The sequence below is a fragment of the Bacillus rossius genome, chromosome 1 (genome assembly GCF_032445375.1).
Source record: "Bacillus rossius redtenbacheri isolate Brsri chromosome 1, Brsri_v3, whole genome shotgun sequence".
NCBI classification, from domain to species: Eukaryota; Metazoa; Arthropoda; class Insecta; order Phasmatodea; family Bacillidae; genus Bacillus; species Bacillus rossius.
The window spans coordinates 359,250,010-359,322,098 of NC_086330.1; positions in this window are offsets into that span (position 1 = coordinate 359,250,010).

Here is a 72,089-nt window from a genome sequence, read left to right on the forward strand (position 1 = left end):
ATTAAATAAGTACTTAGTATTCAATAGTAATAAAAACATGTGTATAAAATAATATTATAGCAATATGATAAACAAATAAAATGTATTCATATATATTTGTTTAAAGCACAAATTTTTAATCCAGTAAATTGTAATTTCAAATAAGTAAAAAAAAAAAAATTAGTGTTTGAATCAAGCAAGGGCGTAGCCATGGCGGGGGGTTAGGGGTTCAACCCCCCCCCCCCCCCCTAGCAGCAAATCTTTAATTAATTTCTTATTCATCACTCAAAGAAATTTCATATTAAAATTAATAAAAGTTTTAACATTACAATATTTAAATTTAAGAACCGAAAACTGCTTAAATAGCACTATTCTACACCTTAAAATCCAAATTTTTCCCGAGGGGACCCCCGGACCCCCCGCTTTAATAGGGGGGGGGGGGTGGCATGCTTCTTAACACCTCCCATACACAAATCCTGGCTACGCCACTGGAATCAAGCCCTTTATGTTATTAGCCGCGCACTATAACCACTGCTCTACGAAGCCAGGCAAAATATTAATAATAATGGTCGTAATACCAGAATACCTTTAAAACTTGAAATTACTATTTACTATGACTATTTTAGTTCACCAAACATATTCAAAGGTAGTTTCGCTATCATAAAGTTTCATTTGGCACACCAAAATGTTCCATAATTTTTATGAAAGTAAATATATATATGTTTATGTTGATACACGTGGGTACGCCATTTTCCTGCGAAAATTTCATTGCATGGTGCGGGCACATTTAAAAAACATTTAAAAAATTACTTATCATGTTTCCATAACGCGCTTAAAGAAGTATAAATTCTATAAAAAATAAAATTTAAATTACATTAACGAAAAACATAATTTTTGGTGGCTAGTTTTTTTCTAATATTCTTGTCATCTTCTTTTACCTGTAAAACTTGGACCCGTCAACACCACGCAGCAATAGCCAAGTGATTTACAACACCACTTCATTTGTCAGACGTAACATTTTCCCAAATCAGTGCAGCTAACAACTCATGTTTTCTCTCTGGACATGTGATTTGCTATTTATGTCGTGTTGTCCGTACGCAGCAAATAAGAAAATCCTCGGGAAAAAACGTTTGATTTGTTAATTGCCCCGCCTACCTGGGCACACGTACAGTTTTCTGAGCTTCAGAAGATGAAAAAAAAATGCGATTTCCAAGTGGCGTTTTATTACGACAAGCATTTAATATTGCGCTGAGGGTGAAAGGTTTTTTTCAGGTTTTTTTTTTTCAAAGTATTTTATTTAAGAGAAAACACCGCTAAAAACACGTGTTTTCAGAATAATATTTATGTATGAAACATCCGGTACAGGTTATTTTTAACACCCAAGGGTCTTGCATTACACCTTTATCTTCATTTCTCCACCATATGATGTTATGGTTACCGCTGAAATCACAGAGTGTTCCTATGCACGACGAGAAGACTGCACGCCAGTTCAGAGGCTATACCACGCTAGAAGCACCAGCTAGCGTCTCACCCCACTTACACAGATGTATTTCTGACTTGTGCAAATGTCGCCTAAGTCTTCGTTACTATCATCACTTGCACGAAATTTAACATCCTTATTATTAAACTAATTGAATATCCATTTAAAATATGTGGGGAAAAACAACAAATGCAAGGGAGGCAAAGAGTTTAAATTTTATAAATAGTCTTAAAATAAAAGTAATGACTTAAAACAGAGCCGTAATTATATTTACTAAAATAAAATTGTGTACTCTAATCATTTTTTTTAAATTACGAAAAATAAAAATTCTTACCTTATTTTAATTAAATTGCACATTATATATTAATTTATTTTTTCCCCTTCAATCTTGGACATGCCTGTAATTACATACCTGTATAATATTCTTTCTCGAATTTATGTCATTTTTGAGGCCAAAATTAATTTGTGATCAAATAATTATGACACTTTTTTTAATGCTGCTTCATTAGACTATTGTAAGCGAAAACGATTTCGGTTTTTGAATTCTAAATGCAAAAGAGTTTATTCACGTTTTAAAAGTTTTTTTTTTTTTGCCTGTTTGAGAAATTAATTACTTCATGGGTGGTAACACGAATCACGACATTTTTGCGTTAATCCGTAAATTCTCATTAACTGACGAAAGAAGTGGATTTTGTTTCGAAGAAAACTTTTTTTTTTCTTTTCACGCGAAAAAAAAAATCCCCAAGGGAAAGGAAGTTTTGTCGCGTGAATGAGAGGAGTGCTACCGAGTTGACTACCTGTCCAACATGGCTTATTCTTTTACGTTAATCAACCCGTGGAAAGGTAGCTCATCATTAACTGTTAATGACAAACTGGATCTCCGGGGCGAAACTTATCATCTCCTCGTCCCCCCCGATTTACATTTTGATGAGAAAACGTGTCTGGAAAGTGAAATACGTTCTCTTGAACTTAAGTACACGGTCCGTAAATTCTTGCTGAAGTTTATCTGCGATTATATTACAGGCCTCGCGTTTCTTCGAAATTGTACGGCGGTGTGGTCAGCGTTTATGCAGGCATGATTACGACGGCGTTAAATAATCCGCCGGGTGATGTTTACGACTAATGAAAAACAAACAGAAGGAAAGGCGAAACTGTATTATCTTTGACATGTTCGGTCTTATACGTCCTCGGAGAATAATGTATCATTAGTTTTTTTCCTTCCAAATTACAGGTGATATGGTTGATGCTGAGATACGGACTAATATATGCATGTTTTGCGATGTCTGTTTCAAAATTACAGTCTTCCACCAGAAACTGTGTTTCTCAAACACAAAAATTTAAACTAAATCTTTTTTTTTTTTGTATTTTTTCTTGGTCGTTTATTGTTGGCCAGAATCATGGTAATACTTGTTTAGAAATATTCTGGATGTGAAAAAAATGTTTTACATACTACACTTAGTACAAATCGGTAAATAAGCGAACCTGATGATTATATTAAAAAAATCCAATGGTTCCTGGTTCGTTACAAAAAAAAATTGAAAATTAATGTTCCATGTCAGATTAAACGATTAGGATTTCATGTAATAAACTTATGATAAAAAAAATACGAAAGAAGCCATTTTTTTGAAATCAAAATTAAAAGAATTTTAAAATATGTATAGGCCTACATATTTTGAAGTGAAAACTTCTTTAGCCGCGTTGAGCGATTTTTGGTAGGGGCAAAACTTATGGGTTCACGTCACCGACATGCTAGTGACATGTTGCGCCAGACTGGCGACGTGCAGTGGCCTGTGTACAAGTATACACATATAGACACTTGTATATTTTATATACTCGACTGTATCATGTGCGTGTTGGACTCTTTTTGGATTGGTAAAATCTTTTGAGTTCGCGTCACCAACATGCTGTAGTAGCAGTAAGTGAAGTTAAATTGACCACGTTGAGCGATTTTCTTTTGTTTCTTTATTTACGTTGTAAATGTTGATTATTTAGTGGGTAGTTAAGTTGATGTAACGTTTATTCTCTTTTGTTTGTTTTATTATTTCAACAATGAAACTTTATTTCTTCTAATTTTAAAGTAGGGGCAAAACTTATGTGTTCGCGTCACTGACATGCTAGTGATATATAATACCAAAATCATTTTCTTACGTACATTTGACGTAGAAATGATGTCATATTACACATTTAAAAACAAAGTTTTAAGTTTTCACTTCTGTTGGCAGTTCCCACGACTGCCTTTTCGTTTTTTTCGTAGAGCGTAGATGTTCAAAAATAAAAATTGAAACTATTCGTATAATAAATTTGTGCATTTATATGAATACAACTGTATCACTAAAACATAGTGTTCGCAGTAAAACTGGGTTCAGATTATTACCCGGGAATTTATACTTTGTGTTGTCCAAGTACTTCCATATATAGTTATAAAGTTATTTGCGAACCGTTCCCTGAATAGCTTTCCAAATTCTGCGCACATAAATAAGCATAATAAAACATAATAAAGTCAAGTTATTGAATAATCGATTTTCTTTTCCATTGTTAAGAAAAATATGCTCGGATGAAACATAAATTAAAAAATAAAATTATGCACCAATATTCGTAAGAAATAATTAGTATTATAACAAACACCGTATTTCATATATGCAAAAAAAATGGCCAAGTGTTGTACAAATTTACGATATATGTATTTCTTGGCAATTAGTTTCCAAAGGAATCTTTTGTAAAAGTTCAGAAATTTTTTTTATGTGTCCGAAAGTCGTTATAATTTTAAATTATTCATTGGTAACTAGCTGAAGTACACATCAGATGAAGTATTCAAGGCATATGCATGAGAGACAGGAAATTTTGATGCTAAACACCCCTGCAACTCCGTTTGGGAGCTGATTCTTGTTAAATCCCTTCCTTAGCGGATGTCTACGTATCAAAACAAGAATACATGTGCCGAATGTCGAGTCTGTAGGTGTTATTTTTCCTGACGATTCATGAAGAGTGGTTCAGTGAGTGGTATTTTGCTTCATACAAAACTTTACCACCCTCCCCCCACCCTCTTTTAAGGGTACTCAAGGAATACTTCAAATCTTTAGGTCCACCACCGGTTTGAACTGTGCTTTGTCTGTCAGTCAATGTTTTGTTAAGTTGGTGATTTGAAAAAAAAAAGTCTGCAGCACCGTCTGTGCGCCGCCATAACTGGGGGCCTCAGCCAAGCTGCCGTGCGCCGCCATAACTGGGGGCCTCAGCCAAGCTGCCGTGCGCCGCCACAGCTGGGGGCCTCAGCCAAGCTGCCGTGCGCCGCCACAGCTGGGGGCCTCAGCCAAGCTGCCGTGCGCCGCCACAGCTGGGGGCCTCAGCCAAGCTGCCGTGCGCCGCCACAGCTGGGGGCCTCAGCCAAGCTGCCGTGCGCCGCCACAGCTGGGGGCCTCAGCCAAGCTGCCGTGCGCCGCCACAGCTGGGGGCCTCAGCCAAGCTGCCGTGCGCCGCCACAGCTGGGGGCCTCAGCCAAGCTGCCGTGCGCCGTCACAGCTGGGGGCCTCAGCCAAGCTGCCGTGTGCGCTCGGCTGGCCCCCGGGGGCGGTCATGCAGCGAGGGTGCGGTCATGCAGCGAGCGGCGGGAGCAAGAAGCGACCCGGGGAAAGGCCTTCGTCCGTCACGGTGGCGGGATCAGGCGCTCCGTCGATTGGCTCCTCCTTTTTTGATACCAACCATCCCCACCCCCCCCCCCCCCCCCGCGCTCCACAAAACTCCAACGCCTTGCACGTCGACCGGGGCGGCGAGTTGTGTCACACGATTGATTTTTCTCCCATCCGCCCCCCCCCCCCCCCGGGTCCCTCCGCCTCCACCATTCCGGGGGCGGCGTGACGGATCCGCCCTTTTGTCCGCGGCGCTGGCGGAAATTCCACGCTCGGCCGCGTGCGGGGCATTCTTCGGCGAAGGTCGCTGCACTCTTCGATGGGGGGGAGGGGGGGGGTTGCTCCGGGTGGGAGACCTTCCTTAGCAGCTGGTGTTGCTGGAGTGCACTCTGATGCGTCAGTTGTTAATCTCAAAAATTGTTTGATAAAAACGGGCCAAAATGACCCGTCATGGCTGGGTCGCCAAACGCGCCATTTACATAACGCTAAAGAATTATCAAAGTGTCCCATATCTATATATATATAAGTTTCGTTCCGTGATTTCGTTTTTAACGTGTACTTTATGGGCAATAATAAAAAAAAAGAAGCATCAAGGGTATATTACAACGGTTTAATTTATTCTATTTGCAACAAACTATACATTATGATTGAAAGTAAACTAACGTCATTTTTCTAACAAATTTTCAATATGTGCACCTTCAGTTATACGGCACACGTCTAAAGTCCAATTATTCCCACACTTGGGTTAACACGTATGGAGTAATGGAAGGAATAGCCTCTTCAATTCTGTGTCTCAACTCTGGTAAATCATTAGGTAGCGGCGGAACGTAGACACGATCTCTTATAAAGCCAAAAAAATAAAAAAATAAAAAAATCGCATGGCGTTATGTTAGGTAAACGTGGAGACCAGCGAAAAAGAGCTCAGTCGTCTAGACCATTACGGCCAATCCAACGTTCAGGGACTTAGACAGTTGAACTTTAAACAAAACGCACGTTCAACGGAAATTACAGATTCAATCTTAGCATATTGCAAGACACAAAACGCTTTACGCCCAGGAGTCGCCATTGTTTGTAGGTGGCGCTGCGAGCGAGAAAACAACGAATCAGTACTCGCGCACGCGCTTATAAAAAACTGAGTTACTCTTTAATTGTGATACCCTATAACACTTACAGTTGTATTACGTGTGTGACGTACTATATAAATTTTTGTGTAAGAGACTTGGGTGTGCGCTGAGTATTGCCGCCTGGAGGCAGGCTACCCGCCTGCCATTGCTGCCTGGTGACTGGGAAGCCTTATTTTCACAGGCGAGAGAGCCAAACGCCTGATCGTGCATCTTCGGGTGTTTTTTTTTTTTTTTTGTTCATTGTAAATAAATATGGCGGTGTTGATAAAAGAATACTAATGGTTAATTAGGTTAGGTTAGCTACATTATAAATACTTTAAAACATTATGGACGGTTTATTTGGTAAGGATAGCTACATTAAAGATACGGAAAAAAAAGCATGAACTTCGGGGAACTTCGGGTTTTGGCTCTCTCATCTGTGAAAAGAAGGCTTCCTCCTGGAGGTGGGCCACCCGCCAACTTCTTCCACACGTCGCCATTTTCGGAAGTTGGCTGCCTGCCTCGGTCATGACGTCATCTTCACGGGACCAAGTGGCGACTACAGCGGGGGACATTCTAGAAAGAGGACTCCCAGCAGGCCAATGGGCAGAAGGAGAAGCAGGGAAGAAGAGTGTGTGCTTACCGCCCGAGAACAAGCTAGCTACTGCCGAAGCTGCCTTCACACCGCACCGACTGCCGCCGACCCCTGCCAGATGGAAAGGCGTCAAGGACTCAACTGGAACTTGGTCATTGTTGTCTGATAATACATCAATTTAAATTTTTGCAACAAGGATTTGGCCCATCTTCTCCGAGGACAAGTGCGGAACCTGGAACGAGTACTGCGAAGAGGCAACGAGTGAACGCATGTGTGAAGTTGTACTATCTACGTCTGCAAGGGACGTGTGCAGTACGACATGACTTCCGGTTAATTATTCTTGCATTTTAAAAATCTGATTACGAGTATAATTTCAAGTATTTATTCTGTTATTATTAAAATAAAAATTATTCAATTTTATTCATAAAAGTATGGAATCATTTCATCAATGTTTTGTTATGACGATGTCACGTTAAACTATCGTCCGAAAACCGACTTTACAGACAACCAATTTTTTAATATAAAAAAAACTCTCTAGCGAGCGGGTATAAGCTAGGGCAGTTTTACCAAGGAAAATTCATACTAAACAATTAATCATTTCCTCAGAAATCATGTTACAATTATTGTTTTCACAATTTTGCAGGTATTTGAACTATAAATAATTTTCTCATGTCGCGAGAAAAATAAATCGGATATTCTTATTTTATAATTTTTTTGTAATTAAGTAATTTTGTGAGGATTAAATATTGCTCGCGCTGTCACTAATAGTTTGCTGTGTGTAAATTGTGACAGCTGATGTATTTAGTGAAGTCCAATCTTAATTAATGTTCAGCTGAACTTTTATATAATACTGTACAGCCTTAATTACGTTTTCAGTGAAGGTTTTGTGGAAGTAATATCTAAATCAAAGGCATTTTAAATAATTTGTGTTAAATCTTGTATCTATAGGTGTGTAATTAAGTATTATTTTGTGTACACAGAAAGTCAGTCGTTCATGAGTACACCTGTACTACAATACCAGAACATGTTTAATGTTTGTGTTTGTCTCAAATTTATTTTGAAAATAAAATTATATTTACGCATAGTACTTATCTCGCTCGTTATTAAAAACAACCGTCTATTGTGGCACCTTCCGGGGTACAGTACTGGGCAATATGTATTACTATTGAAATCTATATTTGGGACATTCTTTTATAAGCATACTGTAGTATAGGTAAGTGAAAGGAGACTTTATATTCAATATTCCACCATAAAATTAAAGGGGCACCGCTGAAAGTTACATAGAAAAGCGTTACCAACGAGAAGACTGCAGTTCTGTGCCTGGCGCACAGAGGCGAAGAGGCGTGTGTTGCGCGAGCCAGTGTCACCCTTATCGACCCCGCGCTCGTAGAGCTCGTGCACTCGATCAGGTGGCCACCCATCAAAGCGATGGGATTCTGAAAATATTCTATCCTTGGCCCCACGAGAAAATATTTTGAGAAATCTTTGGGACCACATTTGATGGTAAATCTTGTTTAACGTTAGGTGTTACTAACTACAATTTATTGCATAAACCATTATTTAAAAAAAAGTGTATTTAAAAAATGTGGAGGAGATCCTCAAAATGATGGGTTTCTGATCATATCCCATACTAAGCATGATGAAAACATTCTTTGATCGTGGTCAATGTACTTTTCGGCGCTACTTTAGATAGGAATTCTTTTTTTTTTTTGTAGCATTAAATGATAATGGGTAAAATTTGATAAATGCATTTACAATATCAAATTCATGAAAGTTTTTATGTTGTAGGTCCTCAAAGCTATGGCTTCCGTTCGCATTCCATGCTAGGCGTTTGTCGATGTTCTTTAGAGATCACTTCGGCTGGGACTTACTGTGTAACATCAAATGTTAGTAAAAATCTGATGAAAAAAATATTGATTAAAAATATTTTTCCAAAACAATATTTTGGATTAAGAGGTCCTCATAGCGATGACCTATTGTAGGCCTGCTTAGGGTATGCTTTAATAGAAGTCAGTTTACTTTTAGGAACCACTTTAATTGGGAAATATTATGTAACATAAGTTGTAGCTAGAAAATTGATGCATGAATTATTAATTTAAATTTTAAAATTAATGCTGTAGAAATGAGTGGCGCAGGCAGGTCATTACAGCGACGGGCTTCTTATCACATTCCATTTTAGCTTAATGGAAATTCCTTTGATTTAATGTAGGTACTTCTCGGAACTACTTCATCTGGGGCATCTTTTATACTATCGGGTGAAATAAGCAACATTTGAAATTGTGTTCTGAAAATAAGTGGGACAGGCAGGTAATAAGATAAGAAAGATGGGCTACTGAGCTAATTCCACGCAAGGCCTGATGTGGATATACTCTCATAAAGGTGGACGTTCTTTTGCGACCACCTCAGATTTGATATCTCGCGCAACATCAACGAAGAAGAAGGATGAATACACAAGCACACACTAGTACAAGCCGAAATCAGCCAAATGTTAAACATAGACGGCACAGACAGAATTACAGAGAAAGAAATAGTCGGCAGAAACCTCACAGCACAACGATCAGTGGGCTGAAAACGAGGCAGTTGTAACAATAACAGATAATACAAACAACAAAATTGGACAACGCAGCGACAAACAGGCGAACCCAACGATGATACAGAACAGATAATCTTGACAACACAACGACGACGGCACAGACGAACACTACAGGCTTCCTAAGAAAAAACAGTTGCAACATTTCGGGAACTGACATCTGTTCTCGTCATCATCAGGCACAAAAAGACTGATTGAGCTCACTGGAAAAAAAAAATTGGTTGCCTGTAAAGTCGGTTCACGGACGAAAGTTTAACGTGACAACGTCATAACAAAAAATTGATGAAATGATTGCATACTTTTACGAATAAAATTGAATCATTTTTATTGAATTATCACTATTTTGTATGGATACAAAGAAGGAGTGAAATGAAATCTACAATTTAATTGATAAATTTACTTCTGTTTGCACTCATTAATTCAAATATGTTTATTACTTTAACGAAGTGATTATTTTAACTATAACTTTTATACATGTTTGCTATTAAACTTCTTCCAATCTGTATTATTCTGTTAAGGATAGGACGATGATAGGAAAAGTAGGAAACGAATGGTAGTGTTTCAAGTTTAATGTGCCTCGAAAAAGTCAAATCGATAGTTGTTCCAACCGAGTGGAAGAGAGATAGATGCGGCGCAAGCGTACAATCAGCGTAACGGGACACAGAGTAACGGGATACTGTTCGTTACGGGACACTTTTTCGTGCGTGCAGCCGGCGTTCATCGATTTATTAGACGTTGTCACGTCAAAAATCTTTTTTGTTATGTGTTAGACCACCTCTCCTAGCGTGGCCAAATGACAGTTGAGCACTCACCTTGTTTTATTGGCCTTTATTTCTGCGAGGGTTGTTGATTTGCCGCTTCAAAGGATCCTCAGAGGACACTCAAAATGGGTGGTTCACGGGGGTTCAAAGGCAAACAAATAAAAAAAAATTGAATTGTATTGCTTTTCGTGATAACTTAGTTACTCTCTGTTTTTATTAATTTGTATCTCTTTATATGATTTTAATTCAAAACTTTGTTGACTGATTACCTTGTTGTTTCTAACAACAAATGCTGATTCTTTTAATTTACCTTTTAATGAGGTGTTCTGTCTGTATGAACTCGGCTGATTTTGGCTTGTTTTTCTGTGCGATTGTGTATTCATCTTTGTGGTTTCTCTGTAACAAGCAGTTAAAATCAGCAATTTACACCAACATTATTTCTCTCATTTTTTAAATGTCCAAAAACATTTAAAATTTAGCATGATTTACTGATAAAAATAATGCATTCTAATAATGTGAGCTGGTAGAGAACGGAACTAATGATACGAATATTACAAGTCTAACGTCTTGAACTCTAGTGCATGTTTGTGTAATGGGCTCAACCAATGTCATGTTAAGCGTAAGAAAATTAAAAAATTTTCAAAATTTTTTTTAATTTTTTCATGAAATGTTTATGTTGAAAAGTTATGATTAAGGACACCTGTATTTCGTAAATACATCTCGTGTCAGGCTATTTCACACATAACTGTAGCTTTTTTTCGTAGACGTTTGGCGAATTGCGGGCGTGCATAAGTACGGTAACTACGTCCTCATTGGCCCCGTCAAGTGCGGGAAAACAGCCTTCACCGACCACAGCCATTAATTACAAGAAAAATCTACAGCGTTTCGTAAAATACCTTGACACGAAACGCATTCGCGAAATACAGGTGTCCCTAGCTTATGATTCATTCTTGACAGAAATTTTTCCAGTAGTTTTTGTGGGCTGTCGCTCGCGTCGGTCCCGGGTCGAGCAAACAAACCCCGTGACCCCGTCTCGTCTGCGCAGGCGGCGTTCTCGACGCCGACAAAGGCGGCGGTCGAGCATAACAGAATCAGTTCGGGATGACCGCGAGCGTCCTTAATGGAGTCTTTTGTCGACGGTGATAGTAGTGCGTCATTTCCACCACCTTCTACCACGCCTCACCTTAAACCCACCCAACATCCCCCCCCCCCCCAACCCACCCCATTCCCATCATCCCTTCAAAAAAAAAACCAAACCCCCGTCTCCAACTGTTACCGTCGTCCATGCATACCACACCACCAGAAGCTGCGTCCGAATTCGCCCGATGTAGCTACGGGGTCATTGCCCGGAATCCTGAACTGCTATTAGAAAATTAATATTGTTTTCGGTGTGTAACCTCGATATAGCTTACGACATCTGGTAGGAGGAATTTCGCGAATGGAACGGAAATAATGTAACAACCACGGTGCGGCAACCTGTGGCGGATGACGCGAACCAAAGTTCACAAAGATTAAACTTCATAGTATTAACCGTTAAATGAATTTTAACAAGAAAGGGCCGAATTCTAATAGATTTTTTTTTTGTTGAAAATCAGGCCCAAACCCGGGGCTAGGTAGCCTATTTCTTAAAGTCTTTTTTTTCGATTTTATCGGAGTCGTTTCATTTTATAGTTTAAAATTAAGGGTCTGCTAATAAAATGATTTGATAGTTGACGTAGCTGCTCCGACAGCGAATTCTAGAGGCAGTTGCGGAAACTACGTGTGATTTGCGTCCAGAAATTTTTTTTTTCAAACATTTTGCGTGTATTTACCAAGCTCGGAACTATTTTTAAGAATTCTACGTTAAACTTTGTGTCCGAGTTTCGTCTTATATAAGTGTATTTGCTACATGAGAATACATGAAAGACTCACTCACAATTATTTTATTAATTTCCTTTTCGTTTATATTAGCTAAAGGCTTTTTCTGTATATTTAACACTAAAACTCCTTTGCATTTGTTGTACTGTAACAAATATTTCCAACATATATATATATATATATATACACTAAGTGCGATATAATTTCTGTAAAATGTCACGCAAGTGATAACGATGTTAACACTTGCGCGACTTTTTACACGTATTGTATTACAGTCAGTAAATATCTGATGATAATATTTGGAAAAAAAATGCAAGAGAGTAAAGTGTTAAATTTACAGAAATAGTCTTTAAATAATTGTGGTAACGAGAAAAAAAAATCAACGTGGCTTGCGAGACCCCACCTTAATGGCTATACACGTGTTAGCGTAATGAAACATTCAAAAAACAATTGTTTATGTCTCAGACTTTACCTTTGCATACCTTTAACAAGTGTTCCGTTTGCAGGTCTCGAGACGCTATCCTGAATCCAGCAAGGATCGTTTGAACGCCGCGAAACGGATTTTGCGATCGCGCGTGGTGGCGCGCGAAATTCTGAATTTTTCGACCTGCTGCTCCGCGCCTTTTTAACTTTGCAGGGTAGCATTTCCGGACATTAGTTCCTTTATCTTTAAAAGATTTGTACAGTGGGAGTGCATGGCTTTGGACATACGCCATTTCAAAGCACATGTATATCTGTAGAAGAAAACTAAAAAATACCCAAAAGACATTAAACACATATTCAGCAAAAAAATTGCTTTTTTTTTGGGGTTCAATATTTTTGTGCTGTCATCATGTGTGGGTTTTTTTCGTTCTCTTAGTCCATTTTTCTTGGTTTTTCTTTGTTTGTTGACCATATTCTTGTTATGGAATATTATGTGGTGTTTATATCCTGTTGACAACATCAATTTTTTGCTTAATTAGTGTTTTTGTCTTTTGGGTATTTTTTTAGTTTTCTTCTACAGACACACATGTGCTTAGCAATGGCGTATGTCCAAAAGATTACATCAAGTCATTAGTTCCTTTTCTGGGCGTGGATCCTGTTATGAGAGTGGACCTATCCCCCTGGAATTAAGAAGCCCCTCATAGAGGCGGCCCGCCTGCTCTTGCAAAATCGTGACTGTGAAACGGGACTGATAAATTTAATCGTCAAAATTATGTTTTATGGAGAAAAAAAATACCTTCGGTTTTTTTTAAAGTTTTCTGCTTGTTGTACGCATATAGGGCAAAGTTTTGGCAGTATACAACATATAAGCACACTATCCAGAGAAGACTTGTGTCAGTTAAACCCACGAGCATGTGCTTGCCACCCCCCCCCCCCCCCCACACACACACACACCGCTTAGCTTTCGATTTTTACAGTTTGTGCTCCTGGTTCTTTTACAATAAATTATTATTTTTTTAATTCCCTGCCACCCATTAAAACAGATCAACATTTTTCAGAATCACCTGTATACCGTTATTTCTCGTGTGTGATTAAAAAAAATAAACAAATGAATTACTTTCGATTATGGTTACGATTTCGTTGAAATTGATTTCAGCTTATTTTTGATTGAAATGTATGACATTCGCTAATTTATCTATGACCTTACGAGAATTTGTTTTTAATCTTTGGCTCTAAATACACAGCGAATTCAAATTGAATGGTTCCTGCTGTCATTAACTGTAAACCACTTTCTTTATGATGGAGAAAAAAAAAATTAATTTAAGGAAATGTAGCATTAATGCAACGATAGTGTGAATAATGCTATTAAAATTCTCGTTGTCACGATTGGTTCAATTGGAAATAATTTTTTGATGTTAAAATTATTTGGCTTGTGACGGAAACATTCATTTAAAAAAAAATAATAGCCAACTTCGTCATTAAGAAATTTGTCGGAAGTACCTATTTGAATCACGGCGCAAGCTTGATTTCTCTATAAATATACACGTGAAGAAAAAAAAAATCAGTTCTCAGAAACATAAATTTATTACGAGGCGCTCATGTTCAGACGAACCCTTCGTTGCGGCAAAGACGGCAGGGTTTTTTATATATTTTGTGACAGGACTTTATACCTGGGGCTGAGAGACGAGCGGCCGGGACAGTTTCCCCCGCGGCCCGCTGCCTTGTTCTTTCCGTTGTGTATTTCAAATATGTTTGCATTTTTATTTGTTCCTTCGCCAACTGAACGAACCCTTTTTTTTTGTGCCTCTCCTCCCCCCTTCGATCGTGTGGCGCAAGAGGCGTCTCCGGGGGCGTGTTCGGCCCGGCAGGTGGTGGGCGGTCGCTAAGGGCGATACCGGCTCACGCAGCGCACGTCTCTTCGCCTCTACGCGCCGGCCACCGAAAATGGCGTGCAGTCTTCGCGTCGGTAGCGCTCCTCTGTGGCCCCATCATTCTAGGGAAGCCTTCTTTTCACAGACGAGAGAGCCAAACGCCCTATCTTTAGGGACCGGAAAAATTCGCGGATTCAATGACCTCTAGGATAGCCTCCATTATCCTCTGCACTTCTGAAGTAAACACGCGTGTTCATTGGTTACTACATTGTGAGTCGTCTCCACTATGGGTAGCTTGTGATTGGACGCTTCTTTGGTCGATAGTCTCTCATTGGCCCAGAGAGCTCCAGTTAAACCGCGAGCCAATAGAAGAACAAGCAGAATTATACACATGTTTGAATTTCAGCCTATCACGAAATGAATCCGCGAATTTTTCCGGTCTCTACCGATCGTGCATCTTCGGTTTTTTTTTCATTGTATCTCATGATAACTAATGGTCAATTAGGTTAGGTTAGCTACATTATAAATACTTTAAAACATTGTGGACGGTTGTATTTGGTTAGGATAGCTACATTAAAGATATGAGATGGAACGGAAAAAAAAGCGAGCATGAACTTCGGGTAACTTCGGGTGTGGCTCTCTCGTCTGTGAAAAGAAGGCTTCCCATCATTCTATGCCGTAATACCAAAGAAAAAGGCTCCCTACTCCTTCCTATACCACTTACGAGACTGTTTGTTGAAAACTTTTCACACCTAAAACATCCGTGGAAAAAAAACAGTTTGAGCCTTTTTTTCTATGTTCAAAAAAGTATTCTTTATAGACGAAACCACGGAACGAAACTTGTATGTGGACACATGCAATGGCTCTTAAATGCTATTCGTAATCAGAATGCTGAATGTTTATTCAAACTTAATAATTTTAATTATTAATTCAATACTAATGCAATTATTTATAATGCTATTATGTATACATATAGCAGCATAAATTTGCTTATAAAAATAAACTTGACAAGTTTATAAGCACAATTTACATCACTAATATGCAAAATAAATAATTTGTATTAATTATATTTACCAGTATTCGACATAAATCACCAAAATATATGATTTAAAAACACATATATAATTTCTATTTGTACGTAGACTTTATTTTATCGTGTGAAAATTTCGTTACATGGTGCGCGCGTAATATTCTCATAACGCGCCTAAAGAAATATAACTTAATATATATATTACAGAATTCCAATATAACTGTTGGGACAAAATAAATTATATTTCTATGCTGAATTGTCTACTTGAGTAATCAACGCAGTACAAAAAAAAAACACAGTTTTCTTGGAAATCAGTATTTCATATTTTCTGACGTCCTTAACGGCACTCAGGTGTCGATAACACATTCACCTGTTGTCGTCCGTCATTCCACCAGTGCGGTTTCAAACTGGATCTGGTTTTTCATCTCATATTGCAACATGGCATTCGATTTTGGGAATATATCATTCATGTCATGTCACGGCAAAAAAAAATGTCAGATAAACACCTTGATAAATAAAATCACAACCGATATTTTTTTTTCAAATGATTTAAAAATTCTAATCTGGAGTCAAATCTACAGTTTATTTGCCATATGATTAATGTTTATGTTTTAACTTCCCGTAAACATGTATGTAATTGGAGATAGGTGTGGTGAGTTGGATCACAGCGGAATACACTTTGGGGATCCTTTTGGAGGAGTGTTGTGGACTCCAGCCCCCCCCCCCCCCCCTTCCTCATTCCCTAATTCGCCCAAAACACCCTAGAAATAAAATAATACTGAAGAAATAGTAAAAAATAATATTTTACAGACTTCACCTGAACTTTAAAGTCAGTTCAATTATTTTACTAAATATTTGTTATTTTACATTTTTAGTACTACTTTACGGAGTGTAATTTTTGACGTGATAAAGTCTTATAAATCGATGAACGCCGGCTGCACGCACGAAAAAGCATGACTCATTGTCACGTTCCGCCTGAGACGAGCGTGCAAGCGAGAGCGCGGAACAAGCGATATAGAGGCACGATCGGCTTGTGACGCATCTATCTCTCTTCCACTCCATCGGCCTATGCGTCCGAGTAGAAGAGAGACAGCGGTAGCACACAACCTACACGTGAACTGTTTTGTCAACTGTTTATGAAGTGAAGTGAAAAGTTAATGTGGTTTCCATTGTTTATTACAACAATTGCTGCAAAAAAAGGTAATTAATTCTTGCATTTTAAGAATTTGATTAGCGATATAATCTCATATATTTGTTCTTTGATTATTAAAAAAAAGTAGCATCGGTCAGCGAGTGCAGTAATAAAAGGTTAGGCCCTATGTTACAATTTTGACTAAAAAATTATTATCTCAAATAAACGATCGTATAAAATGTCAACTACTTTAATTTAGTATTCAATGAAAAAAATTGAAATTTTCAATTAACTCCTTCTTTGTATTATACAAATAATGATAATTCAGTAATAATAATTCAATTCAATTCATAAAAGTATGCAATTTTTCATCTACAGACAACCCCCTTTTTTTCATTCTTAAGCGCTGAAAAACCTTTCATAAACCCGTAGTGTTAATAATGACTTTCCAAGACTTCATAAATGCGTAAAATATAATTTCAAATGCCTATTCTTATTTTTTTTTTTTAATTTTATCCCCATGTAACTGGAAGTGAATTCCATACCACCTCTTACATCATACATCAAGCATCATACATCCCTTTAGCCAAGAGGTGACTAACGTGCTTACTTTTCTACGTTTGAGAATCCATTGTTAACATTATTAACTATTTTAGCGTAACACGTAAAATAAAATGGACAACCTTGTAGAGCAAACACACAGAGCTCCGATAACTAGTGGCTACGTGCCATAAGATTTTTGCTAAAAAATATGCGTCCACATTATTTCAATGTTTTTCTATGTCTGTAATGTTAATTAAACACAAAATTAACACCAAAACACATTTATTAACACATTTTTGCGCAATTAACATTTACCAAGCGTAAAATATTACAAAAGTTAATATTTTTCTTTTTTGACAGCACATTTTTCTCACTTGCTTAAGGAATTCTGATTCAAATGTTATTAAATGAGTTTTAGCTGTTAAATAGATGTTCATACTAATTTTGGAAAATCTACAAGTACAAATTCTGCAATTAACATAAAATTTTATTTATAAATGCATATAACATAACAATTGGTTCATAAAAACACGCACACTGCAAGTAAGTAAATAAGGATAAACTTGAACAATTGACAAGAATCGTCAGTGTCTTTCTTATTTAAAAATTTTTCCGAGACTATAAAGATACGAATTTTATTACAGTAAACACGCAGTATAACAACAATTTTCCCCACGGGCGTGAATGTTTATAACCTGCTACAAGACAGGTTGGGTTGTTTAGATATTCAGAAATCTTAATTGTGAGCCATAATCGTCGCAGTGTCCAGAAACCGAGCATGTCGAGTTAATAAATGATGATATATAAATTAGGCGTGACATTGTATAAGACCTTTTTTTATGCGCTAAAGGAACGGAGCTGATCTATCGAGCTTCATAACACCTTAACCTTGAAAACCTGTGTTTATTCGCCAGCCACGGGGCTGAGCAGTATTTGGCGTCAATCAGTCAGCCTGAACTTACACGAGGTCATTAATGGACACAAAATAACGCTTTTTTTTATAGATATATTCAGGTTTAAAATAACGCTTCAAACATGACTATAAAAATCATACATTTACATACAAAGATTTAGGGTTTGGAATCAACTCGCTATGATAAATTTGTTTGTTAATGTATGATTTTAGAAGAAATATTTTTAAAATTTTTCTGTAGAAGTTTCATTGCCTGGATGTGAAAACACAGAAAAAGAACTTCTAAAGAGTAAAATTGTCGCATTTAGTCAAACAAACCAGGTTTAGCTGTGATAATACTTGCCTAAACTTCATATGAAATATAGTTAGCATTTAGCATATATACTGGCAAAACGTGCAACAACATATAATATACGATCCATATTGTTGCATGCACTGTTCATTTTTTTTTATTAAGGGAACATAAATATTCATGTAAACTTACAGATATTTGTAATTTTTTTTTTAATTTACATGAAAACATCTATATCACTACAAAATAGTGTTCGCAGTAATACTAGGTTCAGATTCTTACCCGGGTATTTATGTTTTGTGTTGTCCCAGTACCTCCAATGGTTAAAGTTATTTGTAAACCGTTCCCTGAATATCTTTCCAGTATTAACTGCGATCATAACCACTATACAACAAAATAAAGTCCAATTATTCAATATTTGATTATCTTTTCCAAGGTTTAAAAAAAAATGATACTTGAATGAAACATCAGTTTTAATATAAAATTATGCGCCAATTTTGTCAGATATACTCAGTATTATCTCTAAAATCATATTTCATATAGCCTATGCAAAAATAACCACAGCCATGGTGGAACAAGTTTACGATATCGTTTTTGTATTACAAATATTTTTTGGCAACTGATTTCCAAAGGAATAACTTGTAATTTGTAATTTTCAAGGAATAATTTGTAAATTTGTACAGAAAATGTGCGCTTAAACGAAACAAATTGCATTAAAATTCGATAACCCAACACTGTTGGGTATAACCTTCCTTTCAAAAATCTTGTAATATTTAAAAAAAAAAAAAAAAACTGTCTTAAAAATGTTTGTTGGCAGGATAATGGCAGGATATTTTCACAACTGCTGCATGCTATAATAAAAACATGGGCTAGACGTGAAACTTCGCAAACAGAGGTATAATAATGTAAGTCTATGTGCAAAAATGCGTGTAGAGGTGAACAAATATTGCCAGAGAGCACCCCCACCTCCCTTTTTCTTTACTTTCCCTCTCCAACATCGGGAAGCCTAAGATGTAGGTACATCAAGTTCTGTCCCTGCCCGAACACGCCCGAATATTCACCTTCAGCTAACCTCAGGTTTATTTATATATATTTATATTTTTCTGTTTATTTTAATGTAGCTGTACTAACCTAACTAACGGTCCATAGTGTTTTAAAGTGTTTTAATGTAGCTAACCAAACCGACCACTTTTAACATTTGAATTCAATTTTTCCTGCGCAAAAATAAAACAAATCCCGAGGTGGGCCGAAGGTGAATATTCGGGCGTGTTCGGGCAGGGACAGAGATTGATGTACATCTTAGGCTTCTCTCCAACATCGAGCTACGTACTACTGATCGTCGCTTGTTTACTCCATACGTTGCATGTTATACTTTGCGTGTCAACGTTACTTACGTTACGACACGGTGCAACGATGTCAGAATGCCCACCGTCTCAGAAATTAACTCTCGCATTGGCCGCCTTCATCTTAGTACACCTCGCGATTAAACTAAGAAAAAAAAAAAGAGAAAGCCCCACCTCGTTGGCGGAAGTCAAAAAAGTATTTACAAGTAAGGTGGATCGAGTTCGTTTGCTAATTTGAAGTTTCAGACAGGTGAGTGGACTGTACAAGGACTTTACGAGAGTGCATCCGACGAAATTCGAGTTTCTTTTTTTCCTTTGTTCAATTCGGCCGGGGAAAGAAAATTGGTTGTCTGTAAAGTCGGTTTACGAACGATAGTTTAACGTGACAACGTCACAACAAAACATTGATGAAATTATTGCATACTTTTATGAATAAAATTGAATCATTTTTATTTTAGTAATAAATGAATAAATACATAAAATTTTACTAGAAATCAGATTTTAAAAATGCATAAATAATTAACCTTTATTGCCGAAATTGTTGTTGTAAGAAGCAATGAAAACCACATTAAATTTTCACTTCATTTTATAAACAGTCGACGAAACAGTTCACGTGTAGATGACTTGTAATTAATTTTAAAAACTGGCGTTTAGCTATAAAGTTTAAATAAAATTATGAACAAGTTTTCATATAAATAAACTGTAATCAAATATATATAATCAATTATATGAATCACCATAAATTTATAGTCAATTGTAACATAACCTATTATTACTGCATTCGCCGACAGCGTAACAGAACACAGCGTAACGGAACAATGAGCGTAACGGGACACAGCGTAACGGAACAATGAGCGTAACGGGACACAGCGTAACGGAATAATGAGCGTAACGGGACACAGCGTAACGGAACAATGAGCGTAACGGGACACAGCGTAACGGGACAATGTGCGTAACGGGACACTTTTTCTTGCGTGCAGCCAGCGTTCATCGATTTATTAGACGTCACGTCAAAAAAACGAAGAAGAATGACACGCCACCCGTCCACACTGGTTCTTCCGTCGAGCCACGACTTCCTTTTTGATACGACGGCGGCGAAAACACGGCAAATGACGGATCGAGACAGTTGCGTGTCTGCGTGTCAACGGGTCCCGTCCACACAATGCGCATTCTGGTTACGCAACGGGGATACGTTACGGTCGTTGCGCTCTGAAAACGTCATCGCCTCGACGACCGTCTGTGAGGAAGTTTCAATGATTAGAGCCAGGAAAAATTCGCGTATTCATTTCACGACATGCTAAAATGCCAATTGTTGTATTTTTACGCAAGTTCTGCTATCGGTTCACTGTTATCTTGGAGGACTGTGGGCCAATTATGGAACCTCAGTCAAAGCAGTATCGAATCACGAGTCTCCCAATCGAGACGTCTCACACGTCAATAGCACAATAGCCAATGAACAGGTGACGTTTGCCCGAGTATGCACCGGATGGTGAAGTCTATCCTGGAGGTCATTCAATAGGCGAATTTTTCCAGTCCCTGTCAATTATCAGTTCCTGCTTTTTATCACTGCGTCTCGTTTCGTGCAGCTGTGTGTTGTAATTCATATATATATATATATATATATATATATATATATATTCAATTTAATTTCCTCTTGCAACGTTTATACGACGTCTCAATTCGTATTCGTAATCTCAGACCGGTTCGCTCGGACGCTGAACAAGTGGGCGCCGTGTGATGTATTCAGGCTGTGGGCTACTATTACCTCGTCGGCCGGTGGGGCCTAAGAGAGATGGATGACCGCGGTGCGTGCTGGGGCGCCCACGCCTCGTTCCCAGCTTTCCGCAAACAAGATGGAAATAAAGCTCAACCCCCCCCCCCCTCCTTCTCTCACTCTCTCTCTTCCTGTTTCTCTCTTAGCCTAATACTCGGACTCAACACTAAAACTGACTACTTCATTTTTGACGTGAAAACGCCTAATAAATCGATGAACGCCAGCTGCACGCACGAAAACGTGTCCCGTAACGCACATTTCCCCGTAACGCTGTGTCCCGTTACGCTCATTGTACGCTTGCGCCGCATCTATCTCTTGTCCACTCGATTGGAACAACCATCTATTTGACTTTTTCGAGGCACATTAAACTTGAAACACTCCCATTCGTTTCCTACTTTTCCAGTCATCGTCCTATCCTTAACAGAATAATACAGATTGGAAGAAGTTAAATAGCAAACATGTACAAAGTTATAGTTAATATAATCTCTTCGTTAAAGTAATAAACATATTTGAATTAATGAGTGCAAATACAAGTAAATTTATCAATTAAATTGTAGATTTAATTTCACTCCTTCTTTGTATCCATACAAAATAGTGATAATTAAATAAAAATGATTCAGTTTTATTCATAAAAGAATGCAATCATTTCATCAATGATTTGTTATGACGTTGTCACGTTAAACTATCGTCCGAAAACCAACTTTACATACAACCAATTTTTTATTTACGGCATTCGTTTGCTTTAAAGAGTTGCCTCCCATTTCAGGTTATGATTTTATATTTATATTAATCACTGATCAACTTTTAGACTTTTTCAATTGTTTAAATTTCACGAAATGAGAAAAATATATACAGCGCATACTTTTTGCATGATTAGTTGCTAAAGTTACATTTTTAACGTTTTGGGTTGAACAAATAAGGATAAAATAATTTATTGCAGAACTTGAACTTTTTTGGTTTAACTGCAATGCCACTGGCTACTTCATGATATGGTTTGCATTTCTATACAAAAACTGATTTCATGTTTCTTCGCTGTCAAGATCGTAACAAATTTGAGAATTTTGAAATGCCAAAGTAAAATTAATTAATATTTTCTGAAAGAAATTCAAACAATTTCTTGGTTAAATAATTTACTGCAAATATATTTTACTCATTTCGCAATAAAATTTAAAATGCAGACTTATATAAATATCTACTATTACAATTGTGAGACTTTGAAAAATTAAACAACAAATGTGTTTCCTCTTTAAATGACAATAAATTTAAACATTGCGAACACGCAGCTCAGTGGAGGGTGACTAGAATTTTTTTCTTTCCTGAATTTATTTTAATTTACAGTTTCGCATTTACTGGTCTTTAAATAGATCAAAAAATTTCAATCATTATTATTTCAAAATTGCGTGGATTTGAGCTATATTATTTTTTGTATTTAACTTTTACTTTAAACGTGACATGTAAGTTATATAAATCACGGAGCGTGGAAACAGTTGGACCATTATCTAAGTAGTATTACTTTTTTTCAAAAACTTTTTTTACAGCTACTGAATATTTTTTGTAAAATAATATTACACTTATTTTATTTTCTGAATTTAATAGTAACGTCTAAATTGTAACATGAACTCAAAACGCTGATTGAATATTCTTGAAGTTGGTAACGCTTTCATTTTTTTCATAACTGACGAGCTATCTTTTCGTAAGGTAATTAGGTTCAGAAATTACGTAGGAAGGTAATAGAAAATAATAATAATACCGTGATGCAAGACGAAAATATCATCTACCCGAAAAAATTCCTTTTCGCTTTGCAGTCCGTGTTTGATTTTAATTTGTTGAGTCGTATATAATGTATGAAGAAAGGCAATAATTTTTCCCCCCAAATTCAGCTCGACTGTATTTGTCTGTTTTTTCCAGCGCAGTTTTAGTGTTCGTATCTGTATACTACGTTCTGTTTTCGTTAAAAGATTTATTACTCGTTCTGATGAATCTTTCTGTAAATATTCCGGATTATTTCCCAAGAGGTTTTCCAAGTGTTGGTAACGTAAATTTTAAACTTTCTATGATTGTCTGTTCAGTGCAAAACCAGCCATTTTTACGATACACAACAAAAGCCCCACGACAGTCTTTAATGAGGCTTCCACCATCGAGTGCCCCATTCCTGAGCGTTGCATTTTTGTTACGCCCTGATGACTCATTTTCTCGACTTATCTACCGGCTGTTAATCGGTTATTCCTCATTAATAATTCCTCTCACTGGAAAGTAAAAAAAAAAAAGACCAGAACTTGACTTCGAGGGGGCTACAATAATTTGTTTAAAAACCAAACAAACCGGTCCAGAACGAAGTCACGCATGCGCAGTGATCACTTGTCAGGCGTGAATGTTACAAACCAGACATGAAACGAATCGAACGTGGGTCGTATTAATTGGTTTTTCCAACCTTCGAGAACCTCGCTGAATTAATTGTGTTCACGTACAATATTAAATGTACGTGAAGATAATGATTTCGCTACCGGAAAGACGTTAAGCTTAAGTATGCGAAAGAAGCCCAACGGCATTTGCCGTAAATATCTTTAAATGCATTGTAATATATTTCATTTTTATAAATGATGCATAAATATTCATGAAAAATTGAAGATATTTATTAATTTTTATATTTTCACGAAAACAGCTGTAACACTAAAAAAAAAAAAATAGTGTTCGCAGTAATACTGGGTTTGGTTTCTTACCCGGGAATTTATCCAATAGTTAAAGTTATTTGTAAACCGTTAACTGAGAAGCTTTTTAGTATCAACTCCGCAAATTAATATGCATGATAAAACAAATAAAGATCATTTATGGAATATTTGATTATATTTTTCATGGGTTAAAAAATATATTCTTGAATAAAAAATATATTAAATTATAAAATTATGTGCCAATTTTCGTAAGAAATACTCAGTATTATCTCTATATCAGTATTATCACGTATTTTACATATGCAAAAATAACTATTGCCATGTGTTGTAAAAAGTTATGATATCTTTCTTGTTGTATAACAAACTATTTCCAGGCAACTGGTTTCCAAATGAATCGTTTGTTAAAGTATATAAAACAAATTTTTGTGTGTAATACAGTTCAAAATTGATAATACGATTTCTAAATGATTCATTTAAAGAACAATTTTAATAATTTTCCATTCAAATTTCAACTGATTTACATCATTATTCCTTCTCCAGAAAGTTATATTTAATCACGTGGATTACTATGATTGATACATGTCCAAACAAATTTTAGGATATTATTATGCATACAAGACATGCAATAAACTTTTGCTGCATGTAAATACAATGTGCATGCACGCTACAATCGTTAAGCATCATTATAAATATAAAAATATAAATTTTAAAAATTTGTTTTGTAATCAAGCAGTAACTTATTTCAGTTGCCACCGGTTTAAATATATTATTAAACATCTTAGAATTGCAGCATCAAACCACCAAATGAATTACTTTTCGTATCTCATTACCAAATGAACTTAGTAAATAAAAAATACGTTTTTGTTGCCAAGTCACTTCGCAAAAATAAAAATTGCAGCGATTTCCTCCTCAAATGTTTATTGTGAAAGTGGTTTGGTAGGATAGAAGGAAGCACTGATAATAGCCTAATGTTAGGTACTAAATACCCGTAATGTTTCGCCTTGCGGCCGAATACTGAAACTGATACCGAATTTTTTTGCAAGAAATAATAAAAAAAATATTTCGCGTAATAAAAAAGGAAATATTATTTGCGCGAATACCCTGGATTCCGTGATTTATTAAATTTAAACATGGACTGCAAAACGAAAAGGAATTTTTTTTTTCCTGGGGTGGATGATATCGTCGACTTGCATCACGGAATTACCGCTTTGTTTTTTTTTTTTTTTTTTTACCTTCCTACGTAATTTCTGAACCTAATTAACGGATATGAAGCGCATGGCAAAAAAATAAATAAATAAATAGAAGGTGGTTCGTTTCTACTGCCGACGTGCGGGGGATATCTTTAAGTTGATCTGTTTACGGCAATAAATTTCGGGCTGGTGTGTAAGCGAAATGCTCTTTGCCAGCCGAAACAAAACTGGATGTCGTCACGAGCAGAGAGAGAGAGATAGTAAAAAAGGGGGGGGGGGGGGGGGGTTGAAGATGGGGTAGAGAAAAAAAAAAAAAGGAGTTGCTAGTTATCGCAAGAAAGGAACGCTTTGAACGTTTCTGGGAGGGATCGTGGGAAGTTTTCTGTCCGAGAGAGAGAGGGAAAGAGTAAAAAAAAAAAAAGAGGGGTGGTGGTGAAAACTGAGAGGGGTGGTGGGACTCTTTCCGAAGAGTAAGGATGGCGTTACTGAGGAACACCCGGCATGTGCGAAAAACGCCGGGGCAAAAGTCATTAGCGTGGCGATCGGCCAATCAATCAGTGGGAGGGGTCGGTGGAGGGGAGCTAAGTCTCGGCAAGGGGTGAGTAGGGGGAGCAGGGGGGGAAAGGAGGGGTTAAAAGAGCACGGACCGCTCGTAAACTACTCCCGCGGCGCGAACAGACGTCGGTATCTCGACACGTTTGCAGGCCACCTCCAGTTCGATAGGTTTGGGGTTTTCGCCGGCGGAAGGGTCCGTTAGTACCGCCCCCGGGTTGGGGAGGGGCGGGGGGTGGGGATAGTATGGTTCGGTATCCCGAAACACCTTCCCGCGTCCGTAATTACCCACGCGCGTCTTCGCCGCGGCGATAAATCGTCCGCAACCTGCGGACGCGATAAACTGCGCTGATTGACTTGTTGTGGTCCACAGCCAGCGCGGCGAAAAAGAAAATGTGTTCGTTTTCATGAACAGTTTTTTTTTTATCATTTCGCAACGATTGAACAAAAAAAAATTTTTCAGCGAGCGAGAGATGTGTGACACCTTAACTCGGCAACGAGCAAATTCATGTCTTCTCATGCTGCAAACACACTTATAATACTATAAGAAAATCGGACACAAAACTAAAAATAATTCCGAGCGTGATAAATATACTCAAATAGTTTCCTGACCCGCCGCTAGAATTCGCTGCCGAAGAAAATACGTCGACTATTGAATCATTTTATATAAAAAAAAAAAAAAAAAAAAATTAACTATAGTCTTTAATTAATCGGCTCCGATAAAAGCAAAAACGACTGAAAAAAATACTAAACCCCGGCTTTTGATCCGACTTTCAACAAGGAATTTTATTAAAAATATGACCCATGTTATTCAAATTCATGAAACAGTTAATTCTACAAAATTTACCTTTGGTTATTGTGAACTTTGGTAAAAAATAATAATAATAAAAAAACAATTTGCATTTTTTTAAAAACTATTTCTGTACTTTCAGGTTTTCGTAATGAAAATATCTATCCGACAAAACAAACCCCATTGAATTATGTAAAGTCGATCATATTATATTATTGATTTTATATTTTCTTCATTCATACACGGTGAAACCTTTACTATCCTGATAAGGTGATCGTTTTATACCCCAATTATGAATCATAATTTATGAACACCTAATGGTGTGAAGTAGGTTGGAGCTTACTTATCGACCTAATCTTGAGGGACTGTGTCTTTAATGACCCGCCTTGCGGGATACGGTCTACAGCCATCAAAGCTTCGAGTGTCTATTTCCGCCTCATAATTATGAGCATTTATGAGATTTCCTGTGCAGCAAAGGATCTCGGTGACTGAGTGACCATCGCTCGCCTCCCGTCCAGGCTTCCAATTCCCATCGGCAGTTGATCTCGGATTAGGAAATACATATTTATACACATTTACACATATTTATGAACATATAAAAATATTTATGCTTACACATATATGTATACACACATATAATTTATATTCTTATATATATACGCACATACACATATATACATGTATGCACAATCATACACATATACATAATTATAAACATATATGCACAAATAGATATGGGTGTTTGTGTACAAGAGTATATATGTGTTTTTGTATGTCTGTATATACGTAGGCCTATACACATAAACTGATACAAATATACAAAGATATACACATAAAAATATATCTGCATATACATATATATGCATATATATGTGCATATGCATATATCGATTGGGAAACGTGGCGGACATTACCGTAAGCTGGTCCGTTTTCTCGGGAAACAATACCGTTTACCCCACCTTTACTGTCCGTCACTAGTACAGCCCAGTTTCTCAATCACGACCCTTTCCCAATGATGACCCCAAGGTTGACAAGAGGACATACCCAATGACCCCAATGTTGACAAGAGGACATACCAAAATTATTCGTACTGTGACACACATAATCATGGCGAACGTTTGGCAAGATTATATCTGTATAGGTTTAAGGGGGAGAAATGATAACAGGCTCTCGTTGAAGAAAATTTCAAAGACCATAACATAGTGCATATTGCCAGTAATATTACAGTTGTAGTCATTCTTGAAAACGAATTAAATACTGAACGCTAAAAACTTCAAATGGGAAAGCCATTCGTAGAAACCAGTCAGTATTAATTTCGGGCATTCCCCTCAATTTAATACTTCGTTTTTAAATATTTTAAAAAAACTAAACGACACAGTTGTGACCGGCCTGTAAACTGTTGAAACTATGATAAAATCTTTCGGGTTATATGTCTTCCCTTGATTTTTTTTCTGTTTATTTTGATTGATGAAATAAAACATTAGAAAACCCCCACTAAATGACCGTATTTCATTGGATGGCCACATCTCCGATTTTTTTTTTTTTTTTTAAAAAAAAAGAATAAACGTTTCTTGGAAGAAAGTCGTTAGGTCATATTTTTTACTCAGCAATTAATACCAACTTTTATTAAGTCTCGATTCACCCAGAATTAGATTATTCCATCCTCCTGCAATATATATTTTTTTTATCTTGGATAATTTCTATGGGAATGCCACTATATAAACCCTGAATTTTGTCGAAAAGTACATATTAAGTGTTGACTGTTACTTTTTAAAATATAATTATATTGAAATTTTGGCCTGACTAACGGTGTCGTGGCTACTACTGCTACTACTACTAGAAGTAATTAATCGAGTTTTCACAGCTGGGTAACATCCAAGAATTTTCGAAAAGATTTCTCCTTGAAAATCTGGAATCGGCAACCGCAAAATAATATCAGACTTGATGGGCAAAGCCGAGCCTTAAAGGCTATCACACCCAGAATATCCCAGGCTAGTTAGCTATTTAAAAAAAAAAAACTTTATGTGCTCGGCCATAAGACGTAAAAATGTAAACGTAATATTTCCTGCCACGAAGAGAAATGAAATTTCGAAAGTAATAAGTCGTTACAACTTCGGTTCACTCGTTCCAGATAGGTACTCCGGGCGAAAGCCACGCATCATGTCATCCTTTCCATCATCGACCAAACAAAAGTTCTCCGAAGGGCCTTCCAGAATGTTCTCTGCAACTTCTAGGCCCGCCACGAGAAGCTCGAACGGTTATTGCTTCCCTCCAAGGGCAATATCCGCAAGGGGCGGACATACGTCCAGCACACTTTTTTTTTAATGTTCGTTGTTTCGACCCAGCAGGTAGGAAACTTATGGGAGGGGGGGAAAGTAGGAATGGGGGGATGTTGGTTTTACGCCGCACGAGAAAACTTCGCCCGCAAAGGTAACATTTTCCCTCCCCCTACTCGTTCTAGATTTATTTGCCCCCTCCCTTTACCACTCCTTTTCTTGGTGAATTTAGTGGGGTTTTTTTTTTCCACCGTGTCGAATCTCCAGCCTGATTCGAGAGGAAGGTAGCGAGCCCAGTTGTAGCCAAAACCCGATAACAGGAATCACGTTTAACAATAATGGGGAAGACGTTAAGACGTGAGAGAGCGACCGAAATTATTGATACAAAATTCCATTCGGCACAGTAATTTTGGTATCATATGTTCACACTCGAAAGAGCAATAAAAAAATTTTGCTGGATTCCTCAGTTCCACAACATGTAAAAAAAATAATCGTTCTTGATTCTGATGTCACAACATTTACAGGAATTTTAAATTAACTCCAGGAAAAAAAACATTATTTACTAGTACCTAATTGAAATTACTTATAAAAACTTAATTTTATTTAGCTATAAAGTTTCTGGATTCATTTACAAGAACATGTAAGACTACATTATTTATTCGCTCTTAATATTGTGAAATGTGGAGTTCGAAAAAGGATAGCTCAGTTAATTAAATTACTATTTATTCGTTTCTCCACTATTTACACCTTAAATTTTGGATCACTCACAGTCTAATGTTTTGTTCGCAAAATAAAAGAAACTTATTCATCCAATTTGCACGCCCTCTCTTTTCAGACAGCCTGCAGATCACAGGGATGAAAGCCACAACCACAACCCGAACAGTTCCGACGATTACCGAAGTCCAAGGTTCAGTTAGGTTATGTTTGATAAGTGTGATAAATAATAGAGTTTTTATTGTTTTACGGGAGGGTTACGTTATCGTAACTGAAATGAAGGGTTGGTTAGGTTAGGTTAGAGTTATTTGAGATACTCTACGACTGTAAAATACACAAATCCTTGTAATATGGCGGGTTTTTTTCTCTCGAGCAATCGGCAAACCTTGTAGTCTAAGAGCCAGTGGGCGGCTACCTATATGTAGTTGACCAGACCTGAGTTTTTGTACATAGAGGTCCTTATGCCTACCATACATGAGATGGGGACTCACTAAGCCTAAAGTGGTGGATGCGACGGGCGCTCAGGTAAGACAGGTATCGATTTTTGGTGAATTTTAAATCATTTTGACCACGTCTGCCGTTTTGAAATCTTAAAATATACTATTAATACTATCGGAAAATAGCAATGGCAGACCATTATCGCGCAGTTAACATTAAGGCAGACAATTTAGAAAATGCCAAAAAAAAAATTAAAGTAATTGACCAGATCTGCCATTGATATATTTTATTCCTTATACTCTTATGAACTTATATTTATCACGGCAGAAATCGATACCTGTCTTACTTGAGCACCCGTCGCGTCCACCACTTTAGGCTTAGTGAATCCCCATCTCATGTATGGTAGGTATAAGGGCCTCTATGTACAAAAACTCAGGTCTGGTCAACTACCAATAGGTAGCCGCCCACTGGCTCTTAGACAATTGGATTGCTTCGGAACTGTTCGGGTGTGGCTTATCGACTAATGACCGCCAAGCGCCACGTCGCAACCCCACCTGGCGGATGTCGCCTACGGTCAGGGCGGCCCCAGGACCAGGCCAGCTGGGATACTACCCGGGATCTCAAATTTCCTTTTGTCAAGTTTTCCGGGGAAAAATATGGAAATTTATAGGAAAAGAGAGAACTAGACTTTTATCTGCACGTCTTATTTTCATGTCTTCGTAGTAGAAAACTTTCAAAGATTTATTATTTCATCATACAATTTCACAGGTATTTGATACTAAATTTTTAAAAAAACCAAGTAAATATTATTTTTTGACGTGCAAACATCTTATCTCTCGGTACACAGCATTTTGTATGAGTAATTTAGTGAAAATGGAACGGAAGTCGATGAACGGAAATGTGACATAAAGATGACGGACTCACCCTGTAGCAACATAAACCCGAGTGTAGTCACATACGCAAACTTTAGGATGCATACCAAACGTATTGGTGTGCCAAATGGAACTTTATGATAGTGAAACTAACCTGGATCATAGTTGGTAAAATAAAATAGTCGTGATAATAAACTAAAGTTTTAAAATACCTAAGAAAACTAGCATTGCACTAACAGTATAATACATATCCGCCATTTCCAACGGGATCGGCAGTATAGCGGAAGAGCGCGCGCATATTAACCTCGAAGAATGTGGTTCAAATCTCGTCACTAAAAATAATTTAATTTATATAATAATGTTGAATTAGCTCAGTAAAAATAATATTTGTTTATTGTAATTATTTACAGACTGATTTCAGTTTTTAAGCAAAAAGTACTATATGTTTTAAAATGTCTCACGTTTTAAAGTTTTAGTAATGCCATAGAATTACACTATCTAACGTGTGCAGAAACTTTATTGACTCAAGATTTTTAGTGAATTTTAACATGAACAGTATTTTCATAAAATTTCTGGACGAAATTCAGGTCTTAAGTCAGGGTTTAGGAATTGTCAAATCTTTTTCGCTTTAATCGGAGTTGTTTCTAAGTTGTAATTCACATCTAAATCTTTGGTATGTACATGAAGAGCGAATGTTTTATTTTATCACGCTTAGCATTATTTTAAAGTTCGTATTTCAAATTTTATTTGCAACATGAACAACAAGATCGTTTCCCAGGTTAGATGATTACACATTACTGGCTGGAGAACACTGAAAAAATTACTGACATATGATTTTAGGGACAGATGTCAAATTTTAATCATATTTATTAGCCCCCGAAACCCCCCTTTACTCTAGGGGCTGTTTCATACCAAAGTCTGGTTGTAGACGTATCAAGGGCAAAAATTTTACCGACGTTATATACTGATAATTGATACAAAACTAAGCAGAATACGGGTACCAAGGTTTAGAAAGCCTCAAAACCCAGATCAGCATCCAACAAAATACCGATAGCCTCTAATTGGCCAAACAGTCCAGCCAATCAGAACAGAAGAGGACACTGATTGGCCAGCAGCCCCAACTAGCCACAGAAGCCCAGCTCTGATTGGCCCACAACTACATCCAATCAGGAGAGAGTATTTAAAAGTAGGAAAGGGTCCAAAAACATCAGTAGGTAACTGCTAGTCTGATAACGGAGATTGCAATACGAAACGTATTTTTACTCAGAATGATTAATAATGGTTCTAACATCTATGAGATATTTATTGTTATTATTATTATTTCTATGCTTAACGCCTGGTCGGCAACAAACGTTAGATGCAGGAACGATCAAAACAAATGACATATGTTGAGGGAAGCAAACAACCATGACATGCAACAATAATTCATCTCAGCATACACCCTGGAAAAATTAAATAATTTCCAGTAAATCTGACTTCGGTCGTTTTTGGTAAATCTGAGATTGGTCATTGCTACAATTCATGGCCAATTCCCTAGCTTCATAATTTGTCAGATTGCTTATCACATTATTGGAATGCCTCTGCTTGAGAACAGTATTTAACACGATAGCGTTGTTCTAGCGGATCTGTGGCAGTGGACCGAAAATCATTTGACTGACAGGCAGTACACTGTCAGTCATTTCGCCTAAAATCATTTTACAGACGGGCAAAAACCTCTCGGTCAAAAAATGTCTTTCGGTCTTATGAAAATGTGTGAATTAGTGTGAAAGTAAAAATAAATAATAAAATAACAGACATTCGCAGCACATTAAGGACAGGTATTTTTCGCAAAATAAAATTACGAACTCTGACTAGACCGCAATACGGTATGCCCCGCGCCAGCAGTTTTCTTGCTTGTGATTGGCGGCCGTCCCCAAGAGAAGCTATTGCCTTATTCGGCAAAGACTGGTATTCTGACAGTAGACAATACTGCAGATTTTTAAGTCACAGTCTGAAAATTTGTTTCGTGAAAAATGCATGCCCCGAGCCCTAGTTAAATCATAAAGGTCTCACATAGACTTGTTCAGAGGCGCAAATCTGTAGGATTCATAGATTCGCAAGGAAAGGCACGCGGAAATTAAAAAAAAAAAGTGGGCTAGAGTTTTGCGCATAGGTTCTAACATACACAAGTCATCTGTGGATGGGGTGCTTTCATGTGTATCTACATTGCATGTTATATATTTTAGCCTATATGCATGCAATAAATATAAAACTTTAAATATAGTCAAGTTTTCCATAGTTTTGACGTTTAGTTTTATCAGCCCCGATTTTTTTAAGCCCGGGGCCTCTCTGCCTCAAACCTCCCCCCACCCCCTCTCCTTTCCGGAAAGACTCCCATGGGCGAGGTAAAGACTTCTTGCCCGTAGAGGTCACGTGGCATCCGACACGACAGCCAGAGTCGCCCTTAGCGCCCCTGGAGTTTGTGGACCTAGGACCGCGGCACACAGAAGGCGTGTGTAAGGAAAAGTGATCACCGCCCACTTACGTAATGACCGCCGTATTCGGCGGGTAATGACGTGAGCAGCGTCGTTTTGCAAACGTAATCGTCCTAATATCCGCGCGGTCCGCGCTCCTGCTTAGCATAATCACCGCTTTGAAGTCACGTGTCGCGGCTAGAGTGTCAGGCCTGCAGAATGATTCATGTCCACTTTCCTTCTCCGGAGGAAACAGCATGCTGCTATTTACTGTCGTGTGTACCTGAAACTTATTTATTTGGCATGAAAACCTTGTTTTATTCTACCGGTAAATAATTATTATCTTTGAAAGATTTGTGCAATGGGAGTGCTTGACTTAATGTAAGCTTTTGGACATACGCCATTGCTAAGCACTTTTTCTGTAGAAGAAAACTAAAAAATACCCAAAAGACATAAACAAAAAATTAAGCAAAAAATTGCCGTTGTCAACAGGATATAAACACCACATAATATTCCATAACAGGAATATGGTCAACAAACAAAGAGAAACAAAGAAAAATGGACTAAGAGAACGAGAAAACCACCACAAATGATGACCGCACAAAAATATTGAACCCAAAAAAATTCAAAAATTTGATGAAATTACAAGACGTAGGTAGAGATACCCCACATGAATTTGATGGATACAAATTTAATATATTTGACATACTATAAAATAACACACAAGACTGTATCTTGTGCTTGAATACGTAATATTTCGTATACAAAAGTTCGTTTGACTAACTCGTTAAAAGGTTCAAAAACTCTCATAAAACAATTCTGCCTAGTTATGGGATACTAAAAGAAGATTTAAATAAAAGTAACAATTTTCCCGTACAGAAAAGCTTGAAGAAAAAACTACTTTCAATATGAAATTAGTTCCGAAGAACATTTACTGTTGTCGAACCAACTCGCGTTAATTGTTTAACTCATTTAAAGTGTAAAGTTAGGGCAAATATTTCATCTCTGAAAAAAAATTTTAACTCATCACATATTTCACTAGTTCGTGGCTGTGGAGGTAACTTCGTACAGGTATGAATCGAGTGAAAATTTGTCGTACGAAGCATTATGTGGCGTCTCAGGAGCTCCTAACTGAATAACTCACATCAACGAAGTGCACCTTAAATCCTGCATTCACTCACAGCTCTGATAACATCTCCATGTAGCTGTTTTACTAGCTTTGTAGTATTCTCAGAACATAACAGAGGCTGAGCAATGACAAAACGTGGAAATGCTAATGCAATATTCTGATGGAAAAACCGTAGGGTCCCAGAGATAAAAAAAATAACCAAATATACAGAAAACCTATTTTCACATTTATCAATTAAATAAGCTGTTATGCTTGTTAAATGGTTAATTTCAACATTTTAATAAACATATACAATATAAAATTCTTCTAACGGAGCTTTTTGGCTGCGGCATGCAGATTATTTTAGGAGGTTGGTTGATGGAACAATTATAGACGTTTGTTGAGTATATAATGTTATGTAAATATTTACAAGTTAAGCTGTAAAAATAATACCGCATTCAGATGAAGTTAATAAAACGAAATACACACTAAAATCAACGAAACATGGACACGTTAACATTAAAGGTTTTCAATGTATATTTTTCTAAGTAATTGGTTTTTTGTATATTACTTCTTTCTATAAAAGCGTGCCGTAACTTGTACAGTTTACATTTCAAAAAAAAATTAATTAATTTTAATTCTGTAACAGGAGAATAAAGTTTGAACAATTCTTAAACTCAGAGAAATTGATTTTAAATTATTTTTTGAATAGATTGATATGTTTGCTTCTACTCCGTGGGTGACCGCTGGCCAGATGATACAACTTTCTTGTAGATTTTAAAAAAAATTTATAACATTTTAACATTAGAACACACGCCTTCGGCTGCATGTGAACCGATCTACGAAAAACCCGTTCAGTTGAACATTTAAGTATTTGAAATAGTAAGTAGTCCTAAGTGTGCAAAAAATGTACGATATAGATAAGACAAACTAATGTTCCTTAAGATGCGATATATATAATTATAAATCAAGTTTTAATAAATAATTTTTTAAATGATTAAGCTGTAAATTTGTATGTTGTAGTCTTTACACTACAGTTCTTATATTATTTCTATCTGCAATATTTTTTTTAAATTTTTTTTTTTTTTGTAATATTTATTTTCTGTTTTAAATTAAGTTCTTAATTTCGTTGCTTCGTTGAAACACGAAAAAAAATTGTAAAATATCCTAGTGCTTAATTTGGTTCTACTAAAGTAAAAAAAGAATGTGAGCGAGTCATTCAGAACTCGTCAGAGAATTGTAACATACAACCTCATTAACGAGCAAATTCTTGTGTTCTCATGTTGCAAATACGTAAACTCCCTATTATCCGCGCATGCTACGAAAAAAAATACAGCACATTATGTAAATCTGCATTTTATTACAAGTGAGCAAATTTGAACTCTACTGACGAGTGTATTGTGTGCAGTATACAGTGAAACGCCACAGGTCTTCTCGGAACTCACTCAGTAGGCTGGCATCCGTTGATATTTTTTGTCTCTGTCGCGCTTTGTTTCTAGTCGTATGGTTGTTTTTTTAGTATCTAATGAAGTCTCTGAGTACGTACAGTATTGTGTCCTTGTTACGAAGTAAGTACCGGGCACTTTTATGATTACATTACTGAAATGTACTGCATGTTAATTATTCAGTAAAATATCCTAATTGTAGCATCATTAATTTTTTTTACTATTCATTGTAACTTTTACTGCATATTTAGGATTTTTAAGTTAAAATTAATGTTTCCTTTTTTGTTTCCCATTTTCGGCTCTTTTGCGGAGTATCCGCGATTTTCACTATCCGCGGTGGCCTTGCCACTTAATTAAGCGGATAATCGGGAGTGTACTGTACTCTTATAATACGAAACTTGGATACACAATTTTAAGTTGAATTCTATCAAATAATGCCGATTGTGGTAAGTATATACAAAATAGTGTTTTTAATGACATTTATGGACGTGAATCACACGTAGTTTCCGCACCCGCCGAAAGAATTCGCTGCCGGAGCAGCTACGTCGACTATCGAAGTATGTTGAGGGAAATTTTAAACTATAAAATGAAACGGCTCCGATAAAAGTCAAAAAGACTTGAAAAATACAAAACCCTGGCTTTCGACCTGATTTTCGACAAGGAATTTTATTAAAATACTGTCCATCTGGTTAAAATTCATCAAACAGTTAATACTATAAAGTTTTACTTTGCATTTACTAACATTATTTTTTAAAAAATTAGCTGACACCCGTAGTTTGTAAATCTGGCTCTGTGTTTAAATATAAACACACTAACGAATCAACAACTACCCAACACAAGGTATGCTTATATCAAGAGCAATATGAACGAGGATGAAAAACATGACTGGAAAAACAAACCAACCATGAAATATTAGTTGGTGAAGTGGGTGTCTGTGTAAGTTGAAGTCACTATAGGTAGCTGCATATATTAGAGTTAGGTATGTTAAATACCTTTAAATAAATCTTACTAGGAAGAATCGTAAAAATGTCTTAATGAAGTGAGAATAGCTAAACAAGGTTGTTAACTACACACCAGCAAGTAATTAATTGGCTTTAAATTTATTATAATGAATAAATGTTTTGTTGTCCAGATGAGAATGGGTGTTGGGGGTCGTTTTCTCTTTGGATTTAACTATCAACATGTTATAGATTCCCAACACCCAATTCTATGACTCTGACCAGCATGATATTGTGATTAGAACGTTTTGACAGAAAATTGGTTTTAAAAGATAAAAACTTTATAAGTGTACCTAATAAAATTCTGTGAATATAATTAAATTTTAGCTCTGTGTATTCCACTTTATACCCATTCACTCATACAACATAAATTATAATTTTAGCTAATAATATTGGTTCGAAATGTGCGGTTGTGGTCGGTACCGTGCTGCTGGAAAATTTAACAGAGTTATTTTCGTGGTCGGCATTCGTTAAATGAAGCAGCAAAACATCAGCAATATCAGGGATGCCTTTTATCGTTTGAAAAAAAAATTCGGTTAACATACCAAAAGTTAGTTTGCTATCCCCAGGGTTTAAATTTATTTTACCGTCGAAAAGCAACTAGCGAACAGTATTATCTAGCTTCCCACCATTTATATGTGGAGAAGCTTTGCGTAGCATAGTTAGATACTTACAAAGACAATTGAGAAAATTAGACAGATACTGACTCAACCAAAGTTATGACTTTAATTGTTATAAGTGATTTACGTAGGTATATACTTTCAACCCTTTTCCACCCCTTGCAGTAATGGGTTGCTACGTAAAAATTTGCTTTACACAATATTTAAATAGTTAAACAAAAATAATACTGGATTCGATAGTGTACATGAAGTTTTATTTATTTTTTTATTTCAACCCTAGGTTTTTTCGACTCCTTGCAGCAATGGTTTTTATTTTCAAAAGTAGTTTAAGACAAGATTTTTGGATGAAAATTATTAGATTTACAAAAAAAAATGTGGCTGGTTTTGATGGTATGCCTACTAAGGGTGTTATTATTTTATTTTTGTATTTTAACCTTTCTTTATACACACTTTGCAGCAATGTTTGGTTGTATAAAAATATATTTCACAAAAAGGTTTAATATATGTATAAGGTTTACAAACTATTATGTTGGTGTGCATTCTAAGGTAGCTATGAATCTTTTTGGTCCTTAGACCCTTGTTTTTTTCCACTCTTTTAGTTATGGTTGGTCGTATCAAAACGTTATTTAGGCAAATGTTTTTGGTATTACTTCTAAGAGTTATAACAAGTTCAAACATGTTTGATATTTATCATTTAATGGGAGCTACAGCGATTTTTCCGTTTAACAGTAAACCTTCCCCATTTCTTCCCCTTTGGCCGGATATTGCCCATTATGTATCAGTTTGGAATTGATTTGTGAAAAATTACTGCAGTTATCGTGTCCAAAAATTGTGATATATAGGTATTATGTGTGTGTTGTTTGTGTGTATGTAAATATGTTTACATAATATTTTGAATTGACGATGGTTTTGGGGTCTATGAACCACGAAACGAAAAAAAAATTAATAGAAATTTACCGGAAGTTGTACAATGGTAACGGCTACTATAGGTAGTGTTTCTCTGAAATCTAACTAACTATGTTGGGTGAAAAAAAAAAAAGCAAATGACGAGGTTCGTCTACCAAGGTTTTCCATGTTTAAAAGGTATTCTGAAAACACAGGTTTTAGCGATTTTTACTCTTCTAAAAATACAAATTGAAAAACAAAATACGGAGACAGGACTAGCTATCCTTCCTCGGCGGAAATCTTGAGCAGTTTTCAAATTGCATGCTTTTTTTTTTCTGAAGCTCTGCTCACTGTGTGTCTGCCCGGGTTCCTGGGAAGTTTAAAGAGGGGGGGGGGGGGGGTCCCTAACCCATTTCGCATGCTGCGGGGTGTTCAGCAGCAAAGGAGATACATACAGAGAGAGAACACACACACACACTCATAGGCCCTTACGGGTGTGTGTGCCTCGGGAAATGAGGGGGGGGGGGGGGGGGGTGGGGAAAGCAGAAACCGGACCGCGTCAGTTTAGGACTAATAGTTCGGCTGGAAAAACAATCAGCGTGGAGCCAGGGTCAGCTCCGGCGGCTTCTCTAAACCCCCCCCCCCCCCCCATATTTTTTTTCCACAATCCTTTTTTTTTTTTTTTTTCCACCTTACCCAGACTTCGCCCCTGCGGCCGGAATGTTAATTGGGTGTTTGTACACGGGCGTGACCTTGAACTCCGGTTTAATTAGAAGAGAGGACTGTTTCTCTCTCTCTCTTTCGTTCTTTCTGTTCACCTCGTCTCTTTCCCCGTCCGCGGGGGCCCCCTGCGCCGGTGGGCCGTCTCTTTCCTCCCACTGAGACCGGTAATTAGATATTAAAACAAACTGTTCTTCCCCGGGGAGCGCGGGCAAGGGGCAGGAGGGGGTAGTTAAGGCGAGGAAACGCAGCTCCAGCCCTTGGCGGAGTTTTGGAGGTGGAAGGAGGGGAGGGGCACGGCTACACACGGACTCGCCCCGGGAGAAATGGGCTCCGTGCAGCGGGTGGTTGTGGGACGAGCGCGCACGCACGTGAGCGCGCCTGGCGGGTCCGTCCCGCGGACGCAATGAACACATTCGTCAAGACGGTTAGTGGGAGTCACGCCCTTCCTTTGCCCTCGTGCCGAACACGGTGACTCTGTGAGGTTGTGACCTGACGGGGGGAGCACTCCTATTCACCGAGCCCGAGTCAGGTGCCCGAATATTCCGAGAAGCCTAAAGGTGGGTTTACGATTGAAAATTAATAATTAAGACTTAAGACTTAGTCGTGTACTTACCATATGACTCTATGTAAACTAGTGGAATGGTTTATGATTGTCGTATGTGAATTTTGACGGGTCGTTTGCGAACCATATGATGACTTAAGACTTAACAGAAATGGTTATATTTTATATTTTTCGTTAAGACTTAAGGGAAGCGACCAATCACAACAAACCGGAACCTTTCTACCGGAAGTTTATGTCTTGGTATTGTACCGAGCGAGGCATTATTTTTGGCTAGAATTCGTATATTTGTAATTTGTAATCATCATCCATTTCGAAAAATAGATATCCAATTTTGTCAATAACCTGTTTCAAACCTGCTTCTCCATTTCGAACAATGGCCTACCATATGATTTGTGCTGTGATTGGTTGGAATTAACGACTTCTATGTCAATCATAAACTGGAAAATGTAGTTTTGACTTAATCGTGTGCTCGATGTTAAGTTATAATTCTTAAGGAAATCAATCGTAAACCCAGCTTGAGATGTACATAAAGTTCTGTCCCTGCCCGAACACGTCCGAGTATTCACCTTCGGCCAACCTCGGGGATTCGTTTTATTTTTGCGCAGGAAAAAATGAATTCAAATATTAAAAGTGGTCGGTTAGGTTAGCTACATTAAAACACTTTAAAACACTACGGACGGTTAGTTAGGTTCGTATAGCTACATTAAAATAAACAGAGAAATATAAATATAGATAAATAAACCCGAGGTTGGCCGAAGGTGAATATTCGGGCGTGTTCGGGCAGGGACAGAACTTGATGTACATCTTAGGCTTCCCGAATATTCCCGCGTGCGTGTAGCTTCGGTTGGATTTTTTTTTTCTCTTCCCCTGTGTGTAACATCTTGGCTCTCGTTGTACGGCCATTTGGTGGGAGCGATTTCGTGAGTTACGCGGAAGTCAAGGAACGGAAATGTGTGACCACGCTGCTGCCATCCGCAGCGCATGGCGCGCGAACCAGCAAGTTCTCAAAACCAAGGGGAACGAACTGTTTGATAATTTTAACAAGATGGACAGTATTTTAATACAATTCCTTGTTTTGAAATAAAGTTCAAAGCCGTGGTATGATATTTACACCACCACAACCCCCCCCCCCTTTTTTTTTCCAGTCTTTTTAACTTTAATCGGAACCGTTTTATTACAAAGTTTAAAATTTCTATCTGCGAATTGAATTATTCGATAGTAGACGTATCTGCTCCGGAAGCGAATTCTAGCGGCGGGTGCGGAAACTACTTGTTATTTGCGTCCGGAAATGAATTTGATAACTCAATTTAGCGTAAACTACATATTCATCACGTCCAGCATAGTTAGAAAAAAAAATTTCTAAGTTAATTTTCATGTCCGAGATTCGTATGGTAAGTGTATTTGCAACATGAGAACACGTGAATCTGCTCGTTACAGAGGTTAGATGTTATACATCTCTGGCGAGAACTGAGAGACTTGCCCATGTGATTTTTTTTTGTAGTTGTGTATATTTACGCATGTTGAGGGTGAGTTTAATAAGCAACGGAAACGCAATTAAGTTCGTGTGCCATGGAGAAGTTGAACATTGTGAAATCTTATCTTTGAAAGATTTGTACAATGGGAGTGCATGACTTGATGTAAGCTTTTGGACATACGCCATTGCTGAGCACATGTATGTCTGTATGTCTGTATGTCTGTCCATTATTCTTTGTTTTTCTTTGTTTTTCTTTGTTTGTTGACCATATTCCTGTTATGAATATTATGTGGTGTTTACATCCTGTTGACAACAGCCATTTTTTGCTTAATTTGTGTTTTTGTCTTTTGGTTTTTTGTAGTTTTCTTCTACATACATACATGTGCATGTCCAAAAGCTTACATCAAGTGAAATCTTAAGAGCGCGCGTGTTTCCGCTGCACCCGCGTGCCAAAGTCATTCCGAAGGCTGGGGTAGAGCGCCGGCCTTGTGACTTGTAGGACCCGGGTTCACGCCCCGGCTCCTCCAAGGCGGATTGCCTCATGCAGATGGCGGCATTTGTCTGAAGGAATACAATCCCTTGCAACAAGCCAGGCTACCAAAGAGACGGTGGGTGGAAAAAAAAAACCTTCCAGGGCGGCTTTCAAATGGGGAGCCCGTTTCAAGAGAGAGGTTGGACCGTGTGTGAACAGGAGCGGTGGAACATGGCCCGACGGGGCACGCTTCGAACATGGTTTGGAACATTCTTATTTTCGTTTTGAAAGGACGCAGTTCAATCTGGCTTGACTACATAATGAACTGAAAAATAAAAATTTATTATTTATATATTTCTGTGGATCTATTTCCCTTTTTATATTAAATTTTTTACCAAGGAACTCAGCTGAATTTCCATTTATTTATTTTAAGACTTTCTATAAATTTTTGGTCTGAAAGTATTTAAATTTTTTGATGTATTTGTTTTTAATTTTTTGAAACAATCATTATTATTTTTTTGTAACACAGGAAACCATGTTGTATGTAGTCAAACATGCAATTGACTTTATTTTTTATTTATTTTTATGCATTATATGTAACTAAATACAATCAATAAATAAATTTAAAAAAATATATAAAAAATTCCGGCCGCGTGAGGCGGCATCGACCTGTACATGGGCCTGTTCGCTTACGTATCAAGCATGTCGGGGGGCCGAATAAATCTTTGTGTAAGCAAACTTTTTCTGGAATACATTTTGTAAACTTTAGTATCACAAACAGAAACAGTCATAGAATAAAAAAAAAATTATAATTCTGTGATATCTGCATTGGTAGTAAAATATACTCCACTGAATGTTCGTATGTCTAATTGGCTCATTGGTGAAGGGGGTGGCGGTTTGCAAGTAGTTGGGTGTGTGGATATGTATGTCAATTTTTCAACTTCAAACACAGTCCCTTAGAGATTATTTTTTAACTTATTCTTACACATCTTATAATTGTATTTTAATACTGTAGTTTGTAAAAACTATATTAATACTTATTTGTTTGGTAAGTTGTTATAATAGGTTTTTTATTATGTAGCTTACACTGTTGCTTTGATTATTTATAGGTAATACAATTAATCTAATAAACATAATCTAAATTATTGATCAGGAATATGTAAATATTTGTTTATTCATACATATAAAGAATAGTTCATATTTTTTTGTTTGTTTTTCATGTAAATCTACAGTTTCATTCCAACCTTCAAAACAAGTGGAATGTTACTGTCCACATAATACTTATAAAAAAGAACCCTCCCCCTTTTACAAACCATAAAGAAGATACCATGCCATCCCTTTTCCCAACCCCATAAAGCTGAATTCTAGTAGGTACATATGATTAAAATTTACCCAACTGACAAGTAAAGTAAAATAAAAATTACTATCTACATATGTTTCGTAAAAAAAGAAACTACTGTCCACATGAGGTTTAAAAAACTACCCCATCTTTCTTTCCCATCCATTATAGCTTAATTTTGGTAACTCTTGATGCCATTTTGTATACTTGACAAAAACTCTTGTTTACAACTGGTTTCGAAAAACAAAGGAAATCACTGCCTACGTGATATTTAGAAAAAAATCCATCTTCTTTCCTAACCCTAAGAAAATCGTGTTACATCTTGATGAAATTTTGCACACTTGATAAAAACTGCTGTCTACATTCCATTTTTTTTTAAAAAGTAAGAATAATCACTGTTTAGATAAAACTTTCAAAAAAACACCCATTCTACATACCAACCCCTTTAAAAAGTATGGTTATTCTTGGTGAAATTTTGCACACTTGACATTGAAAAAAAAGGCAAAAATTACTGTCTAAATCTGAAATTCAACATGATCACTGTCATCATCCATGCACCAGTAAATTTATATATATATATAAGTAATAAAATAAGTAAGTATATAAAAGTAATAATATAAGTAATATTTCTGAAATAAAAAGTTTAATTTTTATATTAAAATTACTCCCTCTATTTTTTTTTAATTCAGCATAAAGTCAGGTACTTCATTTTATAGATATATACATGCATATATAGTTAATTCTGTATCTATTGTTCTTTAATTTTTTCCGTTATGAGATGTATACAAATTTTTGATAACTTTTGTAACTATTAATATTAATATTTTAATGTATTAGGTGAATCGAAAAGAATTATACGTAATTCTAACGCACATACATAAGTACGCACATGGACTTATTTTACATTTAAGTGACTGCAACTAAAACAAAGCTAATCGCTTAGTTATTCAAAGGTTTTTATTGGTCTTTGGAAACTTTATAACTGCTTGAAGTACACAATTTAAAAAAAAATCCACTTAGGTTTTAATTTTATCTTATATTAAAACAATCCAAAAAATAATGTTGTGCGAGAATAAAAATATAACAAACTAAGATAAACTTTCTGCGAGCGAGTAACCAGGTTAACTCACTCCAAAGTTCTCTAGTTTCGCCTGTAAGTAGCTAGGAAACTCGCCCAATGTAACTGGGGCCTCAGCCGCTTTTGATTGTCTATACTTGAAGGATGGGGAGATTTTGCCGATGACCACTATTGTGCTTCTCGATAAGTGTGATGAGAGTGTTCTGCCTAATATTAAACATTTGCCATGTATAATGTTCCCCCCCCCCCCCCACAAATTGAGAACCTAATCTATTAATGGATTATAAATAAAGCTGTTTAAAAAAAGTAGGTTTTTGAAAATGGTTTCGTCAATTTAAAAAAAAACTTTAATTATTAACTCATTCAGTAGTGTACAAACTCCCAAAGCACACTAATTTATAATTATTTCATATCATCGAAAGTATGTTTCGTATTTCATTGAAATTATGTCTACCGCGCAGCTTGCTCCATGATATGTATATAAAGCGTGTGTCCGAAGTTCAATGAGGAGTCGTTAACAATTGTCGCGGAAGTAACTATCGCTTCCTCTGGTTGGCTAACACGTGACACCTTATTACTGTGATTGTTTTAAATGTCGTGTGTGAATTAATTTCTTCTTTTATAATTCCACTGCAGAGCTGTTTTAGTCTCTCATTTTTTACACGAAACATTTAAAATCATTCTTAATTTGTTTATCCATTTAAAAAAATTTGAGCGATACCATTGAATATATATAATGTTTATTTATATATATATATATATATTCCATGGCGATACTATCAGTACTCGCCAGTGATGTGCAAACACGTAACATCCGTGTATTCTCGTGTTTTTTTATGTGGCAAATAAGCTTATAATGCGAAACTGGGACAAGTTCTTTTAAAGAAGCTTTTTATTTAATAACTCCGAGCGTGATAAATATATTCTTACAAGCACAAGCAAGTCCGTGACGCGCGCCGGGTTCGGAGCTGGCTGGCGGCCCCGCACGGCCACTGACGTCGCCACCCATTGACGTAAGAATGCCACGCGTGCCTGCGCGGATTACAAGGGTCCTCGCCACCAACTTCTCCCCCCTTTCTTCTACTCCGCTCCCCACGAAACGTCTTGCCTCGCGCGAGCGGCCGATGCCCTTCTCGACGCTTCGGCACAGAATGACGCGACTGGCCCCAGCCGCGCTCGTCACTTCTAGAAGGGCGCCCAGTGTCTATGTAAGCCTGGAAACCGGCGGAAGGGAAGTGCGACGGCGGCGACGGAGTGCGACGAGAGTTCGGCGACGGAGTTCCACGAGGAGTGCTGCGGCAGGAATTGCGCTAGGGGTGCGGCCCAGCGAGATGTGCGGTGTGCAAGGACTTGAGATACTGAGTGCGAGTGATTCATTAGTAGGCATTTTAAGTAAGTTTATGAATTAGTGTTGTCAATATTTGCGGTCAATTAAACTGTACAAAAAATATACCAACCCAATTCTTCCCACTCAGCGATTATTAAAATCGTAACTATAATAATCAATAAAATGGTCACCTTTCAAGTACATAACAAAATTTCTAGACGTAAATTACACACTTACTTTCTGTATCCACCGCTAGAATTCGCTGACTGAATCATACAATTTGCTTGCCACTATCACACGCAGATGGCAGTACGAAACAAACTGAAAATCTAAAATATTAAAAATGTCTCCGTTAAAAGCGAAAAAGACTGTAAAATATCCTAAACCTCAGCTTTGGACCTGATTTTTGACAAGGATTTTATTAAAATATTGTCAATCTTGTAAAAATTCGTTAAAAACATTAATACTATAAATTTGACACACGCATTAGACGCTATACCTACTTCTAAGGCATTAAAAATATTAACCTGAAACCTTTTTTAACACATATTATAACACTGACTATATGTTTGTATACTTTTTTTTCACCTAATTGACTGAAATCAGTCTGTAAATAATTACTCAAACAAACCTTAAACTTATTGAGCTTATTCAACATAATTATAAAATTATATTATAACGAGCCCGATGACATATTGCAGAAAGAATATATATATTACAATATTTGTAATATATGTTTCCTTAAGTACTTTAAAACTTGATATTACTTTTGACTATGACTACTCTAGTATACTAAACATATTTCTGGGTATAGTTTCACTATCATAAAGTTTTATTTGGCACACCATTACGATTGGTATGTACCCTAGGGTTTATGAAACTATATGCAGGTTTATGTTGCTACAAGTGGGTCCGCCATCTTTGTGTCACTTTTTCCTTAATCGACTTCCGTTCCATTTTCACGAAATGACTCCTACCATATGTCGTATACCGAGAGCTAACATCAATGAAATATATACTTCAGATTTTTAGCAAAGCTATCCTCGGTGTTCATGGTTAAACTTACCTAATTTCGAAACCTGGATTATGGGTTCGAGACCTACCTCGTATATATGTGTAACTCAAGATCACATGCGAGAACTCATTTCAGATGCAGTCTCCTCAATATTACACTGGTACGAAAAACATATTCTAACAGACTTTCAAGATAAATTCCGCAGTAGTATTTTAATTTTAAGTAATCCGTCTTATGAGTGTGGATGAATGTGATTATTGGAAAATAAATATCACAAATATGCATTACTTGTTTGAAAAATGTAACAAAATTGGGATCCAAGATGGTGGATCACGTCATCCAAGATGGCGGCCGAGTGCAAACGACGCAAATCCAAGGTTGACGCCCGTGACGTCATGACCAACAATAACAAACATGTGGTGGAAGGAGGGGAGTAGATAGGGAGAATGGTGTAATCTTATTTTCATATCGTTTGTGTGCCTCAGAACCCTCTCGATCCCACTACTAATGAAGCTAAACGTTCAAGGTTTTTTTTTGACGTGATAACGTCTAATAAATCGATGAACGCCGGCTGCACGCGCCAAAAGTGTCCCGTTACGCACATTGTCCCGTTACGCTGTGTCCCGTTACGCTCATCGTACGCTTGCACCGCATCTATCACTCTTCCACTCAATTGGAACAATCATCGATTTGACTTTTTCGAGGCACATTAAACTTGAAACACTCCCATTCGTTTCCTACTTTTCCTATCATCGTCCTATCCTTAACAGAATAACACAGATTGGAAGAAGTTAAATAGCAAACATGTATAAAAGTTATAGTAAAAATAATCTCTTCGTTAAAGTAATAAACATATTTGAATTAATGAGTGCAAATAAAAGTAAATGTATCAATTAAATTGTAGATTTCATTTCACTCCTTCTTTGTATCCATACAAAATAGTGATAATTCAATAAAAATGATTCAATTTTATTCAAGAAAGTATTCAATCATTTCATCAATGTTTTCTTATGACGTCACGTTAAACTATCGTCCGTAAACCGACTTTACAGAAAATCAATTTTTTTTTTTTTACTTGGCTTAAATTTTCCCATGTATGCTACATAGTCGAGGGTAGTCAGAAAAACGGGAGTGCTACATTTTGATAATTTTCCTTTCGTTCGGGAGCACTAAGTGACTTTTTCCACCGACCCATGATGAACGCTGGATTCGAAAATGATAACATCTAATTATGTATTTAAAAAAAAATATATACGCTCGTGGGGTTCTGCCTGAGGCATGATTAACATGAATGTGATGGGGCGGGCGCTAAGCGGAACCGGCTGTCGCTCATTAGAGCCACGCTGCACTAACGGTCTGTTTTATTTCCTGCCTTGCGTCAGGAATGGACGATATGAGATTTATGGGTGTGTTGAAGCGAGCGCAAGTGAGAGAGAGAGAGAGAAAGAGAGAGAGAAAGATCCACGTGTACAATGTTGAACCGAGGTTGTTAACACGAGAACTGATAAATAAATTGAGAATATATTTTCGCACGATAATAAAACATATTTGACGATGTTAGTAGAAAAAAAAATAACGTACGATGGTTACCTCAATGTCAGCCGAAACACGTCAGGGGATTTTTCTTCAAGATGCGGTTGAAAACCCACAAGCTCTGTAATCCTAAAATGAAGTTTTGTTTTTTTCCTTTGTTCTGCCACCCACAAAAAACAGAGCTCTCAAACTGAAAGACAAGCCGAGAGGACTCCCAACTCCCCCCCAACCGCCCACAACTCACCAATCTCCCATTGTGTTAACGTGATTCTCGGAACTCCGAACAGCGGCCTAATGGCTTCCTCAGGAGCTCATCGCGTGCGGGAGTGTTCCTGCGAAGGTAAAAAGGGCCCGCCCTCGTGTTAATGTGCTAGTTTCGTGAAGGGGGTTAAGGTGCAGAGGGCGCGCGTTAACCCAATTTTCCCAACCCTCCCCCAAACCTCTCGAAAAACCCCCTCTCTTTTCGCCAGCAGGCCCCTTACCCGGTCGATCCTTCCCGCTAGATACGCCCAAGATTTATTTGCCTTCCTCACCTATTTGCACGCCGATATTTATGACACGCCCTTTTCCCCTCTGCGCTACTTAATTTCCATTCCGAGGGCGAAGGTTCTCGGGGGTCGATGTAAATTACTCCCCGGTAATGAAGAAGCAGGAAGATGTAATGGTGTTACAAACAAACTATTTTTTTTTCTGATAGAAAGCACCACGTTAATCTATTTTGCTTTCCATTTCTCATTCGCATATCTTCCCCGTTAGCTCTTTTTTTTTTTTACAAAAATAAAGTCTTGCAGGGACAATCATTTGTTTGTAATTGTTAAGTGTGTGTGTGTGTTGGTGTGTGTGTGTGTGTGTGTGTGTGTGCGTGTTACCCATTTATTCCTACAGCCAGTGTCTTGTTCAACCGAAGAAACTAGGCTTAGACATATTTTGAAGTTTACAATTTTTTTTTCTCTGCAAAACACACATCAAACCACAAAAAAAGTATTTATTTTCTGTAAAAATTGTCATAAATTATATTTATATATTTACTAACCATGTGTTCGATGAGAAATTATTTGATTCTAATTTTTGATTAATTAAACAAACACTGATGCAACTGACTTTTATTTATAAACTGAAGCCGAACCACCAATTTTAATATTTCTAACTATAAAAATGACACACTTCCATACAAACTTTCGTCCCCTGTCTCCTTTAGGGGATGAATTTTCAAAAATACTTTCTTAACTACGTTAAGTAAAGAATTTCTTTGCAAAATTTTATGCTTCTACACCCATAGGTTTAAGCTGTGCGTTGTGTGTCTGTAAGCGTTAAGAGTTTTACTAAGTAGATTACTTCAACAATTTAATATAATTCAATAAAAAAGTGATTTTATTTCCTCTCAGATGCTGGCGTTCAGTTTGACACCAGTTAATGACCCTGAAAGCTGAGGGAATGAGGACTTGCCTGCACTGGTAACAGGACAAAGGTCTGAATGGTGATGAGGGGGATGTAACTTAGTACATGTTGTTGAAACCAAACCCACGAACTCGCGAATGCGAACCATACTAACAACATGTCGACATGAACATCTTAGATTTTTTGAGGAATCGATATTATTATTTTAAGATTTGTGGTTCGACATGTCGTCCACGACGTATTTCGGAGGGGGGGGGGGTTATGAAACGTCAAGGTCGATTTCTCGACGTCGGCCAGTCGAAGGCGACGTGTCGAGACCGATGTCGAGGTCGAATTCAACATTTCTTGAAACCTTCACTGATGCACTCGAGACATGTCAACGTGTGAAATATGTCGCACGCCCGACGTCAAAACGGACCCAGATCAATCGCACTTTGCTTTTCTTTTTTTTTTTTTTTTTTGCGGTCTTCCGTTTCCAGCGGCGCCAACTTGTTGCTGCGACTATCCATCAGGGGTTTATGCGTGTCATGTTAAGACACAAGGTGACTGACATCCGCGGGGGTTCTTCACTCCGATAACAGCTGCAATTTTCCTCTCTCTCTCTCTCTTTCTTTCGCCTCTCTTTATTTTTCTATTTTTCTCTCTATTTCTCTCTACCTCTCTCTCTCATTCTAACTCTCATTTTGTTTCTCTCTCGTTCTCTCTCTTTCCCTCATTTTCTCATTCTTTTTCTCTTCCTCTCTCTCTCTCTCTATCTTTTTCTACGTCTATCCTTCTCCTTCTCTCCCAAACCCCTTTACCCTTTCAGGAAATTGCAGTTCAACCCCGCTTTCCCTTCCGCGCCTTTCGTTCGCCCATCTCATTTCCCGAGGTCCCCCCCATCCTCCCGGTCCATCAATAACCGCGCGCTCCTCCAGTTCGTAACGACCCCTGCGAGGCGACCGGAGACCTCCGAAGAGCGGTCTCTCGGAATAAGTCGAGGGCCCGCCTCTCTGCCCAGGACGTCCAGGTCGCATGTGTTTAATGGCCGCGTATATTGAATTAGTGTAAAATGTTAGCAGGGGCTCGATGATCAACTGCCGATCGCTAAATGAACGCCAATCAAACGCGGCCCAATCGGACCCTCTGATGCCGCACGGGAGGAGAGAATCATCTTGGAGTTGGAGAGGTGATTGGGGGGGGGGAAGTCGGGTAGTAGGGTTGGCGATGATTTTGAAGGGGGAAGGTTAGAGGAAGCTTTGGAAGGGGCCGGGGGGGGGGGGGGGGGAAGGTGGAGAGGCGTAGCGGCGTCGCCCAATCAACGGAGAATAAAATTACTCGTGTCAATTATACCCCATTTGCTGTTTATTTCCGGGCCTCGATACGACTGCAGGGAGAGTCCACAGCGGTCGAATGAATCGACGAGTGATTTCTCGTGTCGTCGGGAGAGGAGGTACACAGCCCGATCATCAATTTACGGACGAATCAGAATAGGAAAGGGAAGAAAAAAAAAAGAGGGTGGGGATGTAGGGAAATTAATGGCGTTCGTTTCCACGTAGATTCGCATGGCCGATGGTTAGTTAAGCTCGACCATGTTCGTTACCTGGACGTGATTTGCCTTCGAACTCCAGGGATGACAGTCCATGAACGACACATTATCGACTGCAATCATAATGAACTTAGGGTATATGTAACTATCACGAGAATGTGTGATAAGTGAAATTTTCTTGTTACCTTCCCATGACTGATAGATTGAACAAAAATTAATAATACTTTTAAAATTGTGTGTATATTTATAACATTTTTCCTTCCTATGTTTGGGACTGGATGTTGAGTTGTCTCTTCGCCTAGAACCCTGAAGATGGTAACTGGAATGAATCCCGAAATGTCGGCGAAAATTTATTTTGCTTTGGCGCGTCTACAACCCACAAACCTGCCGTATTTTGACAATGGCTGAAATAGCTGGCAAACTTAATGCATGAAGGTTACGGTACCTATATCTAAAATATTTTGTGGAGTAATTGTTAATTGTTTCGTACTATTCTTTATAATACATTCCGTAATGCGAAGTACAATCTGTTCTCTTCAATAAAAAAAAAGAGTATCCAACGATAAAGAATCATATCATAGCTATTTTTTAAATCATAGTCAACTAATTAAGTTTTTTAATACATAAAATATAATCATCGCGCTTATGTGGCTTAAAACGTGTGCTCTATCTTAAAAAAGACAAATATAGCCTTTGTAAAATATAACTCTGCCTTATGTCCTATAACACTCATCTCTGTAAAATGTCAAGTTAATAGTATCAAGATATTCATATCGTTTGAAAGAACAACTATTATTCTACAATATCGTAAATCAAAGTGATTTTGATTAATATTAATTCATTCGAGGGGTTGAGGGGAAAAAAAAAAACATTTTGAGCAACACAACGTTTCTGGCAAGGGTTCTAGAGGATTCAAATAAAAAAAAAAAGTGGATGAAAGGTTTTGAAGAGGATGAAGGAACATGAAGATTAGGGGGGGGGGAGGGTGGAAGGGGTTGAAGCGCTATCTGAGCTCCTAGTGTTGTCCAAACGACCTTTCGTCGGCCGCTCTTTCTCTCGTGAAGCAAGCCAGACTCCGGAAACGTTGAAAAAAATATCTCTTCTCCCCCTCCCCCCCCCCCCAAAAAAAAAAACCCTCCGCCTCAATCCAGACCAGAAGTCAAGAGTGCGTGGGTGCCTCGGCTTTAACGAGCTCAATCATGACTGCATGCGTGCGACGGTAACAAAGTGGCATTCCCCCCTCCCCCTCCCTCCTCGTGCCAACAGAGTCTGCGTGCTGCTCTCCGAAGCGAAGACATTATATAGCGGTGGAGAGGGTCGTAAGTCTGGGACCAATACGCTAATGTTATTTTAAGAAGGATTGTACACACACTAATTTGTGGGGTAATTTTTTTTTTTCAAAACAAATTGGCCACAGATTTCAGTACAGTACCTACTTATTGAAGTTATACTTTTTTATGCACGTTATGAAAAAAATTGATGAGAGTGAATTTTTTTACGATACGCGGGCACCTTCCATAGAAATTTTCACGTGGTTGAAGGGAAAAAAAAGGCTAAATACAAATAAAAAATATACATTTGATTGATATCGAATAGGCCTACTGGTCCATATCATTTTAAGCATTCATTTTGTGAATATTAGTGTTAGATATGGTGTTTATAAACTGTATCAAGTGTATTTATGTAAGTGAGGTTTGTTCCCGTATGTATAATTTATTTGCATTGTATTTTATAAATGTTTACACAATTATTTAGTAACTAATCGAAATAAATGAATTAGGGAAACATTCAGCAAATTAATTGATTTTCTTTATTTATTAATTTGTATCTGGGTTGACTTAGCCTACTAAATGTATTAATTAATTGTATTTATTTGTTTATGTTTACATTGAATACTGATTATTTATTTAAAGTTTTTAATGTTATTGAATTTATAATTTAACAACCTTATTTATGTCACTCAAATCCTTTTAAGATTTAATTTCTATTAATTATTTTCAGGCAAACTTAAAGTGATTGGTTTACTATGCCAAGTAAGTATAACTTATAATACGTGTACATAAGTACACGCACACTTTTTTTTTAATTTTATGATTCTACGAGCCACAGGAGCTAGATTCACCCACTTGTTTGAAGTCAACATTAACTCAGTCTTGATATGGCTATGTATTACGTCATCTATAGGTGCCCTCGCGAAGTATTTAGTTGTTTCTATCCGTCAGTTATGTAATGGAGCCTGTTCAACAATAACAGGTGATAACAGCGTGAAACATCCTGGAAAGATGTTAGTCAAGATTTGTTATACCAATCGAAATCAAAAATGGAGAAGTATGACTCCCTTAAGGAAAATTATTCCTCGCCATCTAAGATATATAAATTCAATTACAGCAGTTTCAATTTCCTTTAAGACTATTCATTTCAATTAGCGTGAAAAGGTGCAAATTATATACAGACCTACCCAGGCTTTCGTACCAAGTTGAAGCCTAATAATTACTGAAAGCCTACAGTCATGTAACCACCGGAATAAATGAAAGATTATTTAACACACACGAATACAACTGTCACTTTTAACTACTTCAGCTCGCAAATGATGGCTTTAAAATGTGACCACAGCTAAAACCCATAAGAATTCGGGCATTAAATGAAATATAGAAGCTATAGTACAATATGGGTTAGTATGTAAAGTGGTTGAACACAGATCTCAACAAAAGTATATGGAATTTTTTGTATTAAGAACTCATTTTAGTATACTTAACTGTCTTGTTATACTCCAGCATATTTTGTTATTTAGTACCTAAATTTATACACAACTACAGAACAAGAAACCATTGTTTAAAGTTCACTTTCCAAAACATGAAATTTTTTTTTTAAGTTTTCTAATTTAGGTTTATTTTCCTCAAGAGTATTATTCATATGAAACTAAGTTATATAAATACAAAAATAAAACAGTACAAACATTCCCCTTTACTTTTTTTGTTGGTCACCATTTTCTTCGATATTTCGGAATTGTGAACTACACCTATGGTAACCTTGTCCTGTGCTGATATCAAACTTTGCTGGATGATTAAAAAAAACTGAACGTAATCTCAAAAGCAAATACAGAACGTCGCAACTCAAGACGCCAGTTTCAAACACTTCTGCTGTACGAGCTAGTTTAAGTTATGCTTTCAAGAGCGAGAGTACCTTCATTTAGGCTCTCTCTCTCTCACTCTCTCTCCCTATCTCTCTCTCTCGCTCATACGTCAAGTTGAATATTTCATTTTCTTCCAAAACTATTATTTAATGTATTTCACTGAAAAATTTATTCCGATAGCTTTTTTACACTGGTGGGTTGCATATTTTCTCACCACATATTTACCAAACGTTATTTTCGGATTCTAAAGTCACGCATGTTAGCATAATATAATAAATAATTACGAAACTTAAGAGACTTTTACCGCTATTAGACAATGTTTAGTAAAAATCTGCCCGGGAAAAAAATAAAACTAAACATAACATGAAGATAGCTATCGTGATAAATTAACAAGAATAACATTTAAAAAGATACTAGAAATAACGAGACAATGAAACAACATGAGGTGTGAGGGTCCCATCTCGACTGAAAAATACATTGAGATTTTGAAATTCTAATTCATTGAACACTATTGTAGAAATAGAGGCAGTTTTTTTTTTGCGTAAGTAAAACCTATTTTTTCGTACTTTTTATGCTCACAGCGATTATAATATATATTTTTTTAAACATGAAGAAACAACCAATATTTGCGTATGAATTTTCAGTTAACTTAAAAGTAACAATCTATATATATGAAAATGTTATGTTGGTTTGTGTACGCTTCAAAAACTCAAAAAGTTCTGCACCGATTGAGCTGAAATTTTACCATTATATACAACCCGCATCAAGGATTGTTTTTATCTACTTTTCACGCCAGCAACATACCCACGACCGCGAAAAAGTAACTGCGCCATTTTATTAATATGTTTTCTCAGCAATAAAAACAAAAAAACACGCATTTTCTGTTATGAAAACGTTTCTCCATGCCAAAGGATTTCTCTTAGCAATGGAAAAAACTACGTCAAGTGAACAGAGTTATAACATTGATGATCTTCAGACATATGTCGAATCGAACATTCCCAAATTAACGCGTGAACAGAAAGGCATTTATGATCGCATAATGCAAATGATAAATGACGGAATTGGGGGGATCTTCTTCTTGGATGCGCCAGGAGGAACTGGGAAAACATTCCTAATTAGATTGATTCTAGCAACGGTTCGATCAAAAAATGACATAGCCTTAGCTCTTGCTTCGTCTGGAATAGCTGCGACATTGTTACCAGGTGGAAGAACTGCGCATTCAGCTCTATAGTTGCCATTAAACATGCAAATCATCGAGACTCCAACGTGCAATATTTCCAAAGCATCCGGCATGGGAAAAATATTTCAAAAATGTAAACTAATTGTTTTGGATGAATGCACGATGGCACATAAAAAATCGCTTGAAGCTCTTGATCGATCGTTACGAGATTTGCGTGGAAACGTTCAACCATTCGGGAATGCATTGATATTGCTCGCAGGAGATTTTAGGCAAGCATTGCCTGTAATTTCTCGATCAACACCAGCAGACGAAATAAATGCTTGCCTGAAATATTCAACACTATGGCGGCACGTATGTACATTGCAGTTGACTACGAATATGCGTGTCCAGTTGCAGAATGATCCATCAGCTGAGGTATTCTCACGACAGTTACTGAAAATTGGAAACGGACAGCTGCCAGTCGATGAGACGTCTAGACGAATATCATTTCCCGATAATTTTTGTAATTTAGTAACATCGAAAGAAGAACTGATCGAAAAAGTATTTCCTGACATTCAAAAAAATCATAGAAATCACGATTGGCTCAGTGAAAGAGCTATCCTTGCCGCAAAGAATAAAGATGTCTATCAACTTAATAATGTTATTCAATCCAGTATTCAAAGTGATGAAATTACATATAAGTCGATAGACACCGTTGTGGAAGCAGATGAAGTAGTTAATTATCCAACGGAATTTTTAAACTCACTTGATCTGCCAGGGATACCACCACACATACTTAAATTGAAAATAGGTGTGCCAATTATCCTCTTGCGGAATATTAATCAGCCAAAACTCTGCAACGGCACGTGACTTTCAGTTAAGAAATTAATGAATAACATAGTGGAAGCAACGATTTTAACGGGGCCTTTCAAAGGTGAAGATGTCCTCATTCCTCGAATACCCATGATCCCAACTGATAGGGACACCATTTATATTTAAAAGATTGCAATTCCCAAAACGATTGGCATTTGCAATCACAATCAATAAAGCTCAAGGTTAATCTTTAGAATTGTGTGGTTTAGATTTAGATGCGGATTGCTTTTCACATGGACAACTGTATGTTGCGTGTTCCCGAGTCGGAAAACCAGATAGTCTTTATATCTACGCATACAGTGGAAAAACAAAAAAGTATTGTATATCCACAAGTATTGCAAAATTAAACTTATATGAAATAATGTATTCTTTGTTTTGTTTCTCATTTCTCAACTATTCAATCACAATGTGCCACAGCGAAGCGTGGCAGGGTACAGCTAGTTTAAAATAAAACCATAAATCAAAACACCACAGTTTTATAAACAAAACCAGTCCATAAGCGATTGCGGTTACAAGAACTGAATTTTGTGAATTTTACGGAAAACTGTTGGTAAGTCAGGGGCGAAGACTGCTCAGCCCAAGCAATATTTCGAACGTTTCAAGATAGAACTAACTTGAGCTTGAACCACATAGAACACTCTTGAGCGCAACATGAACAAATGTGTCTCTGGCCTTCAAAAGGCCGAAAAGTGAAAGTTGTTAAAAACACCAAATATTCATCAACAGATGTCGATTGTTTACTTTATAACACCGGTTGTTGTTTTTTTATTAATTTCCGTATTTTTTAGTTTTTTTTTTCCTTCGAGGGATCACAGATGAACATCGCGAGGTTGTTTTCGAGAAGAAGAACACAGTGGAAAAATACTTTGTTGGCTCGGGGGGGGGGGGGGGGGGGGGGGAAGGGGAAGTAACGGAAATAAATGAGGGAAGTACTGCCAAAGTCTGTGCCCTGTTTAACTCGTCCCAAATTTGACATTTCTCTAATGAAGTACCAGTTTAATTAATCCATTTCCCAACTGTCACACTGGTAGAAATTACAGTCAATTTACGGACGTTCCAAAGAACAGTGAACCTCGAGTAATAAACGAAGTATTCTTCTTAATTTCAAATAACTGAGTCTTTTTATGTATATTTATATTTTCAAGTTGTAGGGTTCGTCCCAAACAAAGATAAACTGACACGTGCACAAAAGTAGAGTGTTCGTAACAAGTTGTTGAAAGGTTTGTTAATATACCAAGAAATTTATTTTGGGTTTATGTTCAAAGAAAGTGCTATCAGTGTCCGTAAATTTACGAAGATGACGGTAAATCTACGAAGATCCCTGGATAATTTGTAACCAGTGTTCTTCGTAAATTGAATGTGAAAAGTTTTAACAGTGTACTAATAGCGTTTGTTTTGTATTTTTGTTTCTATACTTACATTTGATACGTTTGCATTCAAACGAACACCATGAGTCTCTCTACCTTCAGTTGTATATCAATCCGCACTGTTGCGAAGTTGGAAATAACCGTTGCTACAGCCCTTCTGCCTTGCGTTCATACTTCTGAACAAGTGTAAAAATGATAAACCATAAAAGAAATATTCTTTTTTAATTTGTGTGGTTCAAAATATAGAAGACAACTGACGCAAACATAAAGTGTTCATAAAGACTTTATAGCCTGTGACTTGTAACTTGTCTCACATTTGACAGTTCTCAAAAAGTATGTCCAGAAGAAATACCCACCCTTGTCCGAACTGTCGCTTGCAAAGCATCACGTGATATTTTTTTTTACGAGCTCTGACAACCACATGTAGTTGTATACAGACACCGTTTTTTTTTTCAGCACAACAGCGGCATAAGGAAACTTCGTAAATTCTTCGTAAATTCTTCGTAAATTTACGAACATCTTCAATCGGAAGTCGAAATACGGCGTAGTTTCTACGAATATTCGGTTATTTTAAATTGCGAAAAACTGTTTTGTTTCTTTGAGGTGACTTATTTGTTTAAAAGTAAATATTTAAAATTTACTGTAATTTCAATTTTTTTTAGAGCTGTAAAATTTAAGAAGGTATGTAAGAACCTGGCGCATTCTGGCGGAAGAAGAGCGTCGATTGCCTGAGAGATGTCGTAAAGAAGTCGCCACATCCCATCCCCAGGTAGCCCATCGTAGTAACGGCCGAGATAAGTACCCCACGTCGTCGGCCATCGCAATGTCCAGTGGCTCCACCCTTTGTCGGTGGTCGGGGTGGGATCCACACATAACTTAGCGATACACAACTTAGAACTTAGAATTCTCGAAAAAAATCCACATAACTTATAACTGTCATAAGTTAGAACGATTATAACTTAGAAAGCCACAACACAGAAACACGCAACTAAGAAACTTCGTAACTTATAAAATCATGACGAAGAACTATCATAACTTTGAAACAAATAACTCGGAACTGCCATACCTTGGAAACATGTAACTTAAAACTATACAAAGCCAAACCACATAACTTAGAAACGTCGTAACTTAGAAAACCGTAACTTATAACTATCACAACTTAGAAACATACAATTTATAACTGTCATAACTTAGAAACACGCAACGACGAAACACATAACTAACTTAGAATCATCATAATCTATAAACACACAACATAGATCAGACATAACTTAGACAAGCTTGTGTGTTTCTAAGTTATACGTTTGAAAGTGGTGTTTTTCTAAGTTACGACAGCAACCCGGGCACGCAGAGATTTTTAAACGAAATTTCCGAACAGTCGGTAGGGTAAATCGAGACAATGACTCATCAGAGCGTAACGAAATGTGCAACACTCAGAAGTAGGGCTCACAATGGAGTAGAAAAGAGAGAGGGAAGCATAAATAACGAATAAAGTACACTGTAAGAGATTACAGTAAATTTAAGGACTTTTCTACGAAGAATTCATCTGAAGTAAACCAAAAGTTCGTTATTTCTGTTAACTCGGTCGTCATTGAAACAACGCCGTAATTCGACTTCTGAGCTCGGTTTTTCGTTATTAGCATTTAAAACACACGCGTATAAAACAGAATTATGTTTTTAGCAGTAGTCTTGAACATTTTTTTTATAAGTTTGGAATATATACCAAGATTGTTCTTGTAGATTCCTTTTCGAAGTACATAAGTGAACTCAGTACCCGTAAATCTAAGATGATAAAGATAAATTATGAAAATACCTGGATAATTTGTGACCAGAGTTATTCGTAAATTTAAGTAGAAAAAATTTAAAATCCACGGATGACTTTGTCGAAAATCACTGATCAATCTGTCAAATTCAGCTCCTAATTAAATTTTTAGGAATACAGGAGTTTCAAGTGCAGCAGTTCCAACATATTGTAAATTTAATTTAATTTTTGGGAGCATTTTCTTACTAATAGAAAATTTAGAGTTGGCATACTTTGTCTGTTAAAAAAAACACATTTTAAGTGTTATTGCTTTAACATTTTTTTTCCATCAGGCTATTACTTACCAGTACACTCATCGCGTTCACAAAATTGATCATTTTGCTGTGTAAGGTCGTTTATGGCTTTCGCTGTACACAAGCAAGCTTTGGTGTCCATCACATCAGAATTCACATTTTTCAACATTTCCTCCCCTTCTTTGAATTTTATAATAGTTTATTATTATTATTACTATTATTATTATCATCAACCGACCGCTGAACATGTAGGTACTTCGTGGACTGCAGGAGAAAATAAAGTATTTTAGTACAGATATCATTAAAATAATATTTATCTTCTTAACCTGGCAACAAAATTTAGGCTAAAGAACTTAAAATCGTTCACTATCATATTTTTCAACCTTTGGTAAGTAGCCGATATTTTTTAAGCTGGTGTGTTGTGGTATAACCACGGCTAGGAGTATATTTTTTGTCTTCAATAAGTCGGGAACTGCAAAGCTTAACATACTATGAATGTTTAAATAAAAATATTATAAGAACAATTTTTTTCTCAACTTTTCCGTTAGTTACTATTTTTATTATCAATAACCCCCGCATTCCAACAAATGTAAACACGTTCGATTTTATTACAAGTGTTTTCCCTCTGTCAATATGGAGTTCAAATATTAAAAATTATTTGGTATAATAGGCTATGTCATGAGTTGAACAGGTGTAGGAAATGTTAAGTTAAAGTTTATATTTGTACAACTGTTTGCACGAATGGACTATCAATGTACAGACTTACATAGGTGTAGCTTAGGCTCACGCACTGTAAAAAAATTTCACCTTAAATCACGAAGAAAACTGGTTTCAAAGTAGCCAGCAAATCTTCATAAATTCACGGATATCTTCGTAAATTTTAGGGTGTTCAGTTTTCTTATTTTTAACATGCACTGAAGAATAATCTTGGATTGTTAACAAAACATTCTAAAACATGCCATGTCTACAAAAAAAACCTTATTCCTTCCACTTTAATGTTTATAGTGTTTACCACGGAACATAACACACGAAGTTTTGGAATCTTTCGTAGTTTATACAGAGGTCCAGCGGTGCCTTCATCCTTGAGAAGTCCTTAAATTGTACTTTAATTTCTACCAGTGTGCTGCGTGAGTTCAGTGAAATCGACCAGCAGGATTCCTTCCTTCGATGGAGCCAGCGTGTATTTTCTTTTCGAGAAGTAAAGAGGGCTCTCTGCCTTCCGTCGAAACACTCGCGGAGGGCGCACTTCAATCCTGAACATCTCCAACCCCCTTCCGCCAGGAGAGCGCGATTTACATCGCACGAATTTCCAGTTATCTGCCCCGACGTGGTGGAGGGTCTGAAGTGTTTTTTTTTTTTTTTTTTTTTTTTCAAATCTTGGATACAGATATCGAAACGTGCGTTCCCGCATTCGAGGAGATCTTTCAACCCTCAAGCACAACAACCCCCCCCCCCCCCCCCTTCATATGGTTGATCAAAAGCTTTCGTGAAAAACGTGCCGACGCATTTCATTTCGGTGGGCCATCAAGTACGAGGAGGGAGGGAGCAAAAAGTATGGAACGTTGAAAAAAAAAAAATGGGCTGTGAAGGGGGGTGTTTGCTGGCGAATTGGGTTGTGTGTGTGGGGGGGGGGGGTAGGTATTTAAATCTTTCGTTTCATCTTCCATCCCTTGCTTTCCTCTCTGTCTTTCTCTCTCCCTCTCTCTCTCTCTCTCTCTCTCTCGTGTTCTCTCCGTCGCTCTGGGCAGCTCTTGTTTCTATGGTACTCCAAGGTTGTTGAAGGGGGAACCCTTACTACCCCCTTCCCCAATTCCTGAAGGACTTAGAGAAGAGAAGGGGGGTGGGTCGGAAGTGAAGAGGGCACTCGGTTGCGGGAACTGCAGTCACAAAAGACAAAAAAAAAAATTATAAGTCCTGAGCCCCGCGAAGATAAAAAGTCCCGCTAATTACCGTTGGAGCGTGCGGCCGCTGTATACCTCTCGATGCCAATCGCGCTTTCTTCTCCTTGTTGCTGCGACAACAAGCTATGAAAAAAAATTTATACTTCGCCGACAAAGGGAATGCTATAAGATATTTTTCTCAAACAAATAACCGCACGAGAGTATAAAAATACTATTTTGTACCATCCTTTCCTCAGCGTGTATGTATGAATAAATGGACTATGCAATAAAATCTTCCCATTCAGTTTTTAGCTTCAACGAATGTGTTGAAATTTTGCATTCATATAAAGAACCTCTGACAATACAATATTTTAATAACTTGAGAACATAATTTTAAGGGGCAGTGGGGGTCAGAGGGTCAAAAAACCTCATTTCGAGCTATGAGTAATAATCATGCTGTTTTTTATATCCATGAGGTCGGTGCATGGCGGGAATTCGCCTCGGAGTCGACTGAGCCCCTAGGGGGGAAAAGGTCAAAGACCCCAAATTTTAAAAATTAAAAAAAAATCAATGCTTTTTCAATTTGGATTGTTTCCGATCCAAAATGTCGAGTCATGGTGGAAAATGTGCCCAGGATTTAAGTTTCCCGCTGATGGTGAGGACGGGGAGGGGGTGCTGATGTTCCTAAATTTTGAAAATTTCGAAAATACATTATTTTTCATTTAGAGTGTTTCCGAGCTAGGGTTATGGTGGAAATTGTACCTGGGGTTCGTTAATGGCAATAACTTAAATTATCTGGCCACTTTTCCCGACGTGATCAGTGTATGGTATGGACATTAGTAGGTAAATATAGTAGGTCCTGGGGCAGGGGAGGGGGGAGGGGGATCCGGGGATCCGGCGGCAATCTTTGATTACTTCATTTCCGGCGGCCATCTTGGATTACGTTACTTCCGGCGGCCATCTTGGATTACGTCACTTCCGGCGGCCATCTTGGATGACGTCACTTCCGGCAACCATTTTGTTCTTATCCGCCATTTTGTTTTCTAGAACATTCCGCCATTTTGAGTTTCGTCCACCATCTTGAAAATCTTTATTTATTATCCGAATTTAATGGAAAAAAAAATTTAAAATTTATAAAAAAATTAAATAATCAAAATTTTAAAATAAAATTAAAAAATGTTATTTAATAAAATTTTAATTAAAAACCTACGCATCGAACACCCCACTCCTCTAAATTACAAATACATCATCTAGCACCCCCACCCCTCTGTTACAATAACATCGTCATCGAACACCCCACTCATTCCTGTTACAATTTTTCGTTACATCCACCATCTTGGAAAATCATAATTATTAACTTAGAAAATCAGGAAAAAATATATACACCATCGTTGTCTGCTGGAGGCAGCCATCTTATTTAGTGGAGACTGCCATCTTGATTTCATATGATGGGTGTCATCATCGGTTGTAGGTTTATAATGTATGTTAGTGTATGTAAGGTCGAGTTACAATTCTCTACCAACATTGTTATGAACCTTATAGACCAAAATCCACAGAATCCACAAAATCCACAAAATCCACAAAATCCACAAAATCCACAGTCATTTTGCTGTTTTAACCGACATTTTTTCTTAAAGTCTTATCACTTATAGGTTTTAACTAAAATATATGTTATCAATACTATCGTTGTGGATGCGTTAGTTAAAGTAATGATAATTTTAAAAAAAACCTTTATTACTCCATCTTAGCGGACGAGAAATTTTTCAGAGTCCAAACTCACAAGTAATAATCTCTTCTCATGTTTGCGTACACATGTTTTAAAAGCTGCACGGAAGCAGATATCTTAATGTTTGTGTATAATTACATTTCACTTTTATAAACAGGTCCGTGTTTGCGTACTCGTGTTTAAAAGCTGCATGGAAGCAGATATTTTAATGTTTGTGTATAATTACATTTCACCATTCTGTAAGACATTTATAAGTATCAGTACCTCGTCGGATATAGATTCTATATTAAAAATAATAAACAATATGTAGGTAAAATTGTATTTATTAAATTAAGAACATATTTTACACATCAAAAATTGGGCAAAAACAGAAACAACACATAAAAAAACGGAAACTTTACAACAAAAATGAAAACTATACATCAAAAACATAATCTATATAACAAAAATGAAAACTATACAGCAAAAACATAAACTGTACAACAAAATGAAAACTATAAAACGAAAAAAAAACAACAGAAAAACTATAAAATTAATGGAAACAACAACCAAACTATTTACAGAAAAAAAATTATTCATCGCATCCAACATATCCGTGGGGGACCGTGCGGATACCATCTTCGCAGATCAACCGTTTGTCGTCCTCCCACGTTATGGCCAGCTTATTGCTGTACTCAGTATAGAGTATGTGCTGACGGGAGCGAATTGCTCTAACGCCTGCCCTCATTGTGCGGTGGTCTTGCAGGGCATCCAGGTAGTCATCGAATGTTATGTGGTTTTTGACCACACATCGCTGGATGCCCTTGGCCTTTTTCTCGCTCTTACCACCACACCTTTAGGCGTAGAGTTTGGCCCGTAGGCTTACAAACTCCTCCATCACTTCCCCCCCACATTCATCTTTGAATTTACCGACAACTTTCTTGTTGATGGGGGAGAAGCATGGGTGGTCGGAAGGGTAGCAGCTGGTGTCGAATTTAGCCATCAGTGTAGGGTTGGCTTTGAGGTCTGAGTAAAAGTCTGCTGTCTGGATCTCATACACAAAACTGTCTGTATCCATATACATCATGTGAATATTGTCATGGTAACGGGGTTTCATGGTATTGTAGTGGAAGTCGTACATGAGAGTCTTTGAAAGATCTAGTACGGCCAGTCCGGCATAGATCGGCTTGTCGAAAATGATGGTCTCGTGATTAAGGTGGACTAGAGACAAATTCGGTTCGTACATTGTACGGTCCTTGAAGGATGGACGACACACCAACTTCTTGAACCTCTTCTCAGAGCACACCAACTCCATTTTGAGCCTCCGCCTTTTATTTTCCATCAGTTTACCAAATGTCGAGTTCACAGCGAGCTTAAAGAACTCCTTCTCGAACTCGTTGGCTGCTGCTTTCCACTTGTTGGTATTCAGCCGAATATAGGGCTCCAACCATGCCGACTGCTCAAACTGTAGGACTCGGTGTATCTTAGTCACTCTCAACCCATGAGATACTGCTTGCTGTAGGTTTTTGTAGTGGACAATGTAGTGCTCTTTATTTTCAAGTGTTGTCATCAGCTTTGATTGATTTGAGCCGGGCGGACACTGATTTACGGGGAGAAATGGCAGGTCTTTATGACTTTCGTGGAGCTCGGGAGGGTACTCCACATCACACTCAATAATGTAGCCTGTAGGAGAATCATCTGGAACAGACACGACATCAATTGATGTGTCTGCCCATTGGAAATGTCGAATCGGAAGCGGCAGAGACATCGCCCACCCGTACAAGTTATTTGCATCAATATACTCCAGGAATGTGGATGGCTTGGATGCATCATATGTCTCAGGTATGTAGGAGTTATTGGCTACGCAATGACGTTTAATGCTTTGCGCTACTCCCCCCCTAATACCAGCCTCCACAAACATGTACATATCATAATCGGTAAGAAGCTCTAGCTGTACACCTGTGGTTCGAAGCATTGCATCGAAAGCGAACCCTGGACAAGAAATATAGTGAGACGGATCTAGGCTGTATGTCTCCAAACAGATGGAACGGAAATTCTCGAATACATCCGCCAAAATCAGAACATCCGTCTTTAGGTACAAGTCAGCGTACTCCCCCAAAGTAGCACACTGAAACTTGTCCCAGACTTTCACTGCATGAGCGTACTCCATCTCTGAGATCATGGAATCAGTCAGACTATTGTAGAAATCGCCGATAGGCGGAAGACTAATATCATCTAGTCGAGCAAAAGAATCCACAAAATCATACGGGAAGACACCCTTGCGGGTAACCAACTCCAACTCATCAGGCGCGAAAAACTCAGCAGTACTGACAAACTTGTCTGCCGGCAAGAACTCAGCGAGCGAAGCAAGACCCCGACTCATGAAACGGAACGTATCGACAAACTGAATGCTGAACTTATCATACAACTTCTTGGAAAAAGTTATCAGCTTCTCCTCTGAATTCGGGATTATGAAGATGTCTTTACTGTCGTACCCCAACTTCCTGATAATGAAGTTCTGGTCGTACGTCAGGTTGTGGAAGAACACAATCAACTTTTTTGGTCTGCGCCTGAGAAGGTTGCAGTCATTACATGCAGGCCCCAGATATTCACCGGTAAAGTGATTGTGATCACGAACTTTCTTGGCAGTTCCTCCGAACTTTCCTGCACAGTAGCAACACACTCTTGCTTGCAGAAAAGCAGTGTTCTGTGCATGTGTGAGCGGAGTCATAGGAACAGACGTAGAAAATATTTTTTGTACATCATGACCAATCTCCACAATGCGTGAGATGAACTTATCCTCTGCGTCACAACCGCGATACAATTCAGGCTCTGATGGAAGTGCTGAAGTGAGGTGTACAGGAATGATGGTGTTATCAGCTTTCACATAAATGCAGTAGCTGTATGCTTTATGCTTTTGATACTGCAGTGTGTATGCTTCATCAGGATTCGGGTGGCATGTATGGATTTTCTCCAGAATAGCTTCAAAGTCGCAATATACCACGATGGGCATCTTATCAGCATGGTGGAAGTTTTTGAACTGCAGAACAGGTGGCTGCCCATTTTGATCGGGGAATGGCATTTCCATTCGAACAGCAGCATGCTGTTTGCAGAGCTCACTGTGTTTTTCCAAACACTGAAGACCAGTGAGCCCACTAACCCTATCCTGATCATCATAATGCTTGAAGCATCTTTTGCAGACATGAATTCGTTGCTCGTGTGTAGTGATTTGGGACCGAACCAGGGCAGAAAAATTTTTAATGTATGTGAAATGGGACGAATCGTCATTAACCAAGAGCAGAAGATCGAAATGAAGTTCTTTTTCTTCAGGAGCGACTCGTGCAGGTACAACATTCAGATTCTCGTCGATGCTGTAAATGTTGATGGAGACTCCAGGGTTCTGCTTTTCGAACAGCGGTATTTGCCTGATTGGAGTAGGAAACTCTATGTTCGTGAAGTTGAATTTCTCTTCCAAGTCATGGTATCGCTGGTTGACACGCTCAGGATTCCACCCTTCCACGTACTTCACAAGAATAGACCACTTAAAACACATGTGGTCTTCGAGGTTTTGTGGATTTATCACCGCATGTCTTGACTCGATGGTGGTAGGCAGTGAGATGTAGGAGCTGGCACGGAGTGGATCGAGCTTGTTTATGCGAAGTTGAAGTCGCTTAACGGCCGACAAAGTCCATCCGGACCCTTTTCCCATGTAGTCTTCCTCCTCCTTGCAGATCTTAGAGATGGACCCAGTAACTGCTTCCTCCACCTCATGAACTGTGTAGAGGGGCACATTAACGGTTTTGAACGCTCTCTTGTCTTCGCTAACATCCACAGGTTTTTCGTAATCACACTCAAGCACGATGTTGAATTTGAGTGGACCGTTCTCCTCTATCTCCTCTACAAGTTGGCTCATTATTTTTGCCTCGATGGAGTTCAGGTACGAGCAGATATCCTTGGCAGTACTTGATGTGTTTTCTGCCACGTACGTCTTCAAGTTGCCCTTGAAACCCACTTCGGCGGTGATGAAACCGTGGGCATTGGCCAAACCAGCCCCGGTCACCACCTTTGTTCGGCTGGTCGAAGGCTTGGGCGCAACTGCAGGCTTAACTGCTAATATCCTCTGCTTCTTTGTCGGAGGTGGAGCAGGCCCCTTGCATACCTTCATGTGGGCTTTTAACTTATCAGCCCTGGCGAACTCCTTAGCGCAGTTCTCGCAGGAATGCACTATGCGGTTTGCGTTAAGACCGCAAGCCGACTTCTCATGTCGTCTAGCAAAATCAGCACGGGCGAAGGCCTTGTAGCAGAAGCTACACCGCATTCCAGATGTAGCGACAGCTCCAGTGCATGATGCAAGGTGCTGCTGCATCTTATCGCTGCGTGCGACCATCTTTCCACATAGGTGGCACTGCTGGTGGTCACGATGCTGGTTCTCAGCACACTGACGCTCGTGCCGGTAGCGGTTGTTGCCTGCCGTGAATGTAGCAGAGCAGAAACGGCATTTCTGAATGGTAGATGCCATCATCACGACAATCGGTAGACTGGTCAAACGTACGGAACACGCAACGGTAGCTCGACGCACGGAGAACTATAACAAAAGAATTAAGAATACAATGTAGCTAGATGTTAACACGAAAAAGTTGCAAACATAACCTCAAAACTCTAGCCCTCAAGCTTACTAACCTAAACTGATAGCAATGTAACTAAATAAAAAAGTTACAAACATAACCTCAAAACTCTAGCCCTCAAGCTTACTAACCTAAACTGATAGCAATGTTACTAAATAAAAAAAGTTGCAAACATAACCTCAAAACTCTAGCCCTCAAGCTTACTAACCTAAACTACTAGCAATGTTACTAAATAAAAAAGTTGCAAACATAACCTCAAAGCTACTCCTTCATGTACAATCCTAAAAATGGTAGGATATTTAAAGTACTGATAAAAATTAAAGCTGAAAAATATTCAATGTTAACTAAGAATAATTGATTACATAACCTCAAAAATACTCTAATGCACATCCCAAAAATGCTAGAATATTTAAAGTACTGATAAAAGTTTAAACTGACAAATTTCTGGTTACCTGCATATAAGTGCACAGAGAAAAAACAAGCTAGCTGATAACCTACAAAAAGCTGAGAAACACGCAATGTTAACGAAACATGTAACATACCTCAGAAAACGATGAAGTGTAGCTGTAGAACACGAAGTAGCGTTGGCGGTAGAAATCGTGGTAGCAGAGAAACTCATACACGAACTAGCTCACTCAAACTCTAAGAACACACTGAAGCTCCGACAGCTAATCCTGTCCTTTTATAGCCTCGGACCTGATTGTTCTTGGAAAAACCATTAGGAACAGAGTATTTCTGTTGTATCCGCCAATAGGAATGTAGTACATGGAAGTACCATTGTCTTCGGAAAAACCCGGCATGACTCATGTGCATGTCGTAGCAGGTCTGTGAGGGGTGGGGGTAGAAATGTAACCTGACAGCCAAACATGGGAAACCACTCTCGGGTAAAACCACTAATGACCTAGGTGATTAGAGATTAGGGCGCGAGGCACTGCCTGCATCGTGACTCATCACTCAGGAATGTCGTCTCGCAGTGCCGAGGGGACCCAAACAATAGACTTGACCATGCATGTTATAAAAGGTACATTAGTCCGCGACTTTGTGGCACCATGAGGCGCTCAGGAATGTCTGAGCCTGCCACAAACACCTCGTCAAAGTGTCATCACGAAGCAATCTAGCTGCAGTCATGACGCACGTGCTACAACAGGCCCGTTAGTCACCGACTTCGTGGCGCCAAGCTGACACTCGGGTAGACAGGTAGCTAAATGATAATACTATTAATGCAATGAAATAAAAAAAAATTGGATATGTTTAATAAATTTATTTGAAAGTAAGAACACATTACAAAACTAAAACATAAAAAATTTATTCTACATTTATTATGACCAACATTCGTTTAAAATTTTTTAGCATTTCATTGCGAACACTCTGTTGAATATCCACAGTATGACACATTTTGCGGATGTTCCAGGAACCAACCCTTTTCACAACCATTTAAGGAGACATTCCTTAAGCTCTCTTTTCATTGGTCAAATAAAACATCTCCCTCTCTTCCCCTTTTACAATGATGCTGCTTCAACATCACGCTAAAATTCTGTAAGACCAAAAAAAAATTACTTTGCTTAAACCTTACGGTAGAAATTTCATCCTAGGATGCTGTTACTGCATCTAGAAATTAAAAATTATATTATCTCATACAGGTTTTATTTACATGTTAGACTTAACCATCCTACCACACACATGCACACACTTACACACACATGCGTGCGCATGCGTGCACTGAGATGAAATACATACCTGCCCACATAAGCTACTTTAATTTACAAAGGCAACATATTAAAACACATAATATTTAAATTTTGTGTAGATTGGATGGTACCAGAAACCATACTGCAAAACGAGTGGACAACACTCCAGTCTTTACTAGGATTGCCTATGGAACGTCCTTGTTGCCTTCAACGACTCAGAATTAATACTTTTATCCATCAAAAAACAACAACAGTTTAACTAAGCTAAAATACACCCCACATCCCTCAAAAAATTGTTATTACACAATACATTATTTACATTGCAGGAGACCGTGCATACGAAGTGCGCAGCTTCAGGTTAGAAATATTGATTAAAATAACTGCTAAAGATGCTAATTTGTTTATGGAAAAATTGGACATGAAATACAGACACTTGGCTATTTACACACACATACATACATACACCCTGCATTGCTTCAGAAGGAAGTACGATATTTTGAAAACTACTCAAGACTTACATCTGTGTATGAAAAGGAGCTAAAAATTAAAATTTTTTCAAAGTTAATTTTAGAGATGAAACATCATGTGCAAGTCCTTGCATGCGAGAACATTTTATTACGCAATTATCTTCATTTTTCCCAAACCATAGGTCTGATGTCTGGATACCACACAAATCTCATACTTAACATATGCACTATGAGATGACTGCACGCCAGTCCAAGCCCCCTGCGCTTAGAGACGAAACTGCACTAGAAGCGCTAGCAAGCATTGCAATTATCTCGCTTCACTTATGCAGATTCACCTCTGACTAGGTGGACCTCCTGAAACAGTAAACATAGTCCAGTGAAACACATTAAAATAATGCATTTCAAAATAATTGAATAATATAAAACACTACATATTTATAGAAAATCACCACGCAACTGACAGCCCTTTCAATCACAATTCTGCGAATGCTATCACAGAATGCTATATTTAGAAAGAAAGGATCATTCATTCCTTCATTATGGAACACAGTAATACATCAAATGAAGAAAAACAAAAAAGGCACACACTTCGTTCTTAGACTCGTGCTGCCTCCTTGACAGAAAGAAAAGATTTTACACATAAAATAGTATATATTTCTTTTCCAGCGATGAAGCTGTACTAATATCACTTTGACAAGCTTAGATGATCTAGGGAGAGACAAAGTAAATATATTAACAAAAAAAGTCGACTATAAAACAGTTACAAACAAAATAAATAATATACCTTCGATTACATATTTTGCTCAATGTAATAAATGAGAGAACACAAACATTTGCTTAAATCACTATTTATCAATTTTAAACTCTCGTGTACATCAGGAAAAAATATATAGTATCAGTCATTATTAGTTGTAATGTAAAAAAATGCAAAACAGTTTCTTGGTGGGATGTGGAATGCTCACTCACGATCGAAAAAAGGAGGGGCTTCGCTGTAACTCAAGGGGAGAGGGAAACCATCTTCAAAGTTGACGTTTCTCATATATTTGGATATATAGTAATCAAGCAAGTAATAACATTTGGGGGTATAATCTCCGTCTGATTAAAGTTTATTTGCTAACATGAATTCACAAATTAAACGAATCTCTGAGTACATTTGCTTATCTTTTATAGAAAAAGATGCACAGATTGATTGTTTTATCATGAATAACCAGGAGCACACTAAAAAAAAACCAGGAGCACACTTAAAAAAAACCAACGGAATTCTCGCCAATAATAACCAACAGCACACGAACAATAGAAAAAAAAAGATTTGTCAGTAATAACATGCAGCATGCGGAGAAAATCACCAAAATATTGTCAAGAATAACCATCAACACATGTAGAATACCAATAAAGACCTGACATGAAAAAGGCTGAAATGCACGGAGAAAATCATCAAATTCTTGTCAGATAAAAAAAGCAGAAGCACATGAAAAAAAAAGCACATGTAGAAATCTATCGAAATTTCATGCGAAAAAAATACGAGCACTCAGAGAAAACCATCAGGGAGAAGATGTTTAAAAACATCATGAATTATCAATTTTTATTTAAAAAGTTCAAATTAAATCCTGCTAGAACTCTCATGTTGCTTAAGCAAAGAGTTCACAAGCTGACTTGTGCTAGAACTCTCATGTTGCTTAAGCAAAGAGTTCACAAGCTGACTTGTGCCAGAACTCTCAAGTTGCTTAAGCAAAGAGTTCACAAACTGACTTGTGCCAGAACTCTCAAGTTGCTTAAGCAAAGAGTTCACAAGCTGACTTGTGCCAGAACTCTCAAGTTGCTTAAGCAAAGAGATCTAGCAGGATTTAATTTGAACTTTTTAAATAAAAATTGATAATTCATGATGTTTTTAAACATCTTCTCCCTGATGGTTTTCTCTGAGTGCTCGTATTTTTTTCGCATGAAATTTCGATAGATTTCTACATGTGCTTTTTTTTTCATGTGCTTCTGCTTTTTTTATCTGACAAGAATTTGATGATTTTCTCCGTGCATTTCAGCCTTTTTCATGTCAGGTCTTTATTGGTATTCTACATGTGTTGATGGTTATTCTTGACAATATTTTGGTGATTTTCTCCGCATGCTGCATGTTATTACTGACAAATCTTTTTTTTTCTATTGTTCGTGTGCTGTTGGTTATTATTGGCGAGAATTCCGTTGGTTTTTTTTAAGTGTGCTCCTGGTTTTTTTTTAGTGTGCTCCTGGTTATTCATGATAAAACAATCAATCTGTGCATCTTTTTCTATAAAAGATAAGCAAATGTACTCAGAGATTCGTTTAATTTGTGAATTCATGTTAGCAAATAAACTTTAATCAGACGGAGATTATACCCC